This window comes from Budorcas taxicolor, chromosome X (assembly GCF_023091745.1).
Source record: "Budorcas taxicolor isolate Tak-1 chromosome X, Takin1.1, whole genome shotgun sequence".
Taxonomy (NCBI): Eukaryota; Metazoa; Chordata; class Mammalia; order Artiodactyla; family Bovidae; genus Budorcas; species Budorcas taxicolor.
In genome coordinates, this window is record NC_068935.1 from 62,084,416 (window position 1) to 62,155,483 (window position 71,068).

The window sequence follows — 71,068 nt, forward strand, 5'->3', positions numbered from 1 at the left end:
TCCCCCATCCTCCCTCCCCCTCTGGGCCTTTAAGTCGAAGCAGCTTGCACAGTACCTGGCACAGTCCAATCCATTCTCTCAAAATGTCTTAGGATCTGCATTTAGAATTCTATTGAACACTTATTTTCAGCCTTCTTTGGGTCAGAGACCCCTTAGCAAATCATTGCTGCTGCTGCTGCTAAGTCGCTTCAGTCGTGTCTGACTCTGCGACCCCATAGACGGCAGCCCACCAGGCCCCCCCATCCCTGGGATTCTCCACGCAAGAACACTGGAGTGGGTTGCCATTTCCTTCTCCAATGCATGAAAGTGAAAAGTGAAAGTGAAGTTGCTCAGTTGTTTCTGACTCTTAGCGACCCCATGGTCTGCAGCCTACCAGGCTCCTGCGTCCATGGAATTTTCCAGGAAAGAGTACTGGAGTGGAGTGCCATTGCCTTCTCCTAGAAAATCACTAGAAAGTGTGAATTCCCTGCCCAGAAATCTGACAGTCAGCAGAGAGTGGCATCCCATTCAAGAGGCTCATGGGCCAGAAACCTGTCTGCTGAGTGCTGGAGGTGAGGAAGCCTCCCGATTCTAGATGGGCCCAGTGTTAACAAGGCACAACTCTGCATCCAAGTCTCCTGAGTGCTGGTTGAAAATGCAGATTTCTCATCCCCACCTACACCTGCTACTCTGCCCCTTAAGTCGTTAGCACACCCCAAGCCAGGGGTCTAATGCACCCGTCTAGCTCTGGCCCTAATTTGCCTGGGCTCCGCAACTGGCCCAGGGCCCCTTGGTATTTGCACAGCATCCCCCATTCCCATTTAGAGTCATTCATATCCAGGACAGTGTAACTTAAATGAAGCTATACATACAATTTATTTTCATTTTCAGTAAGATAGCATGCATCTTCTTTGGGAAATGGGAACATAAACCTTCCCTCAATTAAGTACAACAAACACTACAAAATCCCCTTCTGGTCTACCTTCTGGCTTTTTATAGAAGGCAAAGAAAATGGAAACGTAAACAGAGAGGGGCAGGTGCCCAGGCAGAGTAAGAGAGGAAAACTAGGGAAGACAGAGACAGATGCCTCCCACCCACGCACACAGAAAAAGGCACACACAGACACAAACATCCCAAGAGAAACAGACTTTCCTGGTGAGACACCCTCTCTGTTGGCCCTTTAGGATTCATTTCTAGTAGCAGTGCATGTGCACATTACAGGGTGAGCCCAAATGGGTGTTGTGGCCACATCCTGGCCGGACGGGTTGAGAGCTCAGGCCCTTGGCATCCCAGAATTGCCTGACTTGGGTAGATTGGTGTCTCAACAGTGTATTCAGTCTCACAGCCTGTCCTTTGAACACTTGTGACCCAAAAAGACATGTTCCCGGAAGGTGTGCCCAAATTATTTTAGTCCAACAGGTAGGACTTTACCTGCCTGAGCAATCGCTCAGAATTGTTCTGAGATATGATGCCATCTCTGTATGTCTCTTTTGGGTAAGTCTGGATGTTTATAGACCAGGTCTGCTGGCCTTAAAGCTGGCCATGCTGTTAGAAGACCCCATGGGGATGCAAGGTGGTGAGAAATATTATTTTGGTTCTGGAAGCATATTTTTATATATGCCAGTGCTGTTGGACCATCTTTGTCCAGATATAGTTCTATTGATCTGAGAGCACAACTCAAGGGAGAACAGACATCCAATAAGAAGAATTGGGAATCCAAGTGATTAATAGGATGATTTAGGGTTAGGGTTAGTGATGGGAGAGGGAGCTGAAGGCACCTATCTGAATTAGATGATAGAAAGTGCAGTCTCTCGTGTGATCTATAAAGATTCCCTCCAGGGCATTTTTGCTGTGGCCCAGAACTGAATTGAATACCGTGAGCCACCTGTTATCTTCTAGGGTCTGGGGACATTCTGTTTCAGTCCTTATCTAGATGTCCCAAGGAGACCAGGTATTTCTGGCACCCCTTCGAAGTTTCTGGAAGCTGCCAGTTCTAGTTTGCGTGGCTTTGCTCCCTCTCCCCTGCGCCCATTGCCCAGGGAAGGCTGGCACCTGCTGAGGAGGTAGCCTGGCCACTTGTGCCATGAAATCAGTCTACTGCTGATCTCTTAGGCTCAGAAGTGACCTTTCCTAGTAACGAGACACCCTCAGTAGGGGTCCCGAGCTCCAAAGTGACCAGAAGACACTGAAGTATTCCCTGCTTTTGTGACAAATGTTGGCTTTTGGCTCCATTAAATTCAGCTGTTAATTTCTGTTCTTTCAAATCAGGGTGAAATGATTCTTTTGGTTTTCAGTGTTTCTGATTGGATACAGAAAATTGGATTTAAATAACTTGGTTAAAATTTACATTGCTGTCTAAAGCACATATCAGGAACCTTTATTCACTGACATGAACTCTCAGGTTTTAGGAAGCATGATGTTTCAGAAATGTGTCTGTGAAGCAGCTGCAGTCTGTGGCACTTGGCTAGCTCCAGAGTGGAATCCACAGTCAACCTGATAGAGTCTTTATTCTCTGGGAGCATAGAGTTGTTAGACTACACTAAAGATCCTGCTTAAAGAAGAAAGATAATATTGTTTATATTAAGAGGCCAAGATTTGTTTTCCCACAGTCTTTCTGCCGACTTCTCTTTCCCAGTTGGGCAAAGGAGTGCACTTACAAGATTTGGGTATGCTTGTCCATGGTGAGTGAAAGTGCCTCATGTTCAAGGTCAGGATCTCCCTGTGTATCCATCAAGTACACAACAATGGTTTTCATATTGTACCTAGAATCGATTTGATCTTGATTTCATAAGGTTCACCTTTGGAAGGCAGTAGACAGACATCTGTATGTGTCACTTTTGTCATGGAGTCTAGCTTCTTTTCCAGATTAGTTCCACCATTTTAAAGTGGAGTGGTTGGGTGACATAGCTTCTGAATTACCAGATTGTTTTCAGGATTGATGATGATTTTATTTTTAACTGCTATGGATCATTTTTAAATGATCTTCCTTTGTGTCTCATAAAGGTTTTCCCCAATATACCTGATTCATTATGCAGAGTTTAGCTTCCTTTTGTGGATTCAGGGCTCACTTTTCCCCTCCCATTTTTATGGACACATTTGAAATGGCCTCTGTCTATCACGGTCTCCATGTGTCCATAGTCTCTTGTCACTGTGGGTGGTGATCTGAAGTGCAGTTGGGTTAAGTCCCCTGGGCAAGCCTGGCACAGGAAGGGCCAGTCCTGTTGCTACACTGGAGAAGATAATTAACAATTCACTTGGGGGTTGTGTCTCCAAGACTTCATGCCAATTAAGTGAATACACTTTGGTAGGATCTGCTCAATTAAATGGGAACTTTTCAGGAGGACCTGTTCAATTAAGCATCGGTGGCTTGGAAAAATCATGAATGAAAGAATGACGTGTGTATCTGTTGTGCATGGGACTGAAAGCAAGTCCCCTAAACCCATACATACCATTAGGCTTTGATGACACAGTAGCCTGGCCTTTCAGTAAGGCCCAGTGTTGGGTATTACTTTGTGGCATATTACTTCTCTCTCTTCTCTGGTGTGGCTCAAAATGCCTCAAATCTTGGGAGCTAGACCTTAGGCAATTTAGTTCACCCCTCAGATGTTTCTTCCTTCTCGGTAAAATGGAGGCAGTCACTCAGTTGTGTCCGACTCTTTGCACATTTAAAGGAAAAGTATCTACATGCTCAGTCACTTCAGTCATGTCCGATTCTTTGTGACCCCACGGACTGTAGCCCACCAGGCTCCTCTGTCCATGGGATTCTCCAGGCAAGAATACTGGAGTGGGTTGCCCTTTCCTCCTCCAGGGGAATCTTCCCAACCCAGGGATTGAACCTGCGTCTCATGCATTGACAGGCGCATTCTTTACCAGTGCACCACTAGGGAAGCCTGTGAAGGGAGAAGCACAGTGCCAAATGCATAGTAGGTGCTCTGTTAATGAAAGTTATGTAACTCACCCCTCCCTCACAGGGTGTCACATGTCCACTGAGTGCTAAGAGCTACTGCCCTCTGAATGCTGGGGATTCAGGGCTGGCCAAGAAAGAGAAGGGCCCTATCCTGTGAGAGGTGACATTTTCCCCAGAGAGAATCAGGTAAAAACAAGCAATTTCAGAGGGTAAGTTTTAGGTAGTGAAAAGTGTTAGAAGTATGTGATGGAGCTGGAGAGTGAAGACATTTGGAGGAGGTGGCACTTGAGTGAGGCCCAAATTCTTCGAAGAAGCCACCTGAGGCAGGTTCAGAGGCTCTCGGGATTATTCCCTTGGTATATTTAGGACGGGATGAAAGATGAGTGTCTGGAAGGACTGACTGAGACATATGGGTCTGGTGGGCTCAGCCAGGGCCTTGGAGTGGGTTAAAGCCTTAGGTCTCTGGCCTGAGGGTTGTGAGGCGAGGCTTGTAACAGACCATCTTGCTCAGAAGGTGAAGGTGAGATGTTCTCCTCTTCATTCCATTTGGCAACAAAACCTCAATGTCAATCAGAAGTGAATTTTTTAGAATGAACTATGTAAATAATCGATGACCGGTTCATTTTGTATTGGAAGCCAAGGTCAAACCAAATATCAAATGTATGCCAGGAAGAAGGAAGCCCTGCCCAGGGAACAGTGAGTTACAGAAGGCTTGGCTGCTGGGCACCTAGGGCTTCCCTCACACACTGGGGAGTCACTTAAAGATGGAAGTAAAGTTTCTGTGGACTTTGGGGCCAAACGAAGCCTTCCCTCACAGCTGTCATATTGCTTATATCTTGGGGGGATGACCCTGCTCTGTTGTGGCTTGCCTGTGTGGGCACCTCAGGACATTGCCCAGCTTCAAGGACTATTCCCTCTTGTCTTCTTGGCTTCGGCCCTGTCTTCTCACATGCTGAGCATCTTTCTTATCCAAAGTCTACTGAAGTCTTTTAAAATTGTTATTCCTTTCCAGTTACTAAAGAAATGCAGCTTGGTTACTAAACATTCATGACAGAAACAGAAAGCTGAAGACCTTTCTAGACCTGGACTCTACCCCAGGGTGGTGCACATTGCAGTCTCGATGTGCTCATTAGCTGTGAGTCACTCTGTTTATTCCTTTTTTTCTTTAAAACTCAAATATATACTGTTCTTTCCCCTTCCTCTACAATCTGTGATTTTTTAATAAACAGTTACTGTCTGTCTATAATCTTGTTTGACGGAGGATTCAAAGTTTTGTAATCTGTGTATCATGCTGTATTGGCCACCTGTTGATTTTTTTTTCCTTTTCATTTACTTATTTATCTTTTGTCCTATGTTTTTTTTTTTTTTCTTGTCCCTTACAACCTATTGATTTTGTGCTTGAGCTCTCCAGTTTTCTTCCTGCTCTGAGTTCTAGGATTCTTCAGGAAGGTCTCCCTCTTGTTTTTATGACATTGGGATTACTGACACTCTTCATGTTGGTTATACTGTATTGTTTTCCATCCTTTTGCTTTTTTTTTTAATTTTTAGTTTTACTTTATTTTACTTTACAATACTGTATTGGTTTTGCCATACATTGACATGAATCCACCACAGGTGTACATGTGTTCCCAAACGTGAACCCCCCTCCCACCTCCCTCCCCATAACATCTCTCTGGGTCATCCCTGTGCACCATTACAGGATGATTTTTTATAAAACCTCAGAGCTGAAATTTATCTTTATAGATACTGTAAAAATTCCAAAATATCTTCTAGACTTACCTTTTCTTAGTCTTACATATGTATTTATGAGTTTCAACTTTTATTTGACATATATTTTACTTGATTATTATACTGATACCTAATAAAGGAGTTTGTATTTTTATTTAATTTTAGTAATTTTTTTTTAATTGAAGAACAGGTTACTTTTAACCTATCTCTCTCTTTACATTTAAAGTCTTTAACTTTAAAATTTCTTGTAGACGTCTAGCACATACTTGAGTTTCTTTTTTTAAAAAAAATACAATCTGATAATCTCTGCAAATTAATTGGTGTGTTTAGTCCATTTATATTTAACTTAACTATCCATATGGTTGTGTTTACATTTGCCTCTTGCTATTTGTTTCTGCTTGTCTTAACTGTTCTTTTTCATTTGTTTTTTTAACCTACTTGAATTATTTTTTTAGAATTGTATTTTATCTCCACTACTGCCATGCATCAGAGGCTTGGAGGGCTTCCTAAAGCACAGTCTTACATTTTATTTCTATATATGTTATAAACCCCAATTGTTGGTTTTGTTTAGTTGCTAAGTTGTGTCCAACTCTTTTGCAACCCCATAGATTGTAGCCCGCCAGGCTCCTCTGTCCATGGGATTTCCCAGGCAAGAATACTAGGGTGGATTACCATTTCCTTCCCCAGGGGAATCCTCCCAACCCAGGGATCCTCCCAACCCAAGGATCAAACCTGCATCTCCTGCTTTAGCAGGTGGATTGTTTACGACTGAGCCACCAGGGAAGCCCTATAAACCCCATACTACCTTACTATTTTTTTCTCTAAATGTTCAGCTTTCTCTTAAAGATGTAAAAGTGTTCTATATTTCAGCACATATTTACATTCCTGGTGTTCTTCATTCCTTTGTGATCCAGGTTTCCATCTGGTACCATTTCCCTTCACCTAAAGAATTTTCTTAAATATGTCTTACTGTGTAGATCTGTTGGTGACAGATTCTTTCAACTTTTCTTTGTCTAAAAAGTTTGTTTTTTGCCTTCACTTTTGAAGGATACTTTCCCTAAATATCAAATTCTTGGTTGACATGTGTTTCTTTTTCCCCTTTAGCACTTTAAAAATGTCATGAAGTTGTTTTCTGACTTGCACATTTTCTGATAAGATATGATTACGATGTGTCTTAGTGTACATGTGTGGGGTTTTTTCTGGTTTTGTTTTTTGGGTGTTTGTTTAGTCTTGCTAGGGGATGATTAGGCTTCTTGGATCTAGGTTTTATCCGATTTAGAAAATAATAAATTTTAACCATTATTTCTTCAATTATACTTTTATCACCCCCTGCTTTTCCTCATCTTGTCAGATTCCAATTATATGTGTGTTAGACCACTTTTTGCTATCCCCAAGTCAGTGAAACACTGTTGAATATTTTTTCTTTCTGATATTCATTTGGGATAATTTTTATTGCTAGGTCTTCAGATTTTCTAATCTTTTGGGGCAGGGAGGAGAAGGCTGTATCTAATCTGCTGTTAAGCACATCCAGTGAAATTTTCATTTTAAATGTTACAATTTTCACCTCAGTAAGTCCCATTCCGTTTTTGTTTTTATCATCCATTTCTTTCATTATGTTCCTGTTTTTCTTTAAATAGTTATACATTGTTAAACTAGCTGTTTTCCTTGTCTGTCAGCAGTCATTTCTGGGTGTTTATATTTTCCTTTCCATGAGTCACATTTTTTCCCTGCTTCTTGGCATTTACTTAATTATTTATTGGATGTTGAACATTGTAGAGATTATGTTGTTGAATGTCTGAATTTTGTTGTTTCACTGTGAAAAGTTAGACTTTGTTTTTGGAGGCAGTTGCTTGTGGAATAGTTTCATCCCTTCAAACCCTATTTTTATGTTTTTCTAGAGCAGATCCAAGGTCACTCTGGCTCCAGGGATAAATCAGTCCTACTACTAAAGCATGGCCTCTCTGATTCTCTACTGAATACCCCAGATGATCACTGAGAACTCTATACTCTGGTTGGCTGGACCCTGAATATCTCCCTACCTTTGTGTGTCTAAGGAATTATTCAACTTACAACTTCCTGGTCATTGTTTTCCTAGTCTTTGTGAGTTTAATTGTATGCATGCATGGCTTAGTGGTCAAGAAAGACTCAAGGGGAATCTTGTACAGATTTTTTTGAGCTCTTTTTTTCTGCATAGCTCCCTCCTTTCTAGAACTATGCTTTGCCTCAGCTTCCCTGAATGCTGGTCTGTGTTGATAATAAAGCCACCAAGCTCTCTTTGGTCCCCCTTTCCCTGTAATCTAAATCTGGAAATTGCCTCCAGAAGATATCTGGGACACTGATAAAGCTTATATTATTTGTTTCTCTTCTCTCAAGGATCATCATCCTGTGCTGCCTGCTGTCCAATACTTAAAGCTGTTGATTCACATCTATTTTGTCCAGTTTTGTATTTATTTATGATAAGACATTAAATCTGTTCTTTGTTATTCCATCATGGCCAAAAGTGGAAGTCTCTGTCCATCCCTTTTAATATAACATCTAATTTTATGAAAAACTATTTCTGGAGTACCTGGGTTCTGTAGTCCTTGAGCTAGTGTAAAAATGCTTTCTTTTCATTTACCTATGAACCAAATTGACTTGATAGAACAGAAACTGGGTTCCTGTTTCTGTGAACTCACTGAAGTGGGCGGTCTGTGATGCAGACATACCTGTGGTGGGATCTGAAAGAAAAAGGCAACTTGCACATGTGGTTCAGATCTTTTATTTAGCAACTTAGTCTTTGAAGATCTTTTTTTTTTTTTTTTGAGGTGTCTTTTTCCAGCTATTGTTCAACTTTTCATTTTGTCAAATATATCACAGAAACGTTCTTCTCTGCAAGCTGTCACCTGATGAATTGTTTCAGTGTGGTAGAGTATGGACTTTTGAGGGCCTTACTGCTAGTCAGGAAGCCCTTGCTCCTGTTCCCTTCCCTTTAGTAGCCCAGTCTGTTTTTTTGTTGCCCCTACAAAGTTGAAAAAGATCTCTCACTTCCCAGTTATTTTTTCTGATGTTGTTTTGGGGAACACTGCCTTCCTGTGCAGTGTGAGCATGAAACTCTCCAAGGCCTACTGCTAGGAGGCCTATGGCCTACCTGTCTCTGAGAGCCAGTATTCCTGCCACTGGCTTTCAGTCTGAGTTTGTCTTCTCTCTGTGCCTGGGAAAACATTCATTTGTCTTGTCTGGATTCTCTCTGGGCTGCCTGTATCAGTTCTCTGCCAGCCCAGTTTCCCCACTGTTTGGGATATGTTTTCTTAGGTATGTCCATGTTCTAGTTTGTCAGTCAACCTCTGTGCAAGAGAAGACTCAAGAAGATTTAAAACAAGTGAAAAGGAAATCACCAGTCTCATCCCACGGGACCCAGAGGCAGGGCTGCTGTCGCTCGCGGCTCTTTCCACTTTCATTAGCTCCCCCTGATCCCCAGGGTCTGGCCCTTACCCAAGAAGTCAAGTCCTGTCCAAGTCCTTACCATTCCTGGGAAACCAAGTCCTGGCAGTGCCCCCTTGGAGTGCTTGAGGCTCAGATGAGCTGTGCCTCCCTCAGCCTAGCTTGGGAATCTGTCACTGCTTCCTGATTCTAGTATTGGTCTCTGCCTCTTGCCCCAGCATAACACACAACAGGGCCTGAACCCCAGCTGCTATCTTTCCTCCCTCTTTCTGCTTCTCTCCCCAGAGTCTGCCAAGGAATTGATACCTGCTGGGTTTATAATTTCCATCATCCCAATTGGGGAGCTGAGTTTCAGTACAGGAAAGTGATTGAGCTAACGTCCCTTGGGAAGACAGTGGGAGCCAGGGCCACAGCCCAGGTCTCCTGGCACATGGTCAGGTTCTCTTTCTAGGACTTCTTGAGGCTTATACTTAGGTTTCCATGTTCGCATGTATACTCACTTTAGACTCTCACCTCTCATCCCTGGGAATTCTTTCAGGATTCGGTGACATTTGGTAACATGGCACAATACCTCATCTAAGGCAGTAATTGAGGCTGGACCCTGAGCAGAGGACCTCAGCATATTGAAGAAACGTGGTATCTGTGGGTGAGTATGACCCCAGCCCTTCCACAAGATTTGCCACCAGCTTCATGATCCTATGGAGCTGGGAGTGGGATAAGGAGGCACCTAACATAGTCCCACACAAGCCCAACTTCCAGCTTATGCTCCCTGGGAATGGGCTGTAAGGAAATACAGAGGGTCTGCTGCACATGACCTGTCAAAGTAGCCGGTGTCCCTCCCAACTCATAATGGCTTAGAAATAAGTTAGAACAAACTGGCCACCATAATGAAATACTTTTTTAACCCACAAATTATGTAAGTTGTATGGGAACTTTATTGTAGTTTACTGTTGAGAGAGGCTGACATGGCAAGCTCCTTTGCACCACGAGGGGCTGCATGTGTGAGGTGGGGAGGCTCCTTAAGAGGAGAGACTGCCAGGGGTCAGCTTTGATAGTTATGGAAGGACCCCAAGTTCAGTGTGCAGACCTTAAGGAGAGTGGACAGGGGAAAGGGAGGATCCACTCCTCAGGAAGACAACCTGGTGCTCTATGTGGATAGACCCAGAGCTTGCTTCATCCAGCCCCTGGAAGGAGCTGACCATTGGGAAAGGCATTTGATATTAATGGATGACTTGCCTAAGGGAACAGCCACTCCAGCCTTTGAGGATTGAAAGCTTCCCCTTCAAAGGCCCCAACCTGATGTCATCTCTGGCTGCTGCTACTGCCTGTTTCTTTTTCCACAAGAAGGAGTTCCTGTTTTGACCCTCACCTTGGTCTCTCACCTGGAGCAAGTCAGAGCCATCCCCTAACGTGGATTGAGCTAAACATTCAGGTGAGTAAAAAATACATTTGAAGAAATGTCAGGGCATCATGAGGGAGGCCCAGCTGAACCTTTGGAGAGGAAGCCACATGTTTGGGGTGTTGGTTGATCCTCAGTCACCTTGAGAGGGAGCTTCCAGCAACCAGGCCCTTATGCCCTTTATGTCTACTGTCCTTATTTCTGGTTGGTAACCTCCTGCCAAGTGGTCAGCAGCTGTCTTAGGAGCAAAGTGATTGTTGACACTCACTCATTTTGCTGTGATTGTTCCTTCCTCCTCTTGAGACTGCAGTGTCTTGTGGTTTTCATTTCAGAAAGCATCTGGGCAACCCAACAGCCAATGATGGATGAAAATGCACAGTCACAGGAGATGGCTTCCACAAGCTCCCCAAGGGCCAGTGAGCCCAGCCCTGAGGTCAAACAGAACAGGGACTCAGGGGGGAAGGGAGGAAGCCCCCAGAATTTGCCTGTAGAGCATCACTTTGCATGTAAAGAGTGTGGGGATACCTTTCGGCTTAAGGTCCTCCTGGTGCAGCACCAGCGAATTCACAGTGAGAAGAAGGGCTGGGAGTGCGGCGATTGTGGGCAGGTCTTTCGTGGGGTGGCTGAGTTAAATGAGCACAGGAAGAGCCATGTGGCTGCAGAGCCCCAGCCGGGCCCCAGCTGGGTCCTCAATGGGGCCGTGGAGAAGAGGGAGCAAATGGAAAAGGAGGCGAAACCCTTCGAGTGTGAAGAATGCGGGAAAAGGTTCAAGAAGAACGCGGGCCTCAGTCAGCATCTGCGCGTCCACAGCCGAGAGAAGCCCTTTGACTGTGAGGAATGCGGCCGCTCCTTCAAGGTCAATACCCACCTCTTCCGCCATCAGAAGCTGCACACTTCGGAGAAGCCCTTCGCCTGTAAGACATGTAGCAGGGATTTCCTGGATCGCCAGGAACTTCTTAAGCACCAGCGGATACACACCGGCCACCTGCCCTTCGACTGCGACGACTGCGGCAAGTCCTTCCGAGGAGTCAATGGCCTGGCCGAGCACCAGCGCATCCACAGTGGAGCGAAGCCCTACGTCTGCCCCCACTGTGGCAAGCTCTTCCGGAGGAGCTCAGAGCTGACCAAGCATCGGCGGATCCACACTGGCGAGAAGCCATACGAGTGCAGCCAGTGCGGCAAGGCCTTCAGGCAGAGCTCCAGCCTCCTAGAGCACCAGCGCATCCACACCGGGGAGCGGCCCTATGCCTGCGGCGACTGCGGCAAGGCCTTCCGGGGGCCTTCCGACCTGATCAAACACCGGCGCATCCACAGCGGACTGAAACCCTATGAATGCGACAAATGCGGGAAGGCCTTCCGCCGGAGCTCCGGCTTGAGTCGCCATCGGAGGACCCACAGTGGAGCAAGACGCTGCGAGTGCAGCGAGTGTGGCCGCGTGTTCAAGAGGCGGTCGGCGCTGCAGAAGCATCAGCCAACCCACCACGAGTAGGTGAGGCTCGCAGCCCCATGGCTGGCAGCGGATTCCCGCCAGGGCCAGGTCCCTAGAGGGGGAGGGCAGAGTCAAAGGAAATGAACAGTTTTGTAATGCTTATATATTTTCTCTTCAGAAAGGTTGAAATCAATTTATACTACCACCAGCAATTTATAAAGTATCTGTGTTTCCCATTTTGCCTATCGAGAGTAGCTTTTACCATTTTGATTGATTTTGGCTGGTTTGGCCTCGAGTACCTTCAAGGTATTTAAACCCACAGGCCTTGAATCGGAGAATGAGAGAAGAGAAATCTGGATGTGGGAGGTGGAGCTGGATGGAGATGCTTGTTTTCCTCCAAGCTCCCCCTTCAGGGAAAGGGAGACCCAGAGCTATTCAACGACAGCATCTGTAGATTGTGAATCCCGACTTTCCCTAACAGAGCGATCACCCCAAAGTTTTTGGCCTACTTGAATTTATAAATTTTTAGGGTTGTAAATAGAATAATCAAATGTCTTATAATATTTAATTTATTAATTTAGTTATGCATACCTATTATAAATCACGTTATATATAATAATATATTAATTTAGAAAGTATTCCTTTTTTGCCTGACTCTGCTCCATGAGATCATTTTATTCTAATTCTTCCTATGCATTTCTAACCACACTGTCTTCACCAACCTCAGAGCCCCTTTGGAGTCATCATTTTCAAAGCCCATCCAGTGGCTTCCATCTATATGAGCTGTGTGCCACGTAGCACTGTGACAATCCCTGCACAAGGCTCTCACTAGAAATCACCTCCCACAAGCCATAAGTACCTGTTCATGTAACATTAGAATGATGGTTGTCCTTTTTTAATTTGTCCTATAGCTCTACAATGCATCCACTTAAGGTGTTCCTTTTTTAAATGACCTCTAAAAGGCTTTTTAAAAAGCATTAAAAACTTGTCGTGCGCGCATACTCTTAAGAAGAAGCACTGAATCTGAGTTACATTTCTTTTGTGTCCTTTTTTCTTAAACCAATTCAACCTGGTGACTTCCATGCATATCCAAAACTAGCATCTACTGGAATTTATTTCAGGCTAATGGGTCTCATCCTCAAACAGGACTATTCAAAATCAAGTATTTGAGAGAAGATCAACATGGTAACAATGACGTCCCAAGGACTTAAGCATAAGGTGATGCCTCCTTTTGGGGAACAATAGCCTCTCTTGATATGGGGCCTAGATGGTACTTCTCCAATCCTCCATTTCCACCTCTGTAAAACGAGGATGATCACAGGACTACCTCCTAAGGTTATAGCAAGGACCGTGATGCCTCACCTGGCACAGAGGTACACACTCAGTGAAGTCATATGCCATCACCTCCATGGTTATTGCTGTTGTTCTGTGACTCACTGGTATCTGAACTGGGAATGGACCCAGGGCTCCTGACTCCTAGTCTCATCTTCTTTCTCTCACATGATGGCTTAAAATACTGTTTCTGTTTGCTCGCATGCAGATCATACGTGCATCTCCTTTGACCAGTTATCAAGTTACCTTTGAATATATTGACTTTATACAGCAGTTTTTTCTATATCAATTGTGATGCTCTCTTTGCCAGTTTTATTGCTTTGCTCTTTGTAGCAGTTTTATTACATTTTTGTTGTGCAAGCTTTTGATTTTTACATATCCAAGCGTTCATTGTTGTCAGTTAAATCATGACTTCCATTGCTTCAGTAGTTAGAGATGATGACATTTTCTTCTAGATATTGAATTACAAATGAAAAGTTGAAAGTCCTGCCCCACCAGAAGGTGGATGTCCAGGTGGGCAGGCTGGATGGAAATGGGCCGGAGATGCAGGCTCACTCCTCATCCAAGATGAAGACTCTGCACAGCTGTGGGCAGTACTTGACTATCCAACCTGGCCACCCAGGCACTCAAGAGGAATTTCCATCTTGGATTGGCCAGAACACTCTTGACTGTTCCTCAGCATAGCCCTGGCCTTCAGCAGTGGGGCGGGACCTCACTTATGGGTCAGGATCAATGGGACAGTCCAAACTTGGTCTTGGCAGCAGCTGGCCAACCTTCCAACTCCTGGGAGCCTTGGCCATGGCTCAGCATGGATTCAGTGCCTGAGCAGCAGATCCACCCAACAGACATCTCAAACACGAAGACTCAACTGACTGATGGCTGTCACGTGGATGGTATCCTCTTCCTAGAGAGTGATCCTGGAACTAGAAAGAGGTCAGCAGTTTGGTGGCTTCCACTTTTGGTGACTAGGAGGAAATTCACCTGTGTGTTCTGCTGTCACCTCCTGCATCCACATCTGTGAGGGGGTGACAGAACAAAGGCTTGGAGACAACCCTGCCCCTCTGATGGCCACACCAGGCCTGGGCTGTGACTTGCCACAGCCTTGCCCAAGAAGGGCAGTTAAAACAAGGGTTCAGAGGGCAATGATGCCCTTCTGACAACAGCCCGTGTGGCATAGAAATAGAAATTGGTCATCCTGGAACTGAGCTCTCACTTTCAGCAGCCTCCCCCAGGAGGAACAGCAGCAAGGGCTAGCCAAGAACCTGGCCCCTGTAGCGTGACTTCTCAGCAGCTGTGCCTGAGATAGAGGGGGAGCTTGAGAGCCTGCCAAGGAAGGACACCCTTCTGACAGGCCCACTGGGGCTGAGAAGCAGGGTCCCACAGTGACCTTGTGACCTTAGCCAGAGGTACTCTGGAATGGCCCCCCCCAGGTCACACCAGTGGCTCTCTGTGACATCTCCATCCTGACCCCCAGGCTGGAGAGAAGCTGACAGCTCTTGTTACATAGCAATTCTTTCTGCTAGGGGGCCTCAGTTCTTGCAGTAGGTATAAATCTGTCTGAAATCACTACTTCCTGTCTCATCAGTTTTCTCTTTTCAAGCTGTTTATGATGTATTTGCTGCAACTGTCATTTGGTAACGAATGTTGGCATCCATGGGGGCAAGTCTGGCATCGCAACCTGGAAGTAGCCTGCCATGTGTTGCCTAGGTTTTAGGAAGGATCTAGATGCAGTATTAACTCAGAACTTAGCATCGTCGACACCACTCCACTTGTCCCCAGCCAGGACCCAGCACCTTGGCACCTTGTCATGCCCTCCTTTCCTTTGTTCCATTCTCAGTTCTATGATTTTTCTCTCGAACAGACCGTCCGCCAGAGTGAACACATCTTTTCTGTCACTGTGTTTGCAGGTGAAGTCCATGCTCTTATCTGTGGCTTTAACGTGTGTCCTGTAGTTGCACCGAGTTCAGTGTTTGCCTCGGGTCCCTGGGGGAGGGGGTGGATTTCCTTGGACTCTCTAGGTCCACTGCTACATCAGATGCAAAATGTGATCAGACTTGCTGTCGTGTGTGCTTGTCTATGCATTTATGTATCTACCTCATTTCATTTTTCTTTCTAATCACACACATTCCTTTTGCAAGGCAAATGGAGAGCAGGTTGGTTATGTAGAATGCCAGCTGTCCTTCAAAATGGGTCCTTTTCTTATATTCTGAAAAAAAACCTTCCATCATTTTTATTAAAGTTTTGAATACTTGCTGAAATTTTCAGAAGAAAGTAACTGTTTACCACTTCTGTTGCTTAATAAGATGAACTGTGTGGATTAGTTGTGTCATACCCACTCTCCAGTTTCCAAAATGAGCCCCACCCTGTCCTGGTGGGCATCTCTGTTGCCTGGGGTTGCATTGCACATGCCCGGGGCTGTGCCCTGTTGTCTGCCATGTGACCCCCACCTCATCAAGATCATGCTCATTCAACCAGAACTGAACACTTGACTCACGGGCAGTAACTGGTCAACAGAGCTGGAGACATGGACCAGATCTTTAGGGTTCTCTGTGAAGTGTAAATAAGAAAACAGAGAAGTTTCTAGTTTGTGCTGGAAGGAAGAGGGAGCCACCTGGGATTTAGTGGAGTTGCCCTGGTGGGCAGCACCAGCTTGAAGATCTATGGACTCCTGCTGGGCACCCTCAGAGAGGCCTTGACCCCAGCACTGCAAGGGAGACTGGCAGTTCCCTTCTGGGATCTCTGGCGACTGCCCTGGTCCACTTGTGTCCCTGACGTAGACCCGCTTGACCTGAGCAGCTTGAGTAGGCCTCTGCTTTTACAGTCTGTCAAAAGCAATTGCATTTCCCTATTTGTCCACTTCCTGAGAAGAATCACATGGTTGGCTTTCCTCATGTCCTACCCAGCCCTTGTCCCCAGACCAAGCCCCACCTGACTGTTCTAAACACCTCTTTTCAACGTGGTATTCTGTTTGCTAACATGGATACAAATCTATGCCTCCCAGTCTCAGTGAGTTTGACCAATGATTTTTCTGTCTGGGCATTGTTCCTTTCCTGACCCCATGTTTGCCCCAGGAAATGAGTTAAGTCACTGGTCACCCTATTCTTGATTTTGGAAGTGTCTAGTTACTTCCAGCTACTTCCCAACTGTCATATTGGGAAACTGATAACTTCTGGGTAACTAGTATACTTACAATGTATAGTTCTCATTGCGTCTATTCAGGTGGTTATTTTCTAAAGTAGAAATGGTCTCTTTAAACAAACATGGCCTTCAGTGTTACTTGCAGATCTGAGAACAGTTATGCCCTGCCCCAGTTCATGTTTTGGTTGTTGGCTCTCTCTTCTCATTCCTCCCCAGTCTCCTTAACTTGTCTGTTTTACAGCAGTTACTATAATCAGCCTTGCACTAGCGCTTTGCTCTCCCCACCCTCCCCGACCTGTTAGATTGTGAGCTCTTAGAAGACAGGGGTGGCCCTTCTTGTCTGATTCCCCTTCCAGATCTAGCACAGTGCCTTGCATCAAGTAGATTTCAATAAATATATGTTAAATGGCATTGGTTGTCCTTGACTTATTTCGTCAAAGCTTGGTTTATCAGTTCTTCCGTTTTTTCTCCACATTCTGGACTTCCAGCCCCTGTCTTGCCTCCCCCCATGCCCTGCTACTGCCTGCTGGATGCCTAGAGGAGAAGGGGGGATCCCTGGAGACAGAGAGTTGGTCTTCCTGGAAGTTCGAGCTGTCCCTTGGCAGAAGGGGCCTGTCATTTAGCCAGGTGCCTCCGTTCACCACAGCTGAGGCTCTCCCCTAGGTTTAAATTCCAGGTGGAAGCAGAAGACCAGCTTTCCCCTTAGCTTCTCCCCCTAGGAATCAGAAGTGAGGTGACAGAAGGGGCTTTTGAGACTTAAGAATTGTCCAGCCTCTGTGACCTGCATAGGAACAGGATGGGGGAGGTCAGTCTTCTTGGTGCTCAGTGACTGGCCCCCTCTATAGTGTCCGTTGCCTCAGAAAAGGCAGGCGACAAGGACAGGCTGCTGGTTCCCTGACCGTCTGAAATGCAAACAGAGCTCAGCCTTGAAGTCAGCTGCCCCATTCTGGAAGGCCAAGTGAAAAATGGGCTCCAGGAAGTGCGTGGGTTGGCCCCTTCTGGGCCACAATGTGCCCCAATAGGAGAGAGCTGCATTTTGGAAAGGAGCATGACTCCACCTACCAACCTGGTCTCCCTGGAGGTGCACAGGCAAGGCCTATGTCTTCTTTCCCCCAGGTCCTCTCAATTACTCTACCCAAATGCAACTTCCAGGCAGGTGGTGTGATACTGCCTCACCCAACCGAGAGCCCAGCCATCTCTGCTTGAACCACTCATTTGCTTTGCTGGTATCATGATGTGCTTGCCACCAAGAATTTTACCTCTTTTTCCTTCAAACATGTGCAAGCTCTGTTCGGGCAAGCTGCCTTGTGCAAAAGTCAAGGCCACAGGTCCACTTGTTAAGAATGGGTCCAGGGAGAGGGGACAGGCTGGGGCTTTTATCTTGGTGTCTTGTGGGCCTCCAGTAGGAGATGGAGAGTGTTCATCTCTGCTCCTCTCTTAGTGTCTCTGCCTTCCCGAGCCCTGGAGCTTCTCTCAACACCACCCTCCTCAGTCCTCCCAGAAGTCTTACCTGAGAGTTCACTGACCCCAGACCCCCACCTCATGGGCCAGCATCCGAGCCTCCCTCATTGCTAAGGAGGCTCCCACCCACGGCCCTCTGTCTCAGTTCACTTCCGCCCAGCTCACATACCACCTGAGAGGGGCCACTGGCATTGTCTTAGTCCATTCAGGCTGCTGTAATAAAAATACCATGAACTAGGTGGCTTCTCAACAGACGTTGATTGCTCACAGTTCCAGAGCATGGGAAGTCCAAATCATGGCTGGCAGAGCTAGTATCCAGTGAGGACCTGCTTCCTCATGCATATGTGGCTGTGTCCTCCTGTGTTGGAAACAGTGGGGGAGCTTTCTGGGGTCTCTTTTATAAGGTCACTAATTCCATTCATGGGGACTCCACCTTCCTGGCCTAGAAGCCCTTTAAAGGTCCCACCTATTGAACCCATCTCATTGAGGGTTAGGATTTCAGTGTATGAATTTGGAGGAGACACAGACCTTCAGTCAATAGCAAGTGTGTAAGTAGAAAGGGAGTGCTTGGAGGAGACACAGACCTTCAGTCAATAGCAAGTGTGTAAGTAGAAAGGGAGTGCTTGGAGGAGACACAGACCTTCAGTCCATAGCGAGTGTGTAAGTAGAAAGGGAGTGCTTCTGCTAAAATGCAGACTAGTCCCAAGAGTCTCCTAGCCCACTAGCCTGATGCTTCCAGAGCTGTTTCAAGATCCACCCTCCCCAGTTCTTCCAAGAGAGGCTGAGCATCTGCTGGGTACCAGCCCTGCTGGCCCAGGTCGTAATCAGAGCTCTGTGCTAAAAATGCATTTCATTCAAAAGAGACAGCTGGGCTGCCACTAGCCTCACACTGAAGGGCATCATTGATATGAGTCTGAAGTGGCCTAGCAGGACTGGACAGAAGCCATCACACTGGTGATGGGAGAAAGGAGAGATGCACATGGGGAAGAGTGCCCTGCCCACCATTAATGGATGTGAAGGGACTTGGGCTTTGCTTGGGTTTGTACATTTGTGAGTTTGATTTACCCATTGGTGAGCTGTTTGACCTTGTAACCACTGAGCACATATTATTGCTTTAATTCAGATATTTTTAAATATGTAATAAAAAATGGCCCCCAAAGTTTTCAGACAGGACAGTGGAGAAAAACCCTGTATACTCCCTCACCCCTCACCCCTTTTCTGAGCTTCATTCAACAAGCACTTATTGAGCACCTGTGTGCCAAGCTCCAAAAGAGATGATGCAATTCCTGCCCCCAGGGGCAGGGCACCAGAGAAAGCCAGACGTATAACCAAAATGTCACCACAAGTGGGACCTGTGTTCACCAAGCTGGGCTCCTGGGATTTGGGCAGTTAAATGGAATCTGGTTACACTTCACTTAAAAAAAAAAAAAAAAAACAAAACTCCAGAGCCAGACTCTGTGTATAAGATTAGCAAATGAATCGCCCTCCCTCCATCCTCTGGTCCTGTTGATTTTACATCCCAAAGACCACCCTGGCTCAGCCTAGCCTGGGAGTCAATGGCGGTGCCCATGACGCTGCTCAACCTGGTGGAGCAGCTCCGGGAGGTGGACAAGGAGCTGGTGGGTATCTCCGTGGAGCTGGGGGACTGGTGTGCTCAGAGGATTCTGTGGCACGTGCAGGTGGGGGCAGGAAGCTGACGCTGGCTGCCAGACCAGTCCTGTGGGGCTGGGGCACAGGGCAACCCTCATTCCCCATCCCTGGGCCCACACCCACCTTCCGAGCTGGGGGCTGATTTTACAGACTGGGGGGACACAGGGAGGTGTAGCCCAGAACTCTCCAAAAGGGGTGGGGGTGGCGGGGAGGACCCCAGCAAGCCAGGTAGGGGTGAGGCCAGGAGGGTGGGGTCCAGACCCCAGCCACGTCAGGGGCCACAAAACCTGCTCAGGCTCGGCTTTATCCCAGGCCTCTGAATGTTCCAGAACAGCCACTTCAAAGTCCAGTGGGAAATGGCAGGTGAGTGGCAGGGCCTGGGGGATGGGAACGCAGGCAGCCTTGGCCTTGACTCAGAAGCCTCCACCCTCCCAACACAGACCAGGAGCCACCTGCACTCAGGAAAGCTGAATGGGATACGCTGAATTGTGTGGGGTGGAGACTCTCGACCTTGAACCTCAAAAAGTCTCACAACACCAAGCCTGACAGAAGGGCACAGAAGATGGCCAAGGCCAAACCCCATATCTCATTGTCAGGGAATGAACTTCTGAGATTCAGTCATTCTGAAATTTTCTCCAAGTGTAACTATTATTACAATTTTGTGATCCGCTTTCATCCTCCGACTTTCAGGAACCATGCTTCTCAGTTGCCTGTGACTGATCCATTTGGTTCCTGTGCTGCGCATTTGCCTGGTTTACGCTGGCCTCAGCATGACCTCTAATGCTTTGCAAGAATTTGAGAAGAAAGATTTCAGTAGCATGTTCTCCAAAAGGAAATTTGTATTTAGGATTAACAGTTTGGTCAAATCTCAAAAACCCGTTGTCTTTAGTCACTGAGAACCTTCGGCCTCTATAGCACTTCATGTGACAAGATTTCCTTTAAATTTTCTTTAGCAGTTTAAGCATTTTTTTAGTCTGGTTTGTCTTGAGAGTATCGTTTTTCTCTAAAACTTGATTCTTTATTTCATACATTCACATTCTTTATTATTTCAGAATCAGAGATGATTTATCAAACCCAGTTGTACACAACTTTGGAGATTTTCCTTCTGGAAAATTTTACAAAATGAAAATTCCCCATAGGACTTTTTCTGAAAACATTTATGACCTAAACGGAATCAAACAACTGAATACTAAATTTCATTCTTAAAGTTCTTTTACTCAATGCAATGAATGCTGTACTGGTATACCAAATCACTGGATGACATTATTATTCTGTTTTACCATAATTTTTTAATGTACAAACATTCTCTGCTTAACATTCTGTTAAATTTATTTTTAATGACACAATCAAAAGATGGATATAATCTCATTTTAAAATATTAAGTAGGGATATAACAGACATACTTTTAGCCCCTCTCTAGGCCCCAAAGTATTCTTCCTGACATTTTCTGCACATCTGCATACATAAAGGTACATATATATGTATGGGAGAGTTTCTCATACTATATGATTATTCTGCAACTTGCTCTCTTCATATAACTAAGCATCTCTGGGAAAGGTTTTAACAACAGCTGAGCATTGCACAGCATGGATATAGCACAGTTAAATGGTAAAGAATCTGCCTGCAATATGGGAGACCTGGGTTCAGTCCCTGGGTCTGGAAGATCCCCTGCAGAAGGAAATGGCAACCCACTCCAAAATTCTTGCCTGGAAAATTCCATGGACAGAGGAGCCTGGTGGGCTACAGTCTGTGGGGTCTCAAAGAATCGGACACGACTGAGCGACTACCACTTTTTTTTCCTGGTCCTTAGTGCACATTCAGGTGCCTTGCAGGGGTTTGGAAACTAATGCTGCATGGGCAGACTTGCCCCATCACCCAGGACGGATGCTGTCATGTAGGGCAGCTCTAGACACCTTCAACAAAGAGACCAGCAATAATGTGGTGGTTTACAGAAGAGCGAAGATTTTTCTTTGTTCACCGAAGTCTGAGCTGAGGGGTCCAGACTGATGGGGCAGCTCTGCCCCATACAGTCTCTCAGGGACCTTGCTGCTCCTAAGTTGCTTCAGCCGTGTCCGACTCTGTGTGACCCCATAGACGGCAGCCCGCCAGGCTCCCCCGTCCCTGGGATTCTCCAGGCAAGAATACTGGAGTGGGTTGCCATTTCCTTCTCCAATGCATGAAAGTGAAAAGTGAAAGTAAAGTCGCTCAGTCGTGTCTGACTCTTAGTGACCCCATGGACTGCAGCCCACCAGGCTCCTCCATCCATGGGATTTTCCAGGCAAGGGTACTGGAGTGGGGTGCCATTGCCTTCTCCGCTCAGGGACCTTAGGTCCTTGAATCTTGTTTACTCTTTTTCCTCCAGACCAGGTTACATCCCCACTGCAATCCATAACCCTGTCAATATTCATTTATCTTTGCATTTCTTGGGGAAAACCCTATTTGGGCATGATAAAGGATGTGGCTTAGTATCTCTCTGTTTGTGTTCATAAGACATATTGGTCTCTTTCTCCCAACCTGGAACACATGTTTGATGGCCAGAGCTTCAGCTGCAATCTTGGCACAGTAACGAAAATGCCAAGAAAGTAATAAAAACCTCTCTTGGTATCCTTCAGCAACTAACAAAAGCTAGCAACTTCCCACTTCCAAACATCTTAATACATGAGAAAAATAAACTCGGTGTGTTTAACCACCTGTTTTTTGTATCTGTTACTCCATCAAACACAGTTCCTATGTTCCAGTGCCTATGGAGTTAACCTGTGTTATTAGTTTCTTGTGTATCCTTCTAGAGATATTCATTTTATTCCATTATTCTAGGTATATATTTTTTACTTTTATTATAGAAATTTTCAGACATACACAAAACAGCAAATAGTATGGTATGTACCCATCATCCAGCTTCAACAGTTTTCCATCAATATTCTATGAATGTACATGTGCACACATACGTACATATTCTTGTTTTACACCAATGCAGCCCACTAGCCACACTCTCCTTTGCCTTCCTTTTTAAAGTTAACCATATATGCTGGAGATGGTTCCATATGAGTACCTAGTGTCTTCATTTTCTTCATGTCTTTTTAATGTCTAGTATTCCTTTCTCATTTCACACATATGCAAATGTATGTGTAAAATGAATGCCTAGATGTGGAATTGCTTGGGCCAAAGGTATATGAATTGGCAATTTTGAGAAATGTCACCAGGGTACCTGCATAGAAGTTGTGCCAGCCCCAACTCCAATCGGCCATGCAAGAGAAAGCCAACGCGGTATGCTGGCAAATTTCTACTGCTGCCAAACTGGTAAGTGGAGAAAGGTAGCTCACTGTCATTTTAATTTTTCTTATTTAGAAGTCATTTGCATTTCTTTCATATAAGCTGTATTCATAGTTTTTGCCCATTTTTCTATTGAGTTATTGCCATTTTTCTCTCTATTTTGTATGCATTGTTTAATGCAAAAGCTAGTCCCTTATCTCTTATCTTCTTTTCTTTTCTGGCTTCTCAGGTCTAAGTCATACCTTAACAGTTCTTTCCTCCTCTAACATTATATTTTAAGTCTGCATGGTTTCTTCTAGTAGTTTCATGGTTTTGCTTTTTTAATCTTTAAATCTGATCCATCTGAAATTTAGTTTGCTGTATATTGTATATGCCTGTATGCAGGACAAGAAGCATGGAACAACAGATTGGTTCAAAATTGGGAAAGGAGTACATCAAGGCTGTGTATTGTCACCCTGATTATTTAACTTCTATGCAGAGTACATCATGAGAAACACTGAAATGGATGAAGCACAAGCTGGAATCAAGATTGCCAGGAGAAATACCAATAACTTCAGTTATGCAGATACCACCACCCTTATGGCAGAAAGTGAAGAGGAACTAGAGAGCCTCTTGAGGAGAGTGAAAAAGCTGGCTTAAAACTCAGCATTCAAAAAACGAAGATGATGGCATACGGTCCCATAACATCAAGGCAAATAGAAGGGGAGAAAGTGAAAGCAGTAACAGATTTTCTTATTTTGGGTTCCAAAATCACTGTGGACGGTGACTGCAGTCATGAAATTAAAAGACGCTTGCTCCTTGGAAAGAAAGCTATGACAAACCTAAACAGCATATTAAATAACAGAGACATTGCTTTACCGAGAAAGGTCCTTATAGTCAAAGTTATGGTTTTTCCAGTATTCATGTACAGATGTGAGAGTTGGACTATAAAGAAGGCTGAGTGCTAAAGAATTGATGCTTTCAAACTGTGGCGCTGGAGAAGACTCTTGAGAGTCCCTTAGACAGAAAGGAGATTAAACCAGTCAATCCTAAAAGAAACCAACTCTGAATATTCATTGGAAAAACTGATGCTGAAGCTGAAGCTCCAATACTTTGGCCACCTGATGCAAAGAGCTGACGTATTGGAAAAGACAGTGATGCTGGGAAATATTGAAGGCAGGAAGAGAGGGGGACAACAGAGGATGAGATAGTTGGATGGCATCACTGACTCAATGGAGATGAGTTTGAGCAAACTCCCAGAGATAGTGAAGGACAGAGGAACCTGGCTTCCTGCAGTCCATGGGGTCACAAAGAGCTGCACATGACTTAGCAACTGAACAGCAACAACAAATATTGTGAAGTAGGGATTCACCTTTATATTTTTTCCCAGATGGCCACCTAGGTGTCCCAACACCATTTATTGAGTAACTCATTTTCCCCTGAATTATTTTTAGCATATACTAAATTCTTGTTTCTATTTTGGTATATTTTAGACTTTATTTCTATTCTGTCACTCTATCATACACCATTATCATACTTCTAAAAATTACTGTACATTTATTATGTTTTAAAATCTGATGGAACTAGTACTCCTCTCATTTGTGTGTGCTCAGATGCTCAGTTGTGTCCACTCTTTGCGACCCCATGGACTGTAGCTCTCCAGGCTCCTCTGTCCATGGGATTCTGGACAAGAATACGGGAGTGGGTTGCCATGCCATCCTCCAGGGGATCTTCCCGACCCAGGAATCAGACTCGCGTCTCTTACATCTCCTGCATTGGCAGGTGGATTCTTTACCACTAGTGCCACCTGGGAAGCCTTCCTCTCATTAGTCTTCCTTTAAGAATATTTATGACTATTTTCACTTTTTTAGTTTTCCATAATAATATATGAAAATCACCTTGTCACGTTCCAACAAATTCTATCATTTCTATCATCGTATTTTCAGATGATATTTAACTTATAGATTGATGTAGGGAGATTTTGTATCTTTATGAAGTTAAATTTTCTTGTCTGAGAACGTGGTAGACCTTTACATTTATTCAGATTGTTTTGTGTCCCAAAGCAACATTTTTAAGTTTCTTTACAGAGGTCTTGCATATTTCTTGCTTAGTTTATTTCTAGATATTTTATCTTTTTGGTTGAATGGAATTTTTTTCTTTCACTACGTCTTCTAGTTTGTCACTTGTCTAAATAATTTTGTACCCAGCCAACTTGCTGCATTCTCCTTAACTCTCTGTAACATTTTTAAAGTAGATTCTCTTGGATTTTCCATATATCAAGGCATCAGTTCAGTTCAGTTCAGTCACTCAGTCATGTCCGACTCTTTGCAACTCCATGAACTGCAGCACACCAGGCCTCCCTGTCCATCACCAACTCCTGGAGTTCACTCAGACTCACATCCATCGAGTCAGTGATGCCATCCAGCCATCTCATCCTCTGTCGTCCCCTTCTCCTCCTGCCCCCAATCCCTCCCAGCATCAGAGTCTTTTCCAATGAGTCAACTCTTCACATGAGGTGGCCAAAGTACTGGAGTTTCAGCTTTAGCATCATTCCTTCCAAAGAACACCCAGGGCTGATCTCATTTAGCATGGACTGGTTGGATCTCCTTGCAGTCCAAGGGACTCTCAAGAGTCTTCTCCAACACCACACTTCAAAAGCATCAATTCTTCGGCGCTCAGCTTTCTTCACAGTCCAACTGTCACATTCATGTCCTCTGCAAACGGTCTTCCCGTGTGGCGCTAGTGGTAAAAAACCCATCTGCTAATGCAGGAGACCTAAGAGACGTGGGTTCAATCCCTGGGTTGGGAAGATCCCCTGGAGAAGGAAATGGCAACTCACTCCAGTATTCTCGCCTGGAGAATCTCACGGACAGAGGAGTCTAGCTGGCTATGCTCCACTGGGTCTCAAAGAGTCAGACACGACTGAGCAGTTTAGCATGCACGCACGCATGTGCATCCTCTGCAAATAGTCATCATTCCAATTCTGCTTTGTAATGTCTTACCCTTTCAAATTGTGATGTACAACATCAATGGCAGAGAAGGGTGTAAATCATATGTTTTGCATGCCTTTCCTGCCCTTTAAATGAAGTGGACATACTTTCAAGGACTTCCTTGGTGGTCCAGGGGTTAAAACTCCATGCTTCCACTGCAGGGGGCAGTGGTTGCAGAACTAAGATCCACATGCTGTGTGGCATACTGAGAAAAAAAAAAGTGAACATACTTTTTATTTAAAGCGAAAAGAAAGAAAGTGAAGTCTCTCAGTCGTGTCTGACTCTTTGCGACACCATGGACTGTAGCCTACCAGGCTCCTCTGTCCATGGGATTTTCCAGGCAAGGGTACTGGAGTGGGTTGCCATTTCCTTCTCCAGGGTATCTTCCCAATCCAGGGATCAAACCAGGATCTCCCGCATGGCAGGCAGACACTTTACCATCTGAGCCAACAAACTTTTAACTTAACTCTCCACAGATTACTTAGCTTGCATGTGCCATCTGTTTCCTGTTGAGCCACTGACTTGACTCAAATGTGTAGTAATTTTTAACCATTCAATGAAACATTATGTAATGTCCATCATGTTTTTGTCATGGAACCCTGGGTATTTAAATGTGTGTTTCTTCATTTCTAAACACATGGGGGTTTTCCTAGTGATCTTTTTGTTATGAGTGTCAGCACACCCAAGAACACATCTGTAGGTGAGCAAGATGAGCCTATTACTCTTGGCAGTGAGGAAAGTGCATGCCATGGGGAACTGTGTGGGGTCTGAAAATAAGAGTGTTAGAAAGAACTTAGGACTTCCCTCATGGTCCAGTGGTTAAGAATTCGCCCACCAGTGCAGATGACATGGGTTTGATCCCTGGTCCAGGAAGATTCCACGTGCCACGGGCACCTAAGCCCATAAACCACAACTTCCAAATCTGGTGTGCTGAGAACCTGTGCTCCACAAGAGTAGCCACTGCAATGACAAGCCTGTGCACTGCAACTAGGGAGTAGCCCCCACTCACCACAACCAGCGGAAGCCTGCCCGTGGTAACAAAGACCCAGCACAAACAAAAATAAATAAATAAAATTTAAAAGAAAGAAAGAACCTATGTAACATTTGGGATTTTGTGGAGAATCCAAGGAATCGAAGGTTTGCTTTAGATGCAATCAGAAAGCAAGGACAATTCTATGACTGAAGATGTCAATAAATCTTCTCTATAGGAAGATCAATATAGCAAGGTGAAAGTTTTGATTGGGAAAGTCAAGTAAGAGGGGATGTTTGGTATCTGCAGGTTGCATCTTGACCTCGATTTTATCTGGGCTTAGGAAAAAATCATGAAATGGCTTTGCTTCATCTCATTTTATCATGGTCTCAGATTAACCTTGTCTGAGATTGGTATTCTGTGAGAGAGTTTACATCCAGTAAAAGGAGAGCCAGGCCAGCTTGCAAATGTCAGGAGTTGCTTGCAAATGTCAGGAGTTCTGTTCTTTTTTGCTCATGGGCTTCTAGCTTAGTTTTCATAGATCATGCTATGAATAATTTTGATCTTCTGAAACATGTTAAGACTTGCTTTAGTTCCAGTATGTGGTCAGTTTTTGTAAAGTTCCCTTATGTGTGCAAAAGAATGTGCAGTATGATGTTGGGTGCAGTGTTCTATACATGTTCACTAGACAAAGCTGTCATGGTTTCAAATCCATATCCTTACTGATAATTTTGTCTGCTTGATCTGTCAAGTACTGGGAGAGGGCTGTTAAAGTCTCCCAGCTCCACGTATGAATTGCTCTTGCTAAAAAAAATTTGAATCCAAATTTGGTCAGCCCTCTAGATTCAACTCATAATTAACAGGAAGTAATAAGCTCAGAGGAACTTGTTAAACTGCCCCACAGGGATGCAATCATCAACATACAGACTGTGGGAACTCTACAGTACAAACAAGACAATTTTCTCAGCAAATAAATTGCAAGATTAAAAAAAGATAAAGGAAGAACCTATAGATTTAAAGACACTTGAAAATATATCATTCCACTATGGACCTCAATTGGTTCCTAATTTAAACAAACTACCTATAAAGAAAAAAATGTGAAAATGGAGAATTTGAACACAGACCTGGATATTTGATAGTAGTAAACAATTGCTGTTGATTTGTAGTGTGATAATGGTATTGTAGTTATTAAAGGGTCCATCTTTTAAAAGTACATAGTTAAAATTGCATGTGACAATCCATCACCTTTACTACATCAAAATATTTTATAATCTTGATGCTATTATAAATTAAATGTTTTCTATTTTTATTTGGAAATCATTTCCAACTTACTGAAAAATATCCAGATTAAAATAAAAACAACCCATGCACATTTTAACCAGATTCACCTACTCTTGATATTTCGCCCCATTTACTTTATCATTGTCATCCTCTCTATTTTTTCTACTAAAATCAAGAGTTGTATCTTCTCCCCCATTTGTTTATTCATCTATTTATCTCTGTATTATGGGTTTGGACTCACAGGTTTCCATCTTGCAGTGGCTTATGATTTGTTACCCTCCTTACTTATTTGAGCACTTCTTTACTTCCTACCCCAATTCTGATATCAACTATTTCTTCAAGGAGCCCTAGTTTCTTTTAGTGAGGAACGGTATTAAGGACCAAGATCTGAGTGTTGAGTATGTTAGTTCCTACTGGGCTTTTTTCACTGAAAGGAGCTAAGAAATATATGTGTGTACCTATTAGTATACACACATATTTAATACACATACACATTTACAAGTGAAAAAGCTGGCCTAAAACTCAACGTTCAAAAAACAGATCATGGCAACCAGTCTCATCACTTCATGGCAAATAGAAGGGGAGAAAGTGGTTCCAGTGACAGATTTTATTTTCTTGGGCTCCAAGAAAACAAATTTTGTGACTGCAGCCACAAAATTTAAAGACACTGGCTCCTTGGAAGAAAAGCTATGACACACCTAGAAAGCGTATTAAAAAACAGAGATATCACTTTGCCAACAAAATCTGTATAGTCAAAGCTATGATTTTTACACTACTTATATATGAATGTGAGAGTTGTTGGACTATAAAGAAGGCTGAGTGCCAAAGAAACGATGCATTTGAATTGTGCTAGAGAAGACTCTTTTTTAAAAAATTTATTTATTTTTGATTGAAGGATAATTGCTTTACAATGTCAGGTTGGTTTCTGCCAAACATCAACATGAATCAGCCATAGGTATACATATGCCCCCTCCCTCTTGAACTTCCCTCCCACCTCCCTGCCCATCCCACCCCTCTAGGTTGTTACAGAGCCCCAGTTTGAGTTCCCTGAGTCATACAGAAAATTCCCATTGGCTATCTATTTTACATATGATAATGTAAGTTTCCATGTTACTCCCTCCATGCATCCCACCCTCTTTCCTCCCCTCCCCCCTCCCCACACCCCTATGTCCATAAGTCTGTTCTCTATGTTTGTGTCTCCATTGCTGCCCTGCAAATAATTTCATCAGTACCATCTTTCTAGATTCCATGTATATGCATTAGTATATGATATTTGTTTTTCTCTTTCTTTCTTACTTCACTCTGTATAATAGGCTCTAGGTTCATCCTCTTCATTAAAACTGACTCAGATGCATTCCTTTTCATGGCCAAATAATATTCCATTGTATATATGTACCACATCTTCTTTATCCATTCATCTGTTGGTGGACACCTAGGTTGCTTTCATGTTCTAGGTATTGTAACTAGTGCTGCAATGAACAATGGGGTACATGTGTCTTTTGCAATTTCGGTTTCCTTAGGATAAATGCCTGGAAGTGGGATTGGTGGGTCATATGATGCTTCTATTCCTAGTCTTTTAAGGAATCTCCATGCCGTCTTCCATAGTGGCCGTATCAATTTACATTCCCACCAAAAGTGCAAGAGGGTTCCTTTTTCTCCACACCATCATCAGCATTTATTGTTGTAGACATATTGATGATGGCCATTCTGACTGGTGTGAGGTGATATCTCATTGTAGTTTTGATTTGCATTTCTCCAATAATGAGCTATGTTGAGCATTTTCTCATGTGTTTATTAGTCATCTGTTTGTCTTCTTTGGAGAAATGTCTGTTTTTGTCTTTTGCCCACTTTTTGACTGGGTTGTTTGTTTTTCTGGTATTAATTTATATGAGCTGCTTGTATATTTTGGAAATTAATCCTTTGTCAGTTGTTTCATTTGGTATTATTCTCTCCCATTCTGAGGGTTGTCTTTTCACCTTGTTTATAGTTTCTTTGGCTATGTAAAAGCTTTTAAGTTTAATTAGGTCCCACTTGTTTACTTTTGTTTTTATTTCCATTACTCTTAAGAGGTAGGTGGAGAAGACTTTTGAGAGTCCCTTGGACAGCAAGGAGATCAAACCAGTCAATCCTAAAGAAAATAAGTCCTGAATATCCATTGGAAGGACTGATGCCAAAGCTGAAGCTCCAATACTTCGGCCACCTGATGCAAAGAGCTGACTCACTGGAAAAGACCGTGATGCTCGAAAGATTGAGGGCAAGAGGAGAAGGGGACAACAGAGGATGAGATGGTTGACTGGCATCATCGACTCAATAGACATGAGTTTGAGCAAAACTCTGGGAGACAGTGAAAGACAGGGAAGCCTGGCTTCCTGAAGTCCATGAGGTCACAAAGAGTCGGACACAACTGAGCTACTGAACAACAACAACATACAGATACATGTGCACATGTGCATGCGTACCCATCTATACCTTCATTCTACATTCATCTCCCTCCCCAGCTTCTTATTTTTCTTCCTCTATTCCTTATCTGTACCTCTCTTCTTTTTTTAATATAAATTTATTTATTTTAATTGGAGGCTAATTACTTTACAATATTGTATTGGTTTTTCCATACATTGACATGAATCTGCCATGGGTGTACATGTGTTCCCCATCATGAACCCTCCTCCCACCTCCCTCCCCATCCATGTATATTATCATATGTGAAACGAATTGCCAGTCCAGGTTCAATGCATGATACAAGATGCTCAGGGCTGGTGCACTGGGATGTACCTCTCTTCTTTCACAGTGAGAACCATGACTCCCAACAATGACACATTCAGTCATTTGCCCCAGCCTATAATATAGCATACTTCCTTCATACTTCCCAGCACCATAAACAAACCTGTAGGAGCATGGGCCTCTAGGCAGCCCCTTTGGTTCTCCAACCTTTCCCAAGAGTGAAGGTAAATAGTCAAATAAGCTTAAAATAATTTTTAAAAATAGTGTTTATGAGTTACTTAGTGTTTTATTTCCTCCTCATTGTGATTATGGTATTCAGCTGACATCCAATCAGGTTCATTTGTTTTCAGTTCTAGGGTTTTTCCCCCTTTCTTATCCTTATTGATTTTGTTTTCTGAATATGAGGAACATTCAGTTCAGTTCAGTTCAGTTGTTCAGTCGTGTCCGACTCTTGGCGACCCCATGAATTGCAGCACACCGGGCCTCCCTGTCCATCACCAACTCCCGGAGTTCGCTCAGACTCACGTCTATTGAGTCAGTGATGCCATCCAACCATCTCATCCTCTGTCGTCCCCTTCTCCTCCTGCCCCCAATCCCTCCCAGCATCAGAGTCTTTTCCAATGAGTCAACTCTTCGCATGAGGTGGCCAAAGTACTGGAGTTTCAACTTTAGCATCATTCCTTCCAAAGAAATCCCAGGGCTGATCTCCTTCAGAATGGATTGGTTGGATCTCCTCGCAGTTCAAGGGACTCCCAAGAGTCTTCTCCAACACCACACTTCAAAAGCATCAATTCTTTGGCGCTCAGCCTTCTTCAAAGTCCATCTCTCGCATCCATACATGACCACAGGAAAAACCATAGCCTTGACTAGACGGACCTTAGTCGGCAAAGTAATGTCTCTGCTTTTGAATATGCTATCTAGGTTGGTCATAACTTTTCTTCCAAGGAGTAAGTGTCTTTTAATTTCATGGCTGCAATCACCATCTGCAGTGATTTTGGAGCCCAAAAAAATAGTCAGCCACTGTTTCCACTGTTTCCCCATCTATTTCCCATGAAGTGATGGGACTGGATGCCATGATCTTTGTTTTCTGAATGTTGAGCTTTAAGCCAACTTTTTCCCTCTCCTCTTTCACTTTCCTCAAGAGGCTTTTTAGTTCCTCTTCACTTTCTGCCATAAGGGTGGTGTCATCTGCATATCTGAGGTTATTGATATTTCTCCCTGCAATCTTGATTCCAGCTTGTGTTTCTTCCAGTCCAGCGTTTCTCATGATGTACTCTGCATACAAGTGAAATACAGCCCTGACGTACTCCTTTTCCTATTTGAAACCAGTCTGTTGTTCCATGTCCAGTTCTAACTGTTGCTTCCTGATCTGCATGATCATAAAAGTGAAAAGTGATCAAAAAGGCATATTTAGAAAAATATATCTACACCTTCCTCGCACACCTCTTCTGCCCCATTACCCCACTCCTTACAGATAACCAACTTCTTTGTTTTCTGTATTATCCTTTCCTTGTTTCTTTTTGTAATGATTAGCAGATGTATATATATTTCCTTATTTCCCCTTCCTTATTATACAAAAGGCACCATACTCTATATTCTCTTTGCACTTTCCTTCTTCCACTTAAGCACAGCTCTTGTCTTTTCTCTTGAGTGAATTTTGGGATTTTATCTTTACCTTTGATGGTCTACACTGTCACCACAGTGTAGAGTGGTTTAGGATGTGTTTTCTTTTTTCTTAAACCTCGCTTGGTAAGCTGTTGAAATTTGAGGACTTGTATCTTGATTCAAATCTGGAAAAATTTTAACCATTGACTCCTAGGATATTTGATCTCTCATATTCACTGGTCTTTCTAATTGGATATCCTATTTAATTTTGGAGGGCCTTGACTGATTATCATCCATGCCTCATTGTCTCTCTGTGCTATGCTTTAGGGCAAGAAGTTTCTTTTTATATTAATATTTCTCTGTTAGGGACTGAAGTGGCCCCTGCCTCAAAATTCCTATGTTGAAGTCCTAGTGCTCAATATCTCAGAAGGTAACCCTATTTGGAGACAGGGTCTTTACAGAGGTAATCCAGTTAAAATAAGGTCCTTGGGATAGCCCTAATATGACAGGCACAATTATAAAAGGGGACACTTGGAGATGCAAACACATACGGAGGAAAGACAACACAAAGACACAGGGCACAGAGAGCCTCTCCAATCCCAGAAGAGAGGCCTGTAACAAACCTTCCCTCATGGCCATCAAGGAGGAACCGACCCTGCTCACACCTGGATCATGGATTTCTGGCCTCCACGACTGGGAGACAATACGTTTCTGTGGCTTAAAACTACCCAGTTTGTGGTACTCTGTTCCAGCAGCCCCTGCAAACTTACCCCAAAACAACAGTTCTCTTCAACTCTGTCTGCTCTACTACTTGACTTGACAAATGAGATTTTCTTCCAGTAGCCATTTTAAATTTCTAAGCTCTTACCTTAGTCTTTCTTCTATGTCTTCCTACCTTTGTTTTATGACATCCTGATCTTGTCCTAAGGGTGCTATTTCTTCCTTTATCTCTTTGACATGATGGAGGACTCTCTGGCAGGGCTTTGAACTTCTTGGTGTGGTTTATGGTTTCAGTCTGGGAGTTCATCCTTAGAGGGAGTTCTGAGCATGGCTGATGCTTGCCTGGTCTGGCAGTTGCTTTGTTAGTCTCTTGGCTCAGGAGGATACCTCCCCGCTTGCAGGTGATGCTTATCCCAGCTGTCCGTCACAGATGATGCTGGCTGGGCGTTCAGTACTCCCTTTCTAAACGATTCTCTTTTGGCTTCCACCCCCAACTCTTATCCAGGTCATCAATGGCCTCCAAGGTATTAAATCCAATAGGCACATTTATGTCCTCATTTCAGTCAGTCTCTCAGCAGAATTCAACACCAGTGGAAACTTTCCCTCCTGGAAGCACTATTCTCTTGGCTTCTGTGACACCACACACTCCCAGTTGTACTTTCAGCTTTATCTTCCTACCATTCTCCCCCATGTTCACTCCATTCTGGCCTTACCAGACTCCTTTCTATTCTCGCCACATGGCCTTTGCACTGTTTCCTCTGCCTGGAACACTCTTCTCCCACACAGCCACATAGCTCATATCTTAGACTGGATTTCCCAGAGCAGACCCTAAAATGAGGATTTAAGTGAAAGTGGTTTATTTGGGAAGTCATCCCAGGAAGGCCACTGGGAGAATGGGGAAGTGAGGCAAGGAAGGAAGGATGTCAGCACTGTGGGCAAGGGGATCGCAAGCCTGAGATGCAAGACAGCTGAGGTATTTATCCTCCAGCTCCCATCTGTCATTGCCTGAGGGCTGCTTTCAGGACCGTTGACCCTCGCACCTCCAGCCAGCCCCTTGATCACAGCCCGGCAGGATCCTGAGCAGAGGACCAGCCAAGTCCAAATACCTTAACTAGGGACTGAGTAAAGTTGCTCAGTCGTGTCTGACTCTTTGCAATCCCATAGACTGCAACATGCCAGGCTCCTCTTTCCATGGGATTTTCCAGGCAAGAATACTGGATTGGGTTGCCATTCCCTTCCAGGGGATCTTCCTGACCCAGGGATTGAACCCAGGTCTCCTGCACTGCAGGCAGACTCTTTACCATCTGAGCCACCAGGGCAACCCAGTGACTGGGAGATAACAAACATATGCTGTTTTAAGCTGTGAAGTTTTTAGTCATCTGTTATGGGGCAATGGAAAACAGATACCTGGGGACTTCCCTGGCCATCCAGTTGTTAAGACTTCACATTTCCAATGCAAGGGGTGTGGATTGGATCCCTGGTTGAGGAACTAACATCCCACATGCCTTGGGGCCAAAAAAGCATAAAACAGAAACAAGATTATAACCAATTCAATAAAGACTTTAAAAAAGGAAAAGAGGGCTTCCTTAGTGGTTCAGTGGTAAAGAATCTGCCAGCCAATGCAGGCGACAGGGGTTCCATCCTTGATCCGGGAAGATCCCGCATACCGCAGAGCAGCTAAGCCCATGCACCACAATAATAAGCCATGCTGAGTCTGTGCTCTAGAGCCCAGGAGCCACAACTACTGAGGCCACATGACACAATGACTGAAGCCCCTGTGCCCTAGAGCCTGCACTCTGCAACAAGAGAAGCCATCACAATGAGAAGCCTGCATCAGCCCAACTAGACACTAGCCCATAGTCTTCACAGCAACAAAGACCCAGCACAGCCAAAAATAAATGTAAAAAAATAAATTTTTTGAGAACAAAAACACACACCTGTTGTAGAGAGCTGATTGGTGGCCCTCCCCCAAAAAAAGGACATATGCACATGGAACCTGGGAACATGAGCTTATTTGGATGAAAGAGCCTTTACAAGGGAGATGACACGAATGATCATTCCAGATGAAGGCAGACCCTAAGTCCAGTGACTGAGTTCACAGAAGAGAAGACAGACACAAACGAGAAGCCACATGGATGGATTGAAGTGACATGGCCACAAGCTGGCATATTGGCATGAGACAGATTCTCCCTCAAGGCCTCTGGAGGGAACCAAGTCTGCCCACACCTGATCTCAAACTTCTCCCTCCAGAACAGGGAGAGAATGCATTTCCATTGCTGTAAGCCCGCCCCTCCACCCCGGTTCATGGCCCTTTGTTATGGCAGCCCCATGAAAACCATACCCTTGTAAGTATGCCAAGCAGCAGTGCCCAGGGAAGAAAGTGATGGAGTTCCAGAGTCCAGTAGGGATGGGAGTGGAATCAAGCTTGATCCTAAGGAAAAGGAGGGCTTTGAACACAGGAGATGCGTGAGAGAATACAGAAGATGGGCTGTTTCCATCTGAGGGGCAGTGTTGGCTCTGGTGACTTTTGTGTGCAAAAGGCTGAGGGGACATTGAAGAGCTGAGACTGATTCTGCTGCTGGTGTGGGTCTCTCTGACGAAGGCTGCAGGGAGGCCACCCAGTGGCTTTAAGCAGCTGAGGGCAAGCTGCAAGTGGCATGTGCCAAGGATCCCTCTGCTGCTGGGTAGAGGAGGGTTTGGAGGAAACCAACCTGGAGGCCAGGAAAGCCAGAGGGGACAGTCCCCATTGTTCAGAGGACAGAGCAAAAAGGAAGGAGATGGGAAAGAGGACCCTCGAGGATGGAGCCAGTGAGACCGAGAGAAGGTAAAGCTGGCAGGAGAGACAAAATAGGAGTGAACACAGAGCCTCTTTGAGACCAAAGAACGGTCTCAGTTTCACAGTGAGGTAGACTTTGCTCCATGCTCAATAACCCAAAGAAAGTAGGAAGTGCAGCCACAGCAGAAAACCAGGTGGTTATGGAAGTGCCCCCCGTCCCCCAACTGTTTGAATCATCGGGTGGTCCTCAATGGACCGATCAATCCATCAACTTGTCCCTCTTAGGTGACTGCCGTGGCCCTTCCCTCTGTAGGCTGATTCTGAGCTCATTAGACCCCTAGCTGGGCCAGGGCCTTTTCAGTCCTTCTCGCTTTCTGAGTAAGCATATTGGAATTCTAGGTACGAGGGAATCAGCTGTTACAGGAGTTGAGTCTTCTAGGCCAGCTTCCCATGTCTTACATTCCTTTTGGATTGTACTGAAAATCCCCAGCAGACTGTAAAATTTTCCAGAGAGGGCAGGCTCTGCCCCGGTGCGTTCCCAAGGCTTCTGCACCTCTTATAACTGCTCAGGCCCCTGTAGCCAAGCCCAGTGAACCTGTGGTGGCCCCTGGGAGATGTCTGCATTCTAACCCCTGGAGCCTGTGGATGGAGCACTTTGCAGACATGCTTGAGCTCAGGACCCTGAGATGGGGAGAAGACTCTGGGTGATCTGGGTGCACCTTAACTGCAATCTTCTGTATCCTTATAAAAAGGATGTGAACAACAGAAGTGAGAAGGCAATGTGATGGCAGCAGAGAGAGAGTTGAAACTGTTCTCCTGCTGGCGTTGATGATGGTAGGAGCCACAAGCCGAGGAGTCCAGGTGTTTCTCTAGAGGCTGGAAAAGATCATGAAGTGGATTCTCCCCTAGAGCCTCCAGAGGGAGCACAGCCTTGCTGACACCTTGATTTTGACCCAATGAAACTGAGTTTGTTTTTCTGATGCCCACCCCCACCCCCCAGCTGACTGTATAAACTCCTTGGGCACAGGCTCCTCCTCAAGTCCTGAGAGGGGCACTAGCAATATTGTAGCTGTAATTTTATGTTCTTTCCCTTGTAGCTCAGCTGGTAAAGAATCTGCCTGCAATGCAGGAGACCTGCATTCGATCCCTGGGTTGGGAAGATCCCCTCGACAAGGGAAAGGCTACCCAATCCAGTATTCTGGCCTGGAGAATTCCATAGACTGTATAGTCCATGGGGTCACAAAGAGTCGGACACAACTGAGCAACTTTCATGTTTCACGTTTCTTAAAGACAACAGCCCTCCAAATTGCATCAGCTTTAAGCTCTGCAAACATTGGATCCACTTGTGGCCAAGCACCCACTGGGACTTGGAATGAAACCCTCATAAATGGCTCACTGTGGTTGGCAGAATTCCTCCTCTGAGCCCCCTTCTGCATGAGGCCTCAATCTTGGCTGAGAAAGACTTGAACAAAACACTGACATAGTTTTGAACAGCTTGAATCTGCCTCCCTGAGATGACTCTAGCCTCCTTAAAGTGCCTGCCTGAGAAAACTCAAGGCTGGCCAAAGAACTTGCAGTTTGCTCCAGCCTGCACCTAAAGATGGATCCTTATTTCCCAGCCTGTGTGGGAGGGCAGGAGCCTAACTTTGAGAAGCACCAGTTAGAGAACCCATGCAGGTTTCATGTGGACAAGCCTCTCCTTAAAATGCCCAGTCCACTCTGTATGGATTGGAGTTGCACTGAGTTCATGCTAGGCTCTTTTCCCCACTGCAGTAGTAGATGACTAATTAGCATCTGTTCTTTTGCTGTTTCGACTAGGGTTAGGCTTTGATTTTCTCTGACCAACCCCAAGTCCCAGCCCCTGGGGTATCCTCCCTGTGTGATGCTCCAGCCTACAAAGTTGATGGGCCACCATGCCCATTACTGGGTTATGTTCTAGGTCACAGGTGACTTCAAGAAAGAGAAATTATCCCCAGTGGACCTGACTTAATCCCATGAACCCTTAAATCTGGGCCCAGCAGCCAGAGACCAGGAAGTTAAAGATTCAAAGCACAAAAGGGATTCAATAAGAAGGAAATTCTCCTGCTGGCTTTGGAGATAGAGGAGGCCTTGGCGAGCTGAGAGCAGTTCCCAGCTGATAGCCAGTGAGGGAACAGGGACCTCATTCCTATAGCCACAAGGAGCTGAACATGCCAATGGCTTTGATGAGACTGCAGAGTAGAAGGCGGCCTAGTAGTTGTAATTTTATGTTCTTTATGTACCTCCAGTGCAACCTGAGAACCCAGCTACATCATTCCGAGAACTTCTGACCGATAGGGCTGTGAGCTGAAAAGTAGGTGGTATTGGTGAAGGCTACTGAGTTTGTGGTAATTTGTTACACAGCCATAGCTAACTAATACACTTGTCACTCATGATGTGGCACCTAGCTGAAACACATGCCTGCGGCAGGCTAACATTCAAGAGAAGGGACGCTGCTCCTTCTCTTCCTGTAGATTGTAGCACAATAGTCACTTTCTCGGGGCAAGTTTTCTGCCTTTCTCCTCCTAGACTATATTTGGATTCTGTTCTGCACTCAGGGAGCCTGGCACTTTCCTACACAGCTCTTTGTCTCCAATTGTAAGTGGCCATTTTACTGTGAGGTGACTTTCCCATGTCTGGGTTGTGACATCCATGAGGGCAGGGAGATGAGTCTCAGCAGCTAGCAGGCCCACAGTTAGTGCTCGACAAATGGGATGGATCAGCAGCCACATGGGAGGCAGGGGTGTCTAGGAGGTGGTCGGGGCAGCCCCTATATTCCAGGCAGTGAAGAATAGGAGCCCAGAAGGGGCTGGGCTTGTGTTCTCTCCCATCAATGTCACAAGACGGGGTGGTGGGGAGGACAAAATCAGGAGGTATGGGCCCAGTGAGAGTGCTTGGCTGTTGGGGGGAGGGGTGGGCAGACCCAGGGTGTGCCCACAAGAGCAGAGAACCAAGGGAGCAAGGGGCACAGACAACAGGGATAGTTGAGACACGTCTGACTGGAAGGGTCAGACTGTATACACAGCCGGAGGCATCAGGTACATGGAGTGACTCTGAAGGGCAAAAAAGATCGGGGGACAGGAGTGTAAGATGGCAGCCCCTGGAGGCACACCTCAGCTGAAGCAGGAGGTGAAGGAGAGGAGGGTGAGGGCCAGAGGAGGCCATGGCAGAAGGGCTGGGGAGGAGCCCAAAGGAGAATGTGGAGGGCAGTGCAGGGTAGGGGTGCGAGACCCAGGGAGCTGGCATTATAGTACCAACCAGCAAGAGTGGCAGGTGAGGCTGGTGGGTTCAGCCGTAGCCAAGATTTTCAAATGGACCTCGGGGGTCCAGGTGGAGATGGTAGGGCCCAAAGGGAGCTCTCACTGTCCCCCACAAAACTCTGGGTTCCCAGGTGGGCCAGAGTGGGTGCTCCATGGATGTGGGTGACCTAAAACAGCACCTGCTGTGTGTAGGCCAAGGGCTAGGAGCTGGGGTGTTTGGTGGTGGCAACGTATTCCCTGGTCTCACGGAGCTCATTGTCATGAAAGGGCAATGGGCATCTCTCCAGGAAGGAAGTGGGGTCATGATGTAACAGTTCTGGTGAAGGGAGCCTCAGTTTGGGTCACAAGTACCACACAAGGCCTTGGCACATGAGTCCCACTTCCACGGAACCCCCCTTCCTGCCCCTTGCTGCCAGTCCTTCAGGTGACAGATTCAAGGTCACCTGCTCAGAGCACCTTCCTTGAATCCCCCTGCCCCAACCCTGTTCATCTCTATCTTGTCTGTTCACTTTGGAGCACTCTGCCCTGTCCATTCTTTTCCAGCATGTGAATGGGACCTTCCATGAACGTCCAGGTCCCTGAGCCCATTCTCTGGGCTCTCAGGTACCCCACAACCCAGGCTGGTGCAGGCCAAGCCTTGGTGAGTGCTGGCAGACTAAGTGAAGGGAGGGGTTGTAAAGATGAAATGAGGTGAAGGGTGTAAAAATGTCCAGCGCCGCATCTGCTAGAAAGTGCTTTTGGCATTTCCTTGAACTGTGAGATCTGAGCGGAATGTCAGTTTCAGAAATTTGGTAACCACGGCAGTGGAGTTGAGAGTGTTTCTCATCAGGCAGGCTTTGATCACTTGACCATGTGGCTCCAGAGGTTGCCCCCAGCCCTTCCTGGGCACCCCTGCCCTGAGTCACGGGAATCCCTAAGTTGGAACACACGTTTCAATCAGCAGAGCTGCTGATCAAGGACAGATCTTGTCGCCCCTGGCCACCCTCCCAGGCTCTGCCCCTGAAGCTCTGCTTACTGACTGAGCACCAGTTCAAGGCATCAGGCCCTTGGCCCCAGAAGCCCAGAGGAGGCCCCTCTCACAGTCTCTCTTTCCTGGAGCTACAGCTTGGGGCCCGCCACCCTCTACATTTCACATCGTCTTCACAAACACGTCCTGCATTAGGTACCAGAGAAATGGCCACCCCTCCTCCAACTCATGTATCCTAACTTGAGTCAGGGCCAGGGGAGGCCCCATGACATTTGAGGGCTGTAGGGAACATATGTTTTTGAGGACTCACTAACCCAGCGTGGTTACTTGTGTGTTCTTACTGATCATGATGGATGGGAAGCCACCCAGGACCTGGTGTTACACTTTGTGTTCCCTTTTGTCCTGGTGGCCTTTTTTAAAAAATGTCGCTTCACACTGTTTACAATAGCTAGGACATGGAAGCAACCAAAATGTCCATCGGCAGATGAATGGATAAGAAAGCTGTGGTACATATCTCAGCTATTTTTAAAAATGCATTTGAATCAGTTCTAATGAGGTGGATGAAACTGGATCCTATTATACAGAGTGAAGTAAGTCAGAAAGAAAAACACCAATACAATATGAACGCATATATATGGAATTTAGAAAGATGGTAATGATGACCCTATATGTGAGACAGCAAAAGAAATACAGATATAAATAACAGACTTTTGGACTCTGTGGGAGAAGGCAAAGGTGGGATGATTTGAGAGAATAGCATTGAAACATGTATATTACCATATGTGAAATAGATCGCCAGTCCAGCCTCGATGCATGAGACAGGGCGCTCGGGGCCGGGGCACTGGGATGACCCTGAGGCATGGGATGGGGAAGGAGGTGGGAGGGGAGTTCAGGATGGGGAACACATGTACACTCACGGCTGATTCATGTGAATGTATGGCAAAAACCACTACAATATTGTAAAGTAATTAGCCTCCAATTAAAATAAATTAATTTTTTAAAATGTTACTGCTGTGGGACCCCATTACCCAAGTTCAAACACATGGCACTGCCTTGGGATAGACACCAGGAGGGATGTGAAGCTGCCATCCCAAGTTCTGACATCAAGAGCAACAGTAAGAGGGTGTGAAGTCCACCCCCTCCCCCCTACCAGCCCTCCCAACGTGGACCACACATGCACACACCCACCCCAGTCCCCAAGCCCTCCCTGACTGTGACCAGGCAGTCTTCTGGCCCTCCTTGCTGCTTGTATTCTCTTTCCACCATTTTCTCCCAGAGGCCAATAGCCAGTCCCCTCCATGGGGCCAGGGGTGGCGCAGGGGGCATACCCAGACAGTGCAAGGTGACACTCGCCTTCTTGAAGACCACAGCCCATGGGCTTGTGGGGCCCTATGGCTCTGGAGCTGAGCTGAGACCCACTGACTGCCTGGTAGTTCCAGGCCCATGCTTACCAAATCAGAGAGGGCCGTGCTACCCCACTCAGATTTCAGGGGGCCAGAGATGACACCCATGAGGTAGGAGGCAACTGACATTTGGCCTTGGGCCTAGAAATTAGAAACATGATCAAATCTCAAGCTATAAGGTTTTGTTCCACAACCTCCTTTCATCAGAGCTGTTCTGTCTGAGACCCACCCGTGGCAGGTGGCCACCTGGCTCCCACAGTGAGCCTGACTTGGAGCGCACAAAGCTTGTTTACAAAGAGCAGGATGGCTTATGCATATTTGCAGACTGAACTAAACTCCCGCAGGAAGGTCAGGTAGGATGGTCCTCTTGTGACACATGGCTTTACCAGTGGCACCGTGTGCCTGGGGGCTTCCCTGAATGCTCAGTCAGTAAAGAATCCATCTGCAATGTAGGAGACCCAGGTTTGATGCCTGGGTCAGGAAGATCCCCCAGAGAAGAAAATGGCAACCCGCTCCATATTCTGGCCTGAAAAATCCCACAGACGGAGGAGCCTGGAGGACTCCAGACCATGGAGGTGCAAGAGTCAGACCCCACTTAGCAACTAAATCACCACCACCATGTGCCTGGCTGGCTCTGTGTGGCAAATTACTTATGTCAAACTTATGATGGACTCTGTGCCTCTTAAGGACATGGGTTCCAGACTCCACCGGGATTAAAGCCTATTTCATGATGCAGAATCACCATGCCCCAGCGACAAGGAAGCTTAGCTCGGCAGGCAGAGCCCTAGCAGGCTGCATGTGGTTTTCCTCGTAAATCCCATCTCCCGTGTCAGATGAGTAGTCTGCTGTTGCCGTGGTGAATTGGTATTATACTGTGACCTTGATTCTGAGCAAAAATGTACGTTGCCTTGACCGTGATTTACACAAAACTGGTTGTCTAGGAAACAGCACAGTTCCGAGAACAGGAAGGGCTAGATCATTTGGGACTTTGACTGGAAGCCACACAGGGTTACCTTGTACCCAGGGGCATCTCAGCTTTCCTCGGGGGGCCTCTCGTCTTCGTGTTTCTGTATGTGACACGGGGGGGGGGGGGAGCAACACAGAGGCAGACAGAAAATGGGGAGAGCTAGCCTGCATCTGCCCCCTAGGAAGTTTCAAGCCACTAGAAGCCTCTCCAGCTGTGGTTACAAGTGAAGGGGCTTGCAGCGCCCTCTCCCATCTCTGACTGGGATGCTGCTGGGGAGGGGAGTGATGTTCCTCAATGCTTTTGGCCTCCTGCCCATTTGCTCTCACTCGACAGAGCTCCAGAGCTGGGGAGGTCACCCCAGGCTCTGGAACATTACTGCTTCCCATGGAGGGCGTCTGGTTCCACCTGTGAGAAGCTCACACACACACACATAGCGCACCCAGCACACCCAGGGCAGATGGATGTAGCTGAACTGCACATGGTCTCAGAGATGGCTTCCCAGGGCAGCTGTGAAAGCTGCCTTGACCTAGAAAGAAGCCTTGGAGGAGGGCTGCTACCCGCTTGTGGGAACAGATGCCAGTGCGGCAGGGGAGGCAGTTTCCAGCAGGGCACACTGAGTGAGAACCCAGCAGAGGCTGCCCGTGGGGGGGCATGGCCTCCTCTACCCCAGCACCCTCCCCTCTCCCAACCCAACTAAGGAGAATCCCAGGTTAGGAGCAGCCCAAGTTAGGAGCAGCCCAGGTTAGGAGCACATCCCCCACACCTAGGTACACACACGTGCTGATCACGAACCCCCATCAGTTGCCCAGGCTGAAAACCTCCCCGTCATCCTTGACTCCTCTTCTTCCTCAACCAGGAGCCCATGCCCCTCTCCAGGCAGTCAGGAATTCCTGTTCTCTCAGCCCCTCCTTGGATCCCCCGGTCCAGCCATCCCTCCCTCTCTACTCTCCCTGACAATGACTCCCGGCCCAGGTCCCATCCTCCATCACCTGACAACTGCACACAGGATAGGTACCATCAATACTTCTCAAATACATAACTGAGGAGGCCTCGCTTTACTGAGATATCCACTTTATTGCTGTAGTCCAGAACCAAACCTGAGACATCTCTGAGGTGTGCCTGTACCACACTAATTTGACTGGGGGAAAAGAAAAAGAAATGGCAAGACCCTTGAACTTGTACTAAATGCTTCTTTCCAAGGAGTATTAGTTCCTAAAAGATCTCACAAAAGTTAAAGAGTAAAATTCTGAAGAATGCTAAGTTTTCTGAGATATTTGAAGGATTATGTTTAATGATATCTTCCAACACAGTATCCAATGACTCTTGGCTCTAACAGATGAAGAAATCATTTCACCATCTTCCTCCTGCCCTCTCGGTTCTCCACTTCTGGTTTTGGTTAGATTATTACTTTTACATTGTCAAGGTTTCAAAAATTTGCATTCTGTCCTATAGTAGGACAATGATTAATGCATAATTCCACAATTATGGAATATTAGTTCTGCATATAAATGGGTTCAGTGATCGGGGTATTTCCTTCCATCTCCAAGGTCTTACTTTCAGTTTATCTTTTAGTTGGCTATCCTTGATTGTTCAGTGGTAATTTCAACTTTCTGCTTTTAGACTTGAAGGACAAGTTGGACAAATGGAACATTCTCAGAGCAAACTACCTTTTCCTCAAAAGTTTAGAAAACTTTCCCCACTGGCATCCGGCATTGAGAATTGATTACGAGATGTCTAAGGCCAGCGTGACTTGTCCCAGGAAGATATTCTTCTCTTGATTGTTCTCTTCTCTAGAAAACCCATTATATATGTGCTTCATCTCCTTTGCTGCCTCCCAGACTGTCATCTGCTCTCCAATCTTCTCTCTCCCATTTTATATTGTGTGACTTCTTCAAGCCTTAATGCTATGTCCCCACATCGTCACTATGTGTGTGGTCACCTTGGTCACACTGACCTGAATTGCTCTCACTGTGGCTTTCATCTCAGCAATATTTTTATTTTTTATTTCCATTCTTTTCTGAACTCTGCTACCTTTCTTTCAGTTCCTTCTGCTTTCTAATCATCCCTTCTTTGAACTCTATATCTCTTCTTCAAATTTTATTTTGAGAAATCATGTTTTCTGAAACTTCTTTGAGTTTTATTGGGGGGGGTTGTTTTTTTGTTTTTGTCTAGAGTCTTCCTATATTTTTCAGGTATTAATGATTCCCTTTATGATGTGCTTTTCTTCTGTTTGCTCCCATTCATTTCCTCCTCTTATTATTTTTGTAATTGGTGCCGTTTCCATGCTATAAATAGGACTCATGTTGGGCTGTGAATGCCCTGGCTTTTGCCAACAGGTCCACATCATCTCCCTGGGTCTCCATAGTGACATTCCATGGCTCCAGTGCTCTGTGTCCTTAATTTTCCTTGATCTAACAAGACCTTCCAGACTGACCCTGGACTTTGGGGCAGTCTTATTCCTCCTCCACTTCTGAGAAGGCATTTGCTCCCTAACCCTGTGCAGACATAGTGTTTGGCTGGAGAGCTTCCTAATTTATGGCCTGGGGATGTAGTTGTTTTTCTCTTTGAAGCCAGGCTAGCCTATCATTTTTCTGTGAAACTAGGTGGAGGGGTGGGAACCCAATGTTTGGAAGAATTTCCTTTCTTAAGTCAGTATCTACCACAGGCAGCTAGACTCAGGCAGGAGCACAAAGCACCTGGCTCCACCAGCTCCCTGACTCTGGACTGGGAAGGAACCCAGGCTGGAAAGGCCTAGCTTATCCAAGCTGAGAGCTTCTCTGTGGGGAAGAATATGGGTAGAGACGACTGTCCTCTGCCCTGCCCTCTGCCAGCCATCATACTTGTGAGATCACATGCAATGTGTCTGTTAACATCACACTGGGTCACTGGGAGATGTGTCATGGCCAGGAGGCAGCCCTCAGCTGGCTGCCTCTCAGGGGCCACAGGAGGGAGCTGAAGACAAGCACAGAAGGAGATGTCAGCTCTCTAAACACGGCTGGATGTGGAGAATGGGCTCTAGCCCTTGGATGAGCAAGTTGAGACTCCTGGAAAGTCCCAAGTCCGAGCAGTTCTTTAAACGTGGACCCAGGGCATTAGGTGGCAGACTTTCTCAGCCACCCAGAAAGAAGTTAAAGAAAAAGTAGCCCGAAGTAACTGCTGAAAGGCAAAGACAGACTGCAAGTTGCCCAGGAAGACAGAGCAGAGCAAGATGCAACAAAGAGCCAGCAGGCCTGTGGTCAACCCGAACCTGGGACCCTAGAGAGCAGGGAATTCTGGGAAAACTAGTTGCAGTTCAGCCCAGGGGACATGGTACAATTGACAAGTGCTGTCTCCCCATTGTAGATGCCTCACTGTTTCCTCCAGGCTTCCCTCATAGCTCAGTTGGTAAAGAATCCTCCTGCAATGAAGGAGACACCGGTTCCATCCCTGGGTCAGGAAGATCCGCTGGAGAAGGGATAGGCTATCCACTCCAGTATTCTTGGGCTTCCCTTGTGGCTCAGCTGGTAAAGAATCTGCCTGCAATGTGGGAGACCTGGGTTCAATCCCTGGGTTGGGACGATCCCCTGGAGAAGGGAACGGCTACCCACTCCAGTATTCTGGCCTGGAGAATTCCATGGACTATACAGTCCATGGGGTCACAAAGAGTCAGACACGACTGAGCAACTTTCACTTTCCTTTCACTTTCACTGTTTCCTCCACCCCTCCCCACTGCCCCTCTATACACACCTGCAAACATCGGCCTTCTACCTCAGAAGCACACGTGTGCACTCGGGTCCCCAATGCGCGCCCCCCCCCCAGCCCTGAGGGCACCTGTCTCCATGGGCACCAGAGGGCAGGACTGAGTGGGGGGATCACTGCAGGGAAACTGCTGGGGCCCAGCCTCTTGGGGACCCAGCAGAGAAGCGTTGCCCTGCAGCTGTGGCAAGATTCTCGGGCAGCCCAAGATGGTGGAATGCTCCAGATGCTAAGATTGGCAGCTTACGTGAAGATGATGGACACGGTCTCCAGCCTGAAGCCTTCTGAAAGCCAGGGCTTTGGGGCCTGCCAGGCAGCCACCGGGACACAGGCTCACAAGCTCCCACGCCACCCTGAGCCCAGATTCCTGCTCACTCGGAAGTCGTTGGCTCCCTGCAGGACCTGGCTGTTGGCAGAGTCCCTGGAGCCCTGCTCTGGTGAACTTGTCCCTAAAGCCCAGCATGGCTACTGGGATGTGTCCACAGAGCAAGACTCAGGCCCCCACACCAAGGCCCCTGTGGAGGAACTGCTCAAGGCCAGTTCCTCAGTGCCTCCAAGGGTCAGGTACAAAGTTGCACTCCCCGCAAGCATCCACTCTTATAGCTGAGTCTCGGGGGCTATTGGCTGAATACAGTCTCCCCCTCTGCACACAGGAACTGGGCGGGGACCGAGATGGGCCAGCGGACTGCAGGAGGCACCAGCAGGATCTCCCTGGGGCTTAGGGAGGGTGTCCACATGGTGAGCTGCCACCCCTTGGCAGCAGAGCCGTGGACATGACCCTGCCCACTAGAAAGGGTGTGTCAGGGAGTGGAGGCCATGCCACCCCGCAGACCTCCACCAGCTGCCCCAGGTCCCAGCAGGGCCAGAAGGGGCTACGCCAACGTGGGCTTGGACTGCAGGGCAAATGGAGGGCGGAGGGAGACAGAGAGGGAAATGTGAAAGGCAATGTCAAGGTCTGTAGAGATGTCTCCAGCCACCCCATTTGAGACTTGAGTAAAGTACCCGAAGCTTTGGGGAATGGGAACAGGGGGGCACACTGGGGACAGGGGCTCCCCCTGCAGCCAGTCTGCTTGGCACCCTCAGTTGGCTGGAGTCAGCTGACATCTTCTTCCTCCAGCTCACGGGGAAGATGGAAGCCGGTGGAAGTCTCAGGCTCCAGTCAGCAAAGGTGATGTGGCCTGAGAGATAAGCCCTTCCATGCCCACACTCGTTCACACATATATGTAGCCACACACACACTCACACACGCTCAAACATGTTCACATCAACCCTACACACTCACACCACACAATCACGCACACACAGTCACATACACCCGCATATGCACCACACACAAATGCATACACATACTGAAGCTTTGCCTGGAGATTCCCAATCCCAGGGCCTCCCCCAGGGGCTCACAGACTCCTCGCCACTGGCAATCAGCCCTCCCAGGCAGCAGGAGGCACCAGCTGGACATGCATGCGTGTGTGCCCTCAGACTTCAGTTCCAAGAGACAAGAGGTGAAGACCCACCCTTTGTACCTCTGCCTGCTTTGCCCTAGACCTGCCCTTGGGGCATCAGCCCCAGCTTTCCAACTCCTGGCCACCCGGCAGGTGCCTGCTAAGGTCTGGGATCCTTTCAGCGAGTGTCACTGGGCAGCCTTCGTATCACTGACAGACTTTAGCCATCACATCTCATTGTGGCCAGTGGGAGCACAAAGGGAATTAGCCAAAGGATGCCCAGGGTCCCACCAGCATTCGGGGAGGGCTGGAGAGCCAGGCCCAAAGGCTTTGCAGAAAGGAACAAGGCTCTGAATCATGCCACAGTGATGGACAGGCGAGGACACCTCTCTGGCCCCCTCCCTCCCACCACTTCCCAGGTGGCGCTAGTGGTAAAGAATCTGCCTGCCAAGGCAGGAGGCACGAGAGATGCAAGTTCGGCCCCTGGGTCCGACAGCATCCCAGTGCCCTTAGTGTCAGGTCAGTTTCCCCCCTTCAGAGAGCACCCCTGGCCCTCCCCCTCACATGACTGGGCCTTCACCCTTGCAGGGCTCAGTACACTGGTCCTGTCTTCTCTTCAAGAGTAAATTTGTTTTCAGGTGGAGGTGGTGTGGGTGTGTTTGCACCTGCTCTCCCAGAAACCCTACCAGTGTCCAGGCCTGATTTTCCACTGCTTTAAGCGCTGTCACTGTTGTTGCACAGTGAGGTTTTCCCATTTTACAATCCCTCAGCTTAAAATACATTTGGGTTTTTTCAAAATTCTATCAGACTAATACTAGCTTTCTCACCAAGGAGGCTAGAGACCTCCAGACTTGCCAGTTCCTTGTTTTGGAGCCCCACTCTGCATCCCACCTCTTGAGCAGCCCTGGGTCCCAGGCACTTGGATGCCAGGGGCACCTGCCCCTAGTAAAAAAGAAAACCAGGATCGTCGCCATCCATTTTCAAAAGACAGAGGACTATTCTGTCTCTGTCAACTATAGTTGTGTTCAAAAGACACAACTATCCCAAAATGAGAACAAATATAACCTCAAAATGTTATGGTTCACCTATCAAATGGAAGAAAAACCCTCACCATGTCTGGGTCTTCAAAGTACCTCAGGGTGCTGAGCAGGAACCTATTTTGCACCCCCCCCAACCCTGCTGGGACTGCAACGCAGTGCTGACTCAGGATACCAGGCCACTGTCACTCCCCCAACCCCCAGCCCCACCCCCAGCAGCCCCTCCCCTCCACTGTCCAGAGCAGAGACAAGACTCAGCTGAAACATTCAGTAAAGTTTATTGAAGCACAACACAGACTGAAACCACTGAAGACAGGGAATGACAACACAGGGAACTTCTGATGGCCGCTAGAGATCACAGTCCCGCCTCCCGTTCTCCCAGAGTCCCTAACGAGGTGCCCTCCCTCCCGCCACACAGTGGCCCTCCCTCCTCACACCCTCTCCCTTTCCGAGGGCCTCACGGGCAGTGTCTTGCCAGGACGGTGGGCACTGGCAATGCCCAATCCCCCCAGGGCAGCCCCTCCCACTCGGGGCCACACGCCCTATAGCAGGCACAGGACAGTCACACAGCAGGATACTGCACCAAACCGGGAACACCAAGTCCCAAGGAAGCATGGCATGGCCCAGCAGGGCACAGGTCCGGGGGCCTCCTGAAGCCCCGCTGCGAAGCCCCAATGCAGATATTCCTTCCTGAGGTCCCGGAGTGGTCACCAGTCAAGCCCTCGTCCGTCCCCTCCTTCTCACCAGCTCCTGGGAGTGGGCTGGGGTGTCTCTGCACCACGGTGGGGGGAACTGCTCAGAGAAGAACACATGCACATCTCCAGGAGACCAAGCAGAACTTGGCCTGAATCCACAATGGGGAAGCACACGCTGAGCTGAGGACGGGGCCTTGGCTGGTGCTGAAGCTCAGAGCACGTGGCAAGGCTGGCTCAGAGTGGCTGACCGGGTAGGTGGGGACACCCGGCCTGGGTTCACGGGCACCTCAGGGCTCTACAGGGGTTGGGAGGGGAGTTGATGACAGCTCAGGGATGTGTTTTGACAGGGAGGGGAGAGGGGCTGGGCCAGGCAGGCGTTCCTTGAGATCTGGGTCACTAGGAGACCTACAGGGACACATCTGGACTTCCCAGGACAGGGAGCAGCCTGTCCCAGGGGATGCTGAATAGGGGACCCCTCTTGGGGGGGGGTGGGGAGGCCAAGGCACCATGACATGGCCCCTAACGTGGGGCCAGGCGGCTGCCTGACCTGGCCTCTCCCTGCTTCCAGGCCGGGGGGCCTGGGACCTGCTGAGCCTATTGACCAGAGGAGAATCCTAGGGGGCTCATCTCTACAGCCCCTTCCTCATCTCCGGACTCCTCTGGGACGGGCTTGAGCCCTTTCTTGGGGGGCTCCTCAGCCTCCTGGTCTCCTGCCTGGGGGAGACCCTCTGGCTCCCAGCCAGGACTTCCTGGGACCACCGGGGTAGCCCCGCCCATCCAGGCAGTGGCGGAGCCCCAAGGGGCCTCTGAGGGTGCTGCTTGACCTAGGCCCAGGGGGCTGGGAGCCCTTCCATCTTCCTGAGTGGTCTCCCCAGGGGCAGAGGCTGCCCTGGCAGCACCACGGGCTTCAGGAGCAGCCTGGGCAACCTCGGTGCTGCTGCCAACTGCCTTACTGGCCTCTTCACCCGTTGGGAGGGCCTCAACACCACCTTCCTTGGAAAAGGCAACCTGGGCAGAGGTATCTCCACTGGCTGGGGAGGCCTCACTTCCACCTGCAGCTGCGCCCTCAGTGATGATCATATGGCCTAGGGCACCAGCCAGGTCTCCGAGGACCCCATGGGCCTCCTCCTCCACTGGGAACTGCTCACCCATCGCTGGGTCAGTCTCCCAGGTCTCCGTCTCCCGGATGAGCTGCAGCATCGCCATGAAGCTGGGGGGTCTTCTCTCCATCCGCATCCTCTTCAGCTTGTTCTGCATCAGGTTGTTGGGCCGGGCCCGCATGAGCACCTGTCGGGCACGCAGCTGATCTGCGATGGCTGGGTGCATGGCCCCCTTGCCCAGGGCCGACTGCAGCAGGCCTTCCAGGCGCATCACAAAGGCAAAGAGGCTCTCCTGGGGCCGCTGGGCGCACGTCATGAACTTCAGCCGAGCGATCACCTGGGGATCTTTGCTCCCGAACGCCTCCACCAGAGCCATCAGGCAATCCTGGGCTGCCAGGTTGGGATCTTCTGCCAGAAGGCTGCACAGGAGATCCAGCGCCGGACCCCCCAAGCTCTCCACCAGCCTCCTCCTCCGCTCCATCTCGGTCACATGGCGCCACAGGTACAGCATGTCGTTGGCATGATCCAGCCAGCTCTCAAAGGACTCTTCCCCTTCACCCGGCTCTTCCATCCCAGAGAAGGTTCTCAGCTCCAGGTAGCCCATATTCTCTAGCATGGGCTCCAAGGCCAGCCGCCACTGAGGGGACCGGGCCCGTGGCTCATCCATGGCTCCGGCAATGCCTGCAGCTGCAGCCTCCATGGGAACTCCTGCCTCCCCGGCCGCTCCTGCAACGCTCAGAGACCCAGCCACACCTGCAACTCCCGTATCACCTGCCGCTCCCTCCTCATCGGATGTTCCTGCTTCATCTTCAGCTCTGGCCTCACCCTCAGCTCCTGCCTCACCGGCCACCCCAGCCTCATCTGCAGTGTCTGCTTCACCTATACCATCTGCCTCATCTGCAGCCCCTTCCTCATCTGCAGTGCCTGCCTCACCTGTACCACCTGCCTCACTGGTAGCTTCTGCCTCACAGGTAGCTCGTCCCTCGAAGCCAGCTCCTGCTTGCCCTGCAGCTCCTGCCTCCCCTGCGGCTCCCTCCTCATCTATGGCTCCCTCCTCACAGGAGGGCTCATTCTCACTTGAGGCTCCCGCCTCACCTGTGCGTCCATTCTCACCTGCAGCTCCCTCCATACCTGCAGCTCCCTCCTCACCTGCATCTCCTATCTCACCTGAAGCTCCCTCCTCACCTGTGGGTCCATTCTCACTTGAGGTTCCCTCCTCGTCTGAGGTGCCCTCCTCGCTTGAGGTTCCCTCCTCGCTTGAGGTTCCCTCCTCACCTGCTGCTCTCACCTCACCTGTTCCTCCAACATCTGCGGCTCCCTCCTCACCTGTGGCTTCCTCCTCACCTGAGACTCCCACCTCACCTATTCCTCCAACATCACCTGAGGCTCTTGCCTCACCTACCCTACCAACCACTGCTCGTCTCTGGGGCTGTGCAGGGAAATTGGGTCTATCCTGTGACTCAGCATCAGGGGCCTGGGGCAGGCAGACAACCTCCCAGGGGCCCCCTTTGCCTGGTATTTGCCGGGGGATCAAGCTTCGGCTTAAATACTCGGCAAACTCGACCAAAGCAATCTTCGACCCCAGATCCTTTCTGAAGACCTTGCCCAGCACTCGGTATCTGCCCAGGGGGCCCAGGGCAGCCTGCACAGCATCCTTGAATTCTTGGTCTTCGCAGTCATCTGGGATGCCCAGGAGGAGCAGAGAGCGCTCCTCATTCACGCCCATCCACCTGCACCAGTCTCGCAGCAGCGCCAGTGGCATCACCATTTTTGAGGACCTAAGGGTGGGGAAAGTAAGTGATAAAGGGGTGTGCACAGACTTTTGAAGTGTGGGAATAGGCTTGTGCATGCAAAGGGGAGAGAATAATGTTTGGGCCACACAGCCCACCCCACTGCCCCTCACAGCAGCAGCTTGGAGCACTGCCCCAACCTGTTTTGTTTGGTTGGTTTTAGGAAACTTTTCTGATAAATGTATTTACAAAACAAGCCACAAAATTCTGTAAAACAATATATATATATTTACAAAACAAAACATTTTCTACATTTCTGGCATCAGTTTTAGGAAGTTGCCTTTTTCCCAAGGAATTTTTCAAGTTTTTTAGCATAATTTTTTCTATCATAGCCCTATATTCTCTTTTTAATGTACATCTGACCTGTAGTGTTAGCCCTCTTTCATTCCTAATATTGGTGTTTAGCATTCTTTGTATTTTTCCTTGATTCGTCTTTCTAGGGCTTTCACAGTTTCAAACATATGGCTTGGTTTATCGTGTCCATAATTTGCTTTCTACCACCAACTTCCTCTCTTAGCCCAATTATTACTTCAGTCAACTCATTTTATGCTTCTTTCGCTCTTCTTCTTCTAGCATCTCTATAGGGACTGTTAGGTCACTGATTTTATGTCCTCACTCTTTTCTAACATAAGAATTTAGAGTAATACATTTTCCTCCTATTGCTTCTTTAGCTGCCTCCCACTAATTTGGGTAAGTTGTGTTTTTTCATTATTCAGTTTGAAATATTTTCTAAGTCCCTTTGTGATTTTTTTTTTCTTCAATCCATGGATTTCCCAGTATTTAAAGATATAGTATCATTATTTACATCAAATAAAATTCCCCTGTGGTAAGAGAACTTATCATGTAAAATTACAATACGTTTAAATTTAGGTGTGGTGTATCCCGGTGAATGTACAAAGCACCCTCGTGAAGAACCTGTATTTTGTGTGGAGACCAGGGCCCCGCCCCTCCCATCACTGCAATTCTGGCGACCTGGAATCTCTCCGTTCCTAATACAGTGCGCCAGAGGCCCCCCCACCCAGAACCCCCACAAATCCATCTGCCACGGCAAACAGCCTCCACCAGATCACAGCAGCTCCAGCACCGCTCACTCACCCGACTTGGCCAGCCGGCTCTTCCTCGCCCCCTTCAACTCCACTCCCCTACCCTGCCACTTGGCGGCGCTCTCCTCTAGGCCCTGGAAGCAGGGCGCCCCCACATGTTTAGAAATCAGACTTCCCCTCTCACCTCCCCACACGGGGGAGTCCTCCCACAAGCACTATCTCACACTACCTCACCCATGTAGAGACTGCCCCTCTTGCCTCCCCCGCAGAAGGGAGCCAGAGCTCCCTTCCGGCCACCAACGTCCTCTCCCCCCGCCCCGCCCCCTGCAGAGCTGGTACCTCCCCTAACGGTTTCCAAACCACATCCACGAGTCCACCCGATCCACCCCTCCCCTCGGCCCCTTCCTTCCACCACAGGGGGCAGACATTCGCCCTTCGCTCATGTTCGCCTCATGTTTCAGCACGGGGGACCCCCTCTCACGTCCTCCCCATTCCCTCAGCCAGTAAGTAGTACTCTCTTCTGGCCTCCAAAGTAGGCCTCACCCACTCAGCAGGGAGCCCTTCCTTCTGAGACCCCCACAAGTTTACCCATTAGCCACCCCTCTCTGCACCCCCAAACCAAAAGGCCCCCCCACCAGCCACCCTGGCAGCCAGCAGTCCTCCCCTCAGAACCCCTACACTGAGGAAACCCTTCCCTCAGCCCCTCTGAAGCCTGCCGCTGTCTGCGGCCTCACCCGGATTCCCAATCTAGTATGTGTTAGCCCTCCCCCACACCTCCACTCCTTGCTGGGCCAGCTAAGGGACCCCCACCCGGGACCCCTGGTAACTGCGGAGTCCAGACCCCAGCAAAGTCCCCGCCTGTCTACTTACTTTCTCTGACTCTGTAAACGACTCTCGAATCCTGCTCAGAAGGGTCTGAAGAACTCGGCTCAGCAGCGCAGCCAGGAACCGTGCAGCGCACTATCCCGAGCCCTCTGTGTGAATGCCACCTGGGTTTCTCCGTGCTCCCGGAAGCCCCAAGAAAGTTCTAGGCAGCTGTTTACAAGGAAAATGATTGGATGAGAAACGCACGAGAGGAGGCTCTTTGCTACTGTATCAATAAGCGGTGAGCACTAAGGACTTGATGTTCCAAGGCCTGGCGCACCGGGAAGCAAAGATGGCTTCCCTGATGGTGCAGATGGTAAAAAAAAAAAAAAAAATCTACCTGCAATGCGGGAGACCTGGGTTCGATCCCTGGGCTGGGAAGATCCTCTGGAGAAGGACACGACTGAGCGACTTTCACGTCACTTCATTTGCTTTCCACCAATCAAAAGGTCTCCCTGCAACGAAGCTGAGTTGCAAAAGTAAACTTGCAGATGGAAAACCCATCGCTGGCAAATTGGTTAATTTCTCTTTATGTGCGTGTTAAGTTGCTTCAGTCGTGTCTGGCTCTTTGCAACCCTATGGACTATAACCCGCCAGGCTCCAGTGTCCGTGGGGATCCTCCAGGCAAGAATACTGCAGTGGGCTCCCATGCCCTTCTCCAGGGAATCTTCCCGACCCAGGGATCGAACCTGCACCTCTTAGTCTCCTGCATTGGCAGGCAGGTTCTTTACCACTAGTGCCACCTAGGAAGCCTGTTATAGTTCATCTTATACTGTGACTGATAATTTCATAATGCTGTTCTGTTTATTACTGATTTTTGTCTAGTTTTATCAACTAGCCATCTTCTCTCATGGTAGAAAGAGGATGAGGGAACTCTCTGGTGTCCCTTTTATAAAGTCACTAATCTCTTTAGTTAGGGTTCCACCCTCGTGGGCTAATCACTCCCCAAAGGCCCCACCTCCAAATCTCATTGCTTTGGGGGTTAGAATTTAATAGGTGAATTGGTGGGGCGTTTACAAACATTCAATACATAGCACTGTCTGTTCATCAATTTTTGTCCTTATGTTCCCTCTTTTCCTGCCTGAGGTAATAATTTCATAAAGGCTTTTAGCTTTCTCTCTTTTTATTTATTTTAATTGGAAGATAATTACTTTGAAGTGTTATCATGGTTTTTGCCGTGCATAAATATGAATTGGCCATAGGTATACATGTGTCCCCTCCATTCTGAAATCTCCTCCCACCTCCCTCCCCACTCTATCCCTCCAGGCTGTCACCTTTCTCTTGAATCAGCATTAAGCTGAGTGGACTTAACACTGATGCTGATCTTGCATTCACACACTGAGATATTTCTCTTTCTCTAGCTCCTGCATCACTTTTTCACACTTCTGCCATATTATTGTTCACATCATCGACACAACTGACTTCACATGTTCCATGATTTTGTCATAATGCTTTCGAATCATGCCAATGGGTGAATGAGTCATGTTATAAGAACAAGTGATGTCTACCACCTCTCACCTTGCTCCCTATCTCCATTATTTTCACTTTTGTTTCCATTGTTATCACTTGGCACTTCTCAGTACCGGCTACATCGCCACTGCTTTTATGATTGAGTCTGGGCATCCTGGGCTTGAAATACAGATACTGTACTCCATACAGTACTGTACAGTAAAGTACACCAAAGTACATCCACTTATAGAGGGTGCTCACACATGACAATGTACACCAGAAACGTGAGCTAACTTACATGATTGGACATGTGAATATACATTCACATCTTTGGAAGTTCCTCACTTGAATGCTCTTCTGTAGGGAACTTATTGGATATCTTTAATTTTTCACTGCCTGATTGTGGTTAACATTGTACCACTTCACATAAATGTACGGACTTTCTACAATATAATTTACAATATTGTGATGTTTTCTGCCATGCATAAATATGAATCGGCCATAGGTGTCCCCTCCATCCTGAGCCCTCATTCCCGCTCTACCCCATCTTTTATGCTGTAGTTGCCATGTATATTATATCTACATGGATTATAAACCTTACAATATACTTGCTAACTGTATTGGTTTTGCCATACATTTACATGAATCTGCCACGGGTGTACATGAGTTCCCAATCCTGAACCCCCCTCCCACCTCCCACCCCATATTACAACTTTTAATAGTCATATGTATAATAAAGAAATTAAGAGCAAACAAGTATTTTTTTTAATGTTTAAATGTCTTTTGTTGCTGTTCAGTCACTAAGTCGTTTCGACTCTTGGCAACCCCATGGCTTGCAGCATGCCAGGCTCCTCTGTCCTCCACTATCTCTTGGAGTTTGCTCAAATTCATGTCCATGTTTAAATGTTTACACCCATATTTACCATTTCTGATGTTCCTCATCTCTACCCAAAGACCAAGATTTCCCTCTACTATCATATTTCTTCATGTGGAAAGATATTCTTTAGCATTCTTTTAGTGCAGATCTATTGGTGAATTTTCTTAGCTTTCATCTGTCTCAAAAGGTACTTATTTCACCTTCATTCTTTTTTTTTCGACTTTATTTTTAAATTTTTTATTGAAGTATAGCTGATTTGCAATGTTGTGCCAATCTCTGCTGTCCAGCAAAGTGACTCAGTTATACACATATATACATGCTTTTTTATATTCTTTTCCATTATGATCTATCACAGGATATTGAGTATAGTTCTCTGTGCTCTGCAGTAGGACCTTGTTTTTTTAATTATGTATTTTAATTGGAGGCTAATTACAATATTCTGGTGGGTTTTGCCGTACATTGACGTGAATCAGCCATGGATGTACATGTGTCCCCATCCCAAATCCCACTCCTACCTCCCTCCCCCTCCCATCCCTCTGGGTTGTCCCAGTGCAGTGGCTTTGAGTGCCCTGTTTTATACATCAAACTTGGACTGGTCATCTATTTCACATATGGTATGTGCTCAGTTGTTAAGTTGTGTCCAACTCTGCTACCCTGTGGACTGTCGCCCACCAGGCTCAGACTTTGTCCATGGGATTTCCTAGGCAAGAAAACTGGAGTGGGTTGCCATTTCCTTTATCACGTATGGTAATATCACATGTAATATCACATAAATTATCACATATGGTAATATCATAAATTATCACATATGGTAATATACATGTTTCAATGCTATCCTCTCAAATCATCCCACCCCTGCTTTCTCCCACAGAGTCTGTTCTTTATATCTGTGTCTCTTGCTGTCTTGTATAAAGGTTCATCTTTACCGTCTTTCTAAATTCCATCAGTTCAGTTCAGTTGCTCAGTCATGTCCAACTCTGCAACCCCATGGACTGCATAAATTCCATAAATATGCGTTAATATACTGTATTGGTGTTTTTCTTTCTGACTTACTTCACTCTGTATAATAGGCTCCAGTTTCATCCACCTCATCAGAACTGATTCAAATGTGTTCTTTTTAATAGCTGAGTAACATTTCATTGTGTACACAGCTTTCTTATCCATTCACCTGCCGACGGACATCTAGGTTGCTTCCATGTCCTGGCTATTGTAAACAGTGCTGCGATGAACATTGGGGTATACGTGTCCCTTTCAGTTCTGGTTTCCTCGGTGTGTATGCCCAGAAGTAGGATTGCTGGGTCATATGGCAGTTCTATTTCCAGTTTGTTTGTTTTTGTAAGTTAATTTATTTATTTTAATTGGAAGCTAATTACTTTACAGTATTGTGGTGGATTTTGCCATATATTCACATGAATCAGCCATGGGTGTACATGCGTCCCCCATTCTGAACTCCCTCTCCCACCTCCCACCCCATCCCATCTCTCAGGGTCATCCCAGTGTACCAGCCCTGAGCACCCTGTCTCATGCGTCAAGCCTGGACTGGTGATCTATTTCACATATGGTAATATACGTGTTTCAATGCTATTCTCTCAAATCATCCCACCCTCTGCTTCTCCCACAGAGTCCAAAAGTCTGTTCTTTACATCTGTGTCTCTTTTGCTGTCTCGCATACAGGGTTATCATTACCATCTTTCTAAACTCCATATATATGCATTAATATACTGCATTGGTATTTTTCTTTCTGACTTACTTCGCTCTGTATAATAGGCTCCAGTTCCATCCACCTCATTAGAACTGATTCAAATGCACTCTTTTTAATAGCTGAGTAACATTCTGTTGTGTATATGTACCACAGCTTTCTTATCCATTCATCTGCCGATGGACATCTAGGTTGCTTCCATGTCCTGGCTGTTGTAAACAGTGCTGCGATGAACATTGGGGTACACGTGTCTCTTTCAATTCTGGTTTCCTTAGTGTGTATGCCCAGCAGCGGGAATCCAGGGTTGTATTGCAGGTCTATTTCCAGTTTTTTAAGGAATCTCCACACTGTTCTCCATAGTGGCTCTACTAGATTGCGTTCCCACCAACGGTGTAAGGGTTCCCTTTTCTCCTTGTTGTTTATGCATTCTAAATGTAATTGCTTGCCATCAGGTTTGGCCTTTGTCTGTCACTCCCTTAGTGTCTGGAGTTTGGAAGACACCACTCAAGGCTCCACATACCCCCCAGGCCACCTCCCACCACTGGCTTGGGCCCTCCCTCCTTCCTGAGGCTTGGCTTCACCCTGGACCACTTTTCCAGGCCCCTTCCCCGCTAGGATCCCTGGGACTCACTGCAGAGTAGCTGAATCAGGGCTTGCTGCCTTCAGGGCCCTGTCTCTGCCTGCACCCGCCCCACTCACTCCTGCCACAATAAGGAGAGGTGGATGGAGGAGAGACAGAGTAGGATGGGCCTGGGTGGATTGCTTCTGGAGCTGCCGGGTGCATCCACAGATTTCTGTTACATGACTTTCTCTAGGCTGGGCATGTGTTTGAAATTCTTGATTAAAAAAAAAACTGGGAAACCTTCTAGGGACGGCATCTAGAGGCATTCATGATGGTGCCTACAATACAGCCTCTAACAAAACCAGGCTGTCTCAAACCCCTGGTAATAGAATTGTTTATACCAAGAAGGTTGGGAAAGCACCAAAATCCATGTGTGGTGTGTGCCCAGGCAGACTTAGGGGCGTTCGTGCTGTGAGACCTAAACTTCTCATGAAGTTGTCTAAAATAAAGAAACATGTTAGCTGAGCCTATGGTGGGTCCATGGGTGCTAAATGTGTCCATGACAGAATCAAGCGCCCTTTCCTTATTGAGTAGAAGATTGTTGTGAAAGTGTTGAAAGCACAAGAACAGAGTCAGAAAGCTAAACAGGACATTAAGGAAGTCTCTTCTATTGCTGGATTGCTCCCCACCCTGAAAAGTTTTTTTTTTTTAATGAGTGGTTATTAAATTCTATCAAAATCTCTTTTTTTGTTTTTTTTTTCATTTGGCAAAATAATGATCACATGGTTTTTCTCCTTTATTTTATTAATATGGCTGATTTTATTGATTGCTTTCCTACTTTTTCTAAACTTAAATGATCTCAAATAGTTTATGGATTCAATTTGCTAATATTTTATTTAGAATTTTTGCTTTTGTGTTTATAAGAGAGATTGGCTCATAATTTTCCTTCCTTGTAGCATCCTCTTTGTGGGCCTGAGTTTCCTTTGCAGAAAGATTTTTTTAATACAAAGATAATTACTGTAATATAAAATTTTCTATTTCAAAAAAAATCTAAATAAAAAATGAAGCATTTTTGAGTAAGAAAAAAATTAAAAAGCCTCAAAAAACCAAAAACTGGAAAAATTCTAGAGGGAAATGAATCTCCTGATACATGCTGAGGACACTCAGCAATTCCACAGTGTGGCGGATGTGGGGTGCACTCCAAGAGGCTCCCGCCCCACCTCAGGCTTTCACTCCGTCCTTCTGTGAATGTTGGATGCCAAGGCTCTCTAAGAATTGCCCAAAACCACAAAAGCTGCCTTCCCCAAGGTTGAGCTTAGCACACATCCCATTACTAGTTGCTAATGTGGGATACAAACGTCCAGCCCCTTGCATCAACTGGCTCAATCCATTCCCTAGTGGATGAGTTTCCTATGGATCCAAAAATAAATAACCACAAATCAGGTGGCTTAAAACAAGAGGAATTTATTCTCCTGGCTCTTGAGGCCAGAAGCCCCAAATCAAGGTGCCAGCAGGGCCGTGCTCCCTTCAAAGGCTCCAGGTTCCTTGTCTCTTTCATTTTGTGGGGCTCCAGGCATCCCTTGGCTTGTGGTTGCATCCCTCCAGTCTCTGTGTTTGTCTTCATGTGGCTTCTCTTCTGTGTGTGTCTCTCTCTCCTCTTCTGTCTCTTATAAGGACACTTGTCATTGGATTTAGAGCTCACCTGATTTCATGCAAAGATGGACTCGATAAAGGACAGAAATGGTATGGACCTAACAGAAGCAGAAGATATTAAGAAGAGGTGGCAAGAATACACAGAAGAACTGTACAAAAAAGATCTTCACGACCAAGATAATCACGATGGTGTGATCACTCACCTAGAGCCAGACACCCTGGAATGTGAAGTCAACTGGGCCTTAGAAAGCCTCACTACGAACAAAGCTAGTGGAGGTGATGGAATTCCAGTTGAGCTATTTCAAATCCTGAAAGATGATGCTGTGAAAGTGCTGCACTCAGTATGCCAGCAAATTTGGAAAACTCAGCAGTGGCCACAGGACTGGAAATGGTCAGTTTTCATTCCAATCCCAAAGAAAGGCAATGCCAAAAACTGCTCAAACTACCGCACAATTACACTCATCTCACACGCTAGTAAAGTAATGCTCAAAATTCTCCAAGCCAGGCTTCAGCAATATGTGAACTGTGAACTTCCAGATGTTCAAGCTGGTTTTAGAAAAGGCAGAGGAACCAGAGATCAAATTGCCAACATCCGCTGGATCATGGAAAAAGCAAGAGAGTTCCAGAAAAACATCTATTTCTGCTTTATTGACTATGCCAAAGCCTTTGACTGTGTGGATCACAATAAACTGTGGAAAATTCTGAAAGAGATGGGAACTGGTGACCTGCCTCTTTAAAAACCTATATGCAAGTCAGGAAGCAACAGTTAGAACTGGACATGGACCAACAGACTGGTTCCAAATAGGAAAAGGAGTACGTCAAGGCTGTATATTGTCACCCTGCTTATTGAACTTATATGTGGAATACATCATGAGAAATGCTGGGCTGGAAGAAGCACAAGCTGGAATCAAGATTCCCAGCAGAAATATCAATAACCTCAGATATGCAGATGACATCACCCTTATGGCAGAAAGTGAAGAGGAACTAAAAAGCCTCTTGATGAAAGTGAAAGAGGAGAGTGAAAAAGTTGGCTTAAAGCTCAACATTCAGAAAACAAAGATCATGGCATCTGGTCCCATCACTTCATGGCAAATAGATGGGGAAACAGTGGAAACAGTGTCAGACTTTGATTTTTCTGGGCTCCAAGATCACTGCAGATGGTGATTGCAGCCATGAAATTAAAAGACGCTTACTCCTTAGAAGAAAAGTTATGACCAACCTAGATAGCATATTCAAAAGCAGAGACATTACTTTGCCAACAAAGGTCCGTCTAGTCAAGGCTATGGTTTTTCCAGTAGTCATGTATGGATGTGAGAGTTGGACTGTGAAGAAAGCTGAGTGCCGAAGAATTGATGCTTTTGAACTGTGGTGTTGGAGAAGACTCTTGAGAGTCCCTTGGACTGCAAGGAGATCCAACCAGTCCATTCTAAAGGAGATCAGCCCTGGGTATTCTTTGCAAGGACTGATGATAAAGCTGAAACTCCAGTACTTTGGCCACCTCATACAAAGAGTTGACTCATTGGAAAAGACTCTGATGCTGGGAGGGATTGGGGGCAGGAGGAGAAGGGGACAACAGAGGATGAGATGGCTGGATGGCATCACCAACTCCGTGGATGTGAGTTTGAGTGAACTCTGGGAGTTGGTGATGGACAGGGAGGCCTGGAGTGCTGCAAATCACGGGGTCACCAAGAGTCGGACACGACTGAGCGACTGAACTGAACTGAACTGAATCATCCAGAATGATCTCATGTTGAGATTCTTAATTTCATCACATCTGCACAAGACCCATTTCCCAGAAAACTCAACATTCACAGGTTCTGGAAGTTAGGGCGTGCACATATCTTTTAAGGGGCTACCCTTCACCCCATTATACCTCTAAAGACCAGGTCCAGGCTTATCTAGCCAGACTCCTGGTGAGAAGACAAGAGTGGGCATCAGAACCTGCAACCAGGGGCCACAGGGGACCTCCCTGCCTCTGATCCAGGGACGGGGCCCTGAAGCTATGCTGCATTTGACCTCCTGAGAACCCTGCTCCCTGAGGCCAGAAGCACCCGAGTCGGGGGATCCCAGCTTTCCTCCTAAAGCAGGGTCAGGCAGCAGCTGTCTTGGGAGCATCAGCATGGGGAGGGCTTCTTGCTGCAGTCCTGTGCTCTGCTTGTGGAAGGAAGGGTCCCCACTTCATGCTTAATTCCCAATGACCAGGGCCAGGAGAGACAGAACAGGCAGTCCTGGTGTTTTTTGCTGTGGATTTTCTTCCACAGCCTTTTTCCTATTCTCAACTTTGGGAGGAACTCATCATGACCAAGTGCAGGCATGTGCATTCAGCCGTGGATTCCAACCCCAGTCCTGTGGGAAAATGCAGATTCCAAGGCCCTGGGGGACCCAGGGAAAAACCAAAGCATGCAGTAGCTCTTCCCTGCTCCTCCGTCTCTGCCCACTGGTCTCCCCAAATCCCCTCTCACTGCCCCCCACTTTCTTAGCTTCACCCTTCTGCCTCAAATGGGCTGGTCCCTTACTGGAATGCTGTGGCTGAGCCACTTGGTGCTGACTGCCCCCCCAGGGATTCTGTGAGCCCCAGATGGATGGACGGATGGACAGACGGACAAAAAGTAAAGCCCTGCAGTCTTGAGACATGGGAGGTGCGTGGCTAACACTGCCCCTCCCCTGCCCCCTGGGGGATGGTCTTAGACTGGCTGCGACCCCCAAGGTCTCTAAGCAGCCCAGACTGAAAGCGGAAGTGCCCCGGGGGACACAAGAAGCCAAGCCAGACCCCCCGCGGAGCACGCCGAGGGTGGATGCGGGGCCGGGCTTCCCTCCTGCTGTGCCGCGCATGCTCCGTGCCCCCCCACCACGCCCCATCCCACTCCGCGCTGCCCCGGCCCCCGGCCCCTGGCAAGTTGGTGCTGAACAGACGGACTGCTGTGCAGGACGTGCCTCCCGCACCGCACCCAGAGGTAAAGTCAAGCCCCGTCGCCCCCTGAGGGTGGTACCCTGGAGGGCTGCTAGGAGGTGGTGGCCTTGGCCTCGGGCTTTCTCCAAGTCAGGGACGGGGGCGCGGTGGGCGGGGGTGAACGGAGGGACGGCTCAGAAGCCCGCGAGCCAGGTCTCAGCAGGTGGTTAGGGACGCCCTGGGAGGTGGCGAGCGCGGAGAGCTGACGAACAAGCCCTCGGGGCTTCCCTCCCCTTTCCTCTCGGTTTCTCTCTTCTGACTGCGGTTCGCCGCTAACTCTAGGGCTGCTCGGAGAGCGTCGCGACGCGGGTAAGTTTGGATTTTGCGCCTCTGCGTCAGGTCGCGGCACTCCCGCCCAGGGACACCCAGCCAACCGTCTGCGAGCGTGAGCCCCCGAGGGTCCCCGGACGGGGCCCCTGCGGTTCTCGGGGGGTGGGGAGTTGTGTCCCTGAGTGGTGAGGGATGTTAGCGGGGCCGAGCACGCGCGGAGAAGGTGCGAGAAGAGGAAGCCAGGGGCCGAGCGGCAAAGCGTGCTGGGCTCTGGACAGAGGTAGCGGTGCCAGCCCTCCCGCCCCCAGACAGCGGCCAGGCACTCCTGGGGACCAGGCTGCAGCGGGCACTGCAGATCCAACCTTGGGGAACAAAACCCGCAAAGTCCTGCTGGGGGCGGGGTGGGGGGGAGGGGTCCGATTCTAGTGGCAAGAAATGGGCAAGAAACAGTCAACGTTTGTGATTAAGAATCACAAGAGTCAATGTATGGCCAAAACCAGTACAGTATTGCAAAATAATTAGCCTCCAATTAAAATAAATAAGTTAATTTAAAAAATAAGCAAACAAAAAAGAATCACAGAGTATGTTAACCAGTGCTAAGTGCTGCGGGGCATAAATAGAGAAGAGAGGTCGGGTGCGGGTTTAAGCAGTGTGGTTAGAAGGCAACCTTTCAGAAAAACTAAACGGAGGTGGAAGATCGTTGGGGCCAGAGGCAACAGCCAGTGCAAAGGCAAGAGCCACTCTGGGCTAGCGTGGAGCAGAAGAGGGCAAGGTCCGGAAGCTCCTCCACATGAGTGAGACAGGCACTCCATGAAGGGCTGGGAGCAAGTGGCATCTCTCTGTTCCCCATTCCCACCCCCGCAAAGAACAGAGCCTGGAGACCCAGGTTGCGAGGTTGCTCCCAGAGGCCTTTGCTGGCCCCGAGCAGCTCTCAGGCTGGTCCTCAGGCCTTTTCCCTGGGTGGCTGGCAGGTGACACGGATCTCCGAGAAGGCTGCCTGGCCACTGAGTGGAGGCACTTGGGGTCTTGAACTACCAAAGCCCAGAGGAAGTTACAGCAGGGCAGAAGGGGGCCAACCCTAGTGGCCCCGTGCGTGCCTCTCGGTGGACGACAAAGCCCAATTCCCTGACCCACCCTCAGTGGGACTGCTGCTTGCCTTCCCTGGTGTTTGTTTCTGTTTTCTTTTTCTGGGGAAATAGCCCCATCTTGTGGTCTTCAGAAGACATCAGCACTGAAGCCCTCTGCTTCTCTCTCTGGGACCCACGTTTCCACCTCTCTCCATCCCGTGGCCCCCAGCCAGGCTCAGCTAGTGACGGAGAGTCTGCCTCCCCTCTGTGGGGTGGAGCAGCCTGGAAGGGGCTAGCGGGTTCCCCAGACTCCTAGGACCTTCCCAGCTCCTTGCCCCAAGTGCTGCTATCTGAGAGGCCCTCACCTGCATACCTGGTGTCCTATCTCAGGGAAACCTGAGCTCCGGGGCCTAGAATCATCCTTCAGCTTCTCCCCTACTCTGGAGAGGCCAAAGTGTCTCGGGAGAAGCCGCCCTCCAGTTCTGCAAGCTCCTTCCATATCTTTTCTTCCATTCCTGCTTGAGAAGGTCACTCTGTTCCTACCCGGGGCTTTTAGGGCGTTAGGGTCTGTGAAAAGGACTTTCCTGTAGCTCAAACAGTAAAGAATCTGCCTGTGATGCAGGAGACCCTGGTTCAATCCTTGGGTCGGGAAGATCCTCTGGAGAAGGGAATGGCAATCCACTCCAGTGTTCTTACCTGGAGAATTCCATGGATAGAGGAGCCTGGCGGGCTATAGTTCATGGGGTGGCAGAGTCGGACACGACTGAGCAACTAACACACACACACACACACACACAGGATCTGTGAGCACAGGGCTTGTCATGTTTCTTTCCAGGATTTGAAACTATGCTGCCAGTGGGGTGCTAGGTCCCAAGGATAGACGCTGCTGTGTGTAACCAGCTTGATGGCTGGCACCTCTGATGCGCCTTGTGGTACTGAACTTAAGCATCGGTCTCCGTCCACCAGTGAACTGTCCATGACGTGTTTCTCTTGGGCAGTCACAGTTCAAGTGTCTTCTCTCTTGTTGGGATATGGAATTAGAGAAAACACCTCTTCCTTTCAGTTTTTCTGTGTTTTTCAAAATGGATGGTGACCTGGCAGTACGGTCATGATAGAGAAAAAAATAAGTTTGTGATGTGTTTGAAAACAATTTGGCACTAGTCTGAAAACCCTTGCTAATGTCAGTATTACACACACACACACACACACACACACACACACACACACACACACACCCCTTCAGCTTGTGCAGGCCTCTCAGTGAATGATGGTGGTTTCCCAGTGAACATGGTAAAAGAGGATCCCTTGACAGTGACATTAAGTTGCAACACTGCAACTGTCACCAGTAGCGACTTCCAAACACTTTGATCACCCTGAAAAGAAACTCTGTCCTCATGAAGCAGTCACCCCACCCCACCCAATCCCAGCCCCTGGCTCTCTGACTCCCTGGATCTACCTATGACTCTCTGGATATGTCATATGTTTTATAAGATTTAAAGATTTTTTTTATAGTGAGCTACAGAACAGTGGCACTCTGGAGAGATGACAGGCAGAAGAAGGGGTGAGTGCCGTGGGAAGGCGCACCTGATAGGGGTAGCTAGTGTCCACAAGGTCCCTTGGTGGTGGCTAGTTTGAATGGTTTCTCAGGCTACAGGACACAGGGACTGTCCTAGCTGTCTGGTACCTGGCCCCAGAATGTGAGACTTCAATAAGTGGGACTTGGGCCATGGGTTTAGTGGCCCAGGAGAGAGGGGCCCTGATATGGGAGGTCAGTGGGGTGGGAGCTTAGCAAACTGCCTGAGAAGGTGAAAGGAAAAGAGATTTTCTCTTTTTTCACAATACTTTAAATATTTTTAAATTTAATTTATTTAATTGGAGGAAGAGTTTTTAGTCATAATCTCAAAGCTCGATCGAGAAAGCTCTTGTGAAATCTTATCTTGCATCATATAAATAGAATCATGCAGTAGTTGTTGTTGTTGTTCAGTTGCTCAGTCGTGTCTGAGTCTTTGCGACTCCATCAACTGCAGCACACCAGGCTTCCCTGCCTTTTACCATCTCCTGGAGTGTGCTCAAACTCGTGTCCATTGAGTCGGTGATGCCATCCAACCATCTGTCGCCCCCTTCTCCTCTTGCCCTCAATCGTTCCCAGCATCAGAGTCTTTCCCAGTGAGTCAGCTCTTTGCATCAGGTGGCCAAGATATTGGAGCTTCAGCTTCAGCATCAGTCCTTCCAGTGAATATTAAGGGTTGATCATGCAGTATGTGGCCTACTGTGTCTGTGTCTGGTTTTTTTCACTTGGCATCATGACACCAGGTTCACCCACATGGCAGAGTGGATCAGTATTTCATTCCCCTTTGTGGCCAAATAATGTTCCATCTTTGTCTAGACCATGGTTGGTTTTCCACTCTTCTGTTGATAGACGCTTACTTGGGTTGTTTCCACCTTTTGGAGATTATAAATTGTTCTGCACTTAATTCACCTGGGTGGACAAGTTGTTTTTTTTTTTTTTTCCTTTTGGTGGACAGGTTTCTTTCTCTTTTTTTTGGTGGACAAGTTTTTGTGAAAACATGTTTTCAATTCTTCTGAGCATATACTCAGGAGTGGAACTACTGGGCCTGATGATAACTGTTTACTTACTAAGGAACTACCAAACTGTTTTCCCTTTTAACTTTGACCACTGTCAAGCAAATGGACAAGTAGGATAGTCTAACCAAGCCCAGTACCCACCTCCCAGGGATAACAGTGGCCTCCAGCTTGCCTTATGTGCTTGTTTCCCTCCCTCACTCTCTCTTCCTCCCTCCCCCTCTTTCCTTCTCTCTTTCGTTTTCATTAAAATACTAGAAAGTCACTTCACAAGCCCTGTTCTCCCCAAATGGTTCACTGTGCATCTCTTGAGAAAGACATTTTCTTCCCTGACCCAGGGGCCACGATTCACTCACCATGTGGGCAGCAGTCGCCTCACTCTCACCCCCCAACTCCCCCTTTGATTCCTCTTTTGTTCATGCTAGCATGTCATCAGGGACTCCCACTGCACTTGGCTGTTGGCCACTTAACTCTTTTTTCATCCAGAACAATCTCCTTTCCCAGCCTCCTCTTTCCCGTGTGACACTAATTTGCAGAGAAAACCAGGAAACAGCCCACCTTCTGGATCAGTGCTGGCTGCTCCATTGTGGTGCCTTTAACCGGTCCCTCCATCCCAACGTCCTCTGTAAACCAGAGGCTGAGCCCCAGGGCAGCATAGAATCAGGTCAAGCTTTGGCAGGAGCCCTACTGAGCACTTCCGCCAAGGGAATGGACATCCCATCTCTGGGGGACATCCCAGCTCTGTCCCACCATTAGGTTCACTTCATCTCTTGTGACCAGCAGTAAATAGGGAAGACATTCTGACATCATGTGGGCAGCAGCCCTCAGCATTTCACCTCATGGTTTTGTTGCAGGAAAGGGGACCCCTTCCAGAGGCCGAGAGTGGGCTCTTGTCTGACACTCAGAAATGAATCGTCCAAGGAGACACACATCCTGAGACTTTACTGAGACTTTACAAGAGATTTTACTGAGAAGGGGAACCCAGGCAGAGAGCAGTAGGGTAAGGGAACCCAGGAGAAATGCTTGGCCACATGGCCTGCAGTCTCGGGTTTTATGGGTGGGATTAGCTTCCGGGTTGTCTTTGGCCAGCCATTCTGACTCAGGGCCCTTCCTGGTGGCACATGCATTGCTTAGCCAAAATGGATTCCTGCAAAGAGGATCCTGACACATGTGATATCTCCTTTTGGCCTTTTCTGAACTCTTCTGGTTGGTGGTGGCTTGTTGGTTATGTGTTCCTTACCAGGACCTCCTGTCGTAAAATAACTCATGCAAATGGTTATTGTGGTGCCTAAGATTTTTATCCTATTTTTCCAGTTTCTGCCATTATTCCCCTTGAAGTTAGCTCTAGTTCTAACTCTTCTTACTGCTCCTTTGAAGGTACTATATCTCCTCCTTACTCTTTCTCCCCCATGCTGGTTGTAAAGTTTTCTCTTTTTCTTTTTTTTTCATCAGTAAACTATGTTGTGCCTTCATATAATTTTTCTTTTTTATTATACGAATTTTCTTCATATATTCTTTCTTTCTTTCATGTATTTCTCTTGCTTGATATTCTTAGAGCTTCTTAAATCTGTTGGTTAATACCTTCCTCTTATATTTAGAAAATCTTGTAAATGTTTGTTCAGATCTGTTCTCTGCATAGATCTTCAGTTAGAGTGTTCCGTATGTCTCTTATTGGTCTTTTCTGTTTTTCCACTTTTTTGTTTTTTAATGCCTGGGCTTTTATTTATGGTATTTTGTATCGACATGTCATCCAATTCAAAATTCTGACTTTTGTGTTACTCTCCTGTTGGTGGTGGTTTAGTTGCTAAGTCGTGTCCGACTCTTTATGACCCCATGGTCTGTAGCCCGCCATGCTCCTCTGTCCGTGGGATTCTCCGGGCAAGAATACTGGAGTGGGTTGCCATTCCCTTCTCCAGGGGACCTTCCCGACCCAGAAATCAAACCCTGGTCTCCTGCATTGCAGGCAGATTCTTTATCAACTGTGCTATGAGGGAATCCCTATCTCCTGTTAACACCATTTATGGAGCTCACTTTAGACGTTTCAGTTAAAGAATATCCTTTTGATTCTATTCTGATACAGATATTAATTGCCTAGAGAAATATGCCATCTTTTCATGTATTTTTTCCATCTCTTTCACTATTTTCTTTAACATATTAATTATATTTTAATGTCTTAGTTTGTTAAATATGTAAATTGCTTATTTGGTTCTGTTTTGTGTTGTTTTTCTTCTTTTTGAGATTTGTTCTTATGGTCCTATTTCTTGGCAATATATTTATTTTTAGTTAAATGCTAGAAATATAAATAATCCTGCAGTATCTACAATTAAATGTTAATTTAATTCATATTTTAGAATCTTTAAAATTACAGATACTCCTGAAGATTATATGTTCCCCTGGAAAAGTTTCACCCTTTTTTCGCTAGGTTGATAAAATGGAAGTTGGCCCCCTTAATTCAGGCAGGTACTGAATGGAGTGCAGGTTGGGTTTTGTTTTAGTAAGGTATCAGCTGCCTTTGATTATTTCCTGGCTTTCATCTGAAAACCTAGTTTGTTCACCAGACTTCTTCCCTTAAAGGTTCCTTAACTCTTAAGTTATGTATCATCACATGAGTTCCCTGAGCTCTGCTTTTCATACTTTCAGTTTAATTTTTGGGCCTTTTTAGCTTCAGAAGTTCATATATACCATGAGAGGAAAAGACAACCATATGCTTGAGACGTCTCATGTCTCTGATCTTGTTGCTACAGCCTTCTCAGACTGCTTTAAACTTCTGCTCAGGACAAACTGTAATTCTCAGCCTGTTCCCTGTGCCTTGAGTTGTCCAAAAAAAGAACATTAAATTAATTATCCATGGTTATCTCCTGAACTTTAGTCCCTCTTGTTCTCACTGCTTGGGCAACTCTTAGGTGCTTTCTAAGAAATGATTTTGTATTCATCTGGCTTTGCCAATTTGGGGAGGAATTATTGGTTTGTTATAAGCTTTTTATCCCAACTTGGAGGTTAGTTACATAGCTACTTGCAAGTGATTTAGTATTAATTTTGCTCTAATCACTGACAGTTGATGGTGGTCTTTAAAATAAAAATGTACTCCTTTAATTGGTGCAAGGACATTTCAAGTTGACTGTTTTTGTCATTTGTCAAGCTATTTTTCCCCCATCATTCTACTATTTCTGCTTCTCTGGTGGCTCAGACGGTAAAGAATCTGCCAGCAATGTGGGAGACCCGGGTTCGATCCCTAGGTTGGGAAGATCCCCTGGAGGAGGGCATGGCAACCCCCTCCAGTATTCTTGTGTGGAGAGTCCCCATGGATGGAGGAGCCTGGCAGGCTACAGTCCATGGGGGTCGCAGAGAGTGGGACACAACTAAGCAACTAAGCACAGCACATTATTAACTGACAGCTCATTGTGGGTGATAAGGAAATTTGGGGCGATTTAAATTGTTCCAGGGACCCTTTCCCCTTGCCCTCTCTTGGAGAACAAACAGGCTATGACACCCACTCCTCCCCCCACCGCCCAGCTGGGGCCCATCTTCGGGCTGGGTATGGGCCATGCCCTTTGCCTGCTACTCTCTTTGCTCACCCCCAGTCCAGAGCTCTCAGCCTGTGCTCTCAGAAAGCACCCTCTCTCCCAGCATTGGAGGGGGTGGCCTCCATCATGCATTCCACCAGCTTGGTCTTTCTCTTTCTCTGAGAGCAAGTCTGTTTACAAGTGAAAGTGACGTGTATTTGGAGTTTTTCTTTAAGAACCCTGAGCTCGATCTCCTTCTGCAGGGCTTCCCTGGTGGCTCAGTGGTAAAGAATGTGCCTGCCAATGCAGGAGACACGGGTTCGATCCCTGGGTTGGGAAGAACCCACATACTGCAGAGCAACTGAGTCCATGCACCACA

General features: G+C 47.2%; 2 protein-coding genes across 2 annotated transcripts; one reads left to right on the top strand and one right to left on the bottom strand.

The window, feature by feature from the left end:
- The first annotated feature begins 10,403 nt into the window (after window positions 1-10,403).
- On the top strand, window positions 10,404-14,709 carry ZNF275 (zinc finger protein 275). The gene is made up of 3 exons (XM_052663590.1): window positions 10,404-10,466; window positions 10,766-11,922; window positions 13,009-14,709. Exon 2 carries the CDS (start codon window positions 10,792-10,794, stop codon window positions 11,920-11,922), a length of 1,131 nt encoding a protein of 376 aa, XP_052519550.1. The 5' UTR covers window positions 10,404-10,466; window positions 10,766-10,791; the 3' UTR covers window positions 13,009-14,709.
- A 35,164-nt stretch (window positions 14,710-49,873) lies between these two features.
- Window positions 49,874-52,141, bottom strand: PNMA6E (PNMA family member 6E). The gene is made up of 4 exons (XM_052662655.1): window positions 51,668-52,141; window positions 51,457-51,577; window positions 51,384-51,420; window positions 49,874-51,329 (listed from the first exon to the last, which is right to left on the bottom strand). The coding sequence occupies exons 1-4, from the start codon at window positions 52,139-52,141 to the stop codon at window positions 49,874-49,876; spliced, it is 2,088 nt and encodes a 695-aa protein (XP_052518615.1).
- Window positions 52,142-71,068: the final 18,927 nt, after the last annotated feature.

Excerpts from the sequence above, each read along its gene's own strand:
- ZNF275 (XM_052663590.1), top strand. The coding sequence starts at position 10,792 with ATGATGGATGAAAATGCACAGTCACAGGAGATGGCTTCCACAAGCTCC.
- PNMA6E (XM_052662655.1), bottom strand. The coding sequence starts at position 52,141 with ATGCCACTGGCGCTGCTGCGAGACTGGTGCAGGTGGATGGGCGTGAAT. Across the intron at positions 51,578-51,667 it reads ATGTTGGAGGAACAGGTGAG|AATGGACCCACAGGTGAGGA; the intron begins GTGAGAGCAGCA and ends ACCTCAAGTGAG. Across the intron at positions 51,421-51,456 it reads AGGTGAGGCGGGAGCCTCAA|ATGAGGAGGGAGCCGCAGGG; the intron begins GTGAGAATGAGC and ends AGGGAGCCATAG.